General features: G+C 37.8%; 5 protein-coding genes and 1 long non-coding RNA gene across 9 annotated transcripts; 3 read left to right on the forward strand and 3 right to left on the reverse strand.

The window, feature by feature from the left end:
• Positions 1 to 1,738: 1,738 nt before the first annotated feature.
• Positions 1,739 to 3,617, forward strand: LOC122652740 (heat stress transcription factor A-4b-like). Its single transcript, XM_043846566.1, has 2 exons — positions 1,739 to 2,129; positions 2,228 to 3,617. Exons 1-2 carry the CDS (start codon positions 1,911 to 1,913, stop codon positions 3,359 to 3,361), a joined length of 1,353 nt encoding a protein of 450 aa, XP_043702501.1. The 5' UTR covers positions 1,739 to 1,910; the 3' UTR covers positions 3,362 to 3,617.
• Positions 3,618 to 15,562: 11,945 nt separating this feature from the next.
• LOC122652236 (gamma-glutamyl hydrolase 2-like) lies at positions 15,563 to 27,835 on the forward strand. Of its 2 annotated transcripts, XM_043845923.1 has the most exons (11): positions 15,563 to 15,637; positions 15,734 to 16,134; positions 16,795 to 16,881; positions 17,524 to 17,613; positions 19,661 to 19,755; positions 22,525 to 22,585; positions 23,115 to 23,204; positions 23,313 to 23,375; positions 26,202 to 26,290; positions 27,428 to 27,520; positions 27,608 to 27,835. In XM_043845923.1, exons 2-11 carry the CDS (start codon positions 15,748 to 15,750, stop codon positions 27,639 to 27,641), a joined length of 1,089 nt encoding a protein of 362 aa, XP_043701858.1. In that variant the 5' UTR covers positions 15,563 to 15,637; positions 15,734 to 15,747; the 3' UTR covers positions 27,642 to 27,835. The 2 variants fall into 2 exon arrangements, with proteins under 2 accessions (XP_043701858.1, XP_043701857.1); XM_043845922.1 differs by having other exon boundaries at positions 15,593 to 16,134.
• A 5,158-nt stretch (positions 27,836 to 32,993) lies between these two features.
• On the forward strand, positions 32,994 to 45,338 carry LOC122652475 (long chain base biosynthesis protein 1b). Of its 3 annotated transcripts, XM_043846224.1 has the most exons (14): positions 32,994 to 33,115; positions 33,268 to 33,339; positions 34,087 to 34,206; positions 34,321 to 34,415; positions 37,329 to 37,420; positions 37,763 to 37,856; positions 37,947 to 38,019; positions 38,180 to 38,312; positions 39,081 to 39,255; positions 43,449 to 43,589; positions 43,666 to 43,761; positions 43,955 to 44,096; positions 44,742 to 44,869; positions 44,963 to 45,338. In XM_043846224.1, exons 3-14 carry the CDS (start codon positions 34,101 to 34,103, stop codon positions 45,137 to 45,139), a joined length of 1,452 nt encoding a protein of 483 aa, XP_043702159.1. In that variant the 5' UTR covers positions 32,994 to 33,115; positions 33,268 to 33,339; positions 34,087 to 34,100; the 3' UTR covers positions 45,140 to 45,338. The 3 variants fall into 3 exon arrangements, with proteins under 3 accessions (XP_043702159.1, XP_043702157.1, XP_043702158.1); XM_043846222.1 differs by lacking the exon at positions 33,268 to 33,339 and having other exon boundaries at positions 33,000 to 33,115; XM_043846223.1 differs by lacking the exon at positions 32,994 to 33,115 and having other exon boundaries at positions 33,321 to 33,339; positions 34,090 to 34,206.
• LOC122652478 lies at positions 33,651 to 34,099 on the reverse strand. The gene is made up of 2 exons (XR_006331602.1): positions 33,969 to 34,099; positions 33,651 to 33,931 (listed from the first exon to the last, which is right to left on the reverse strand). It is a non-coding gene; the product is annotated as an uncharacterized LOC122652478 (long non-coding RNA).
• Positions 45,339 to 48,648: 3,310 nt separating the features above from the next.
• Positions 48,649 to 49,441, reverse strand: LOC122652477 (brassinosteroid-responsive RING protein 1-like). The gene has a single exon (XM_043846227.1). It carries the CDS (start codon positions 49,309 to 49,311, stop codon positions 48,754 to 48,756), a length of 558 nt encoding a protein of 185 aa, XP_043702162.1. The 5' UTR covers positions 49,312 to 49,441; the 3' UTR covers positions 48,649 to 48,753.
• A 4,358-nt stretch (positions 49,442 to 53,799) lies between these two features.
• On the reverse strand, positions 53,800 to 55,252 carry LOC122652476 (transcription repressor OFP5). Its single transcript, XM_043846225.1, has 2 exons — positions 54,540 to 55,252; positions 53,800 to 54,479 (listed from the first exon to the last, which is right to left on the reverse strand). The coding sequence occupies exons 1-2, from the start codon at positions 55,219 to 55,221 to the stop codon at positions 53,875 to 53,877; spliced, it is 1,287 nt and encodes a 428-aa protein (XP_043702160.1). The 5' UTR covers positions 55,222 to 55,252; the 3' UTR covers positions 53,800 to 53,874.
• Positions 55,253 to 70,952: the final 15,700 nt, after the last annotated feature.

The following is a 70,952-nucleotide window of genomic DNA, read 5'->3' on the forward strand; positions in this document are numbered from 1 at the left end:
AGAATGTTTATTTGTGGACTTCAATACTAGTCTCATTTTTACTTCTAGCGTGCGGAGCAACCACAACCTCATTCCCCTCTTCACTCAGAGAATGAGAAGAAGAAAAATATTTAAAAAGCCGAATTGAATCGAGGTATGGTTGAGACTTGAGACACACACTCCATCATATGAGTAAATGGTGCCTATACCCATGTTTGATGTTCTTATGTTCATGGAAGCAAACTCAAAAATTGACCAAAATTAGCCAAACATCACATCGATTTAAGGACCTGGACCCTCAGTAAAGCGGCAAGGGGATTGAGCTCCTCACCAAGGAGTGCGTCCCAGGGAGCATCCAACCGTTGAGCTGTGTCGCATACATCTCGATGGTTGACTAGACACGTGTCGGAGTGTAGGTGGCACAATCCAACTCTTGAATGCCTCTTGCACCCCCTGGGCGCTGGAGCCGGATCTGCGGCAGAGCATCCGATGGACATCGGATGGCCTGCAGCACTTGGGCACGCAGCCCCAAACAGATGCGTCGGACACCCTGTCGCGCCATAGAGGAGCTCCATCCCCATCCATTTAAGTGGAAACCGATCCAAATCCGACAGGTTGGATTTGGTTCGGTCTGGTGGTTCTTCTTTTATGGACCCCATCCCTTCACAGACAGAAAGGCGACACGGCCCCCTAATACACAGCCATACATATTCCATAAATTGGAATTGAACAACACCGTCATCGTCAAGAGTCTCCCTCTCCCACCGCCGCAGACCCCAATGCAAAACCCTTTTGAGGGTTGACCTTTACCCTCGAATCGAGCGAGAAGCAGGCAAATCCCGTAATTGTAGATTAAACTACAAACCCACGAGTCTCACAGTCACAGATGGTCCCTTTCTCCTTCCAGAAATCCAGACTTTGGAGATTTTGACTACGAGAGAAAAAAAGAGAGACAGAGAGGGTCAAGAGCGCGTGAGATGAAATTAATTTTGAAATGAAACTCTGCCTTAAATGATGGATTCGAGATGTGTCTTCTGCTTTCTGGTTCCGTCATCCAAGATGATTCTATCTTAAAACCCTGCAGAATCCCGAACTTCGATCTACGAAGACGACAAATACCAAACCTACAATCCCAATAACTGGGAAAAGGAAAAGACCATTGGAGGTTGGTAAATTCGTTATCCCATTTGTAAGAGACTTCCGAGTTCACCGTTTCTTCCTCTGTTCTTCAAAATTGCAGCTTATTTCGTTCTTCATCAATGGTGGAAGCCTTGTGTTTCTTTCTCTATCTCGTCTAGGTAAGTTTTGGAAACCCTAAACACGCTCACTGAAAGAGGTTTTTTTTCGGAAAGGCAATATCTTTGTTGTTTTATTACTCCGGTTATCCCCTGTGAAAGAGAAGAAAAGGAATATTAAAAAAGAGAAAACCCTCCTTTTTGCTATTTTCTTTCTCTCGAATTTTCTGAACCGAACTGGTTTAATGCATATTGTAATTACGTTTATAACGAATACTTTCCGCCTGACTACTTGCCAGATGTAGTTGAATTTTCACACCAAGAGACGAGTAAAGAAGTGTTTTTTCTTCTTCTTATATTTTAAAGTTTACAGAACAATTGTGGTGGAGACTGTTGCGTTAGGTTTGATTCTCGACGTATTTGTCTTCAGACTCAATCTCAGATTGGTTTTGTTTTTGCAGAGGAACGGCTGGTAGGGTTCTGGTTTTAGTTGTTCATTGAGATCTCGCAGCCAGGACTCGAATTTTCTGTTGATTCAAAGGAAGTAGCTCTGCTTGATTCAATTTGAAGGACTTAGTGGTGGTAAGCAACTTGAATTGTTCACTATTTGAGGAAAGTGTTGGAGGGTGTTGTTGGAAATGGTTTGCATTTGTTGGTTTTCGGATTTTGGGGGTTGAGATTAGGGGGTTTGGATTTATGATGGATGTATCTCAGGGCAGCTCAAATGCGCCCCCTCCTTTCCTTACCAAGACGTATGAGATGGTGGATGATCCATCCTCTAATAATATAGTTTCATGGAGTCCAACAAACCGCAGCTTCATCGTGTGGAATCCGCCGGAATTTGCAAGGGATTTGTTGCCCAGGTACTTCAAGCACAACAACTTCTCCAGCTTTGTCAGGCAGCTCAATACGTATGTAAGTATCATGTCTTGGTGTTTGTTTTATATGAATTGGCTTTTTGTCGGGTGGTTTGTATTTATCTTTGGGTTCAAATACATTTTCTTTTCAACCAGGGTTTCAGAAAAATTGATCCTGATCAATGGGAATTTGCTAATGAGGAGTTTGTGAGAGGCCAGAGACACCTCCTGAAGAACATTCATAGACGCAAGCCAATCCACAGCCACTCACTACATAACCAAGGGCAAGGAAATTCTTCTGGTGCATCAACGGAATCAGAGAAACAGGAGCTTGAGGAGGAAATTGAGAAGTTGAAACAGGAGAAGGGCATTCTTATTGTGGAGCTACAGAGGCATGCACAAGAGCAGCAAGGTGTAGAGTTGAAAATGCAGTCTCTGGAGGAACGGTTGCATCATATGGAGCATCGCCAGCGGCAGATGGTGGCTTTCTTGGCTCAAATCTTGCAGAAACCTGGGTTCGTTTCCAATCTCATGCAACAGTCAGAAAATCATAACAAGAAGAGAAGGTTGCCAAAACTTGACTACTTATATGATGAAGCTACTGTGGAGGAGAAGCAGATGGTAACTTTCCAGAGGGACAGCTCAGATGCTCTATCTTTCCCAATCATAAACATTGAGCCGTTTGAGAAGTTGGACTCCTCATTAAATTCTTGGGAGACTTTTCTTCGTGGTGTTGGTGATGCTTCTGGTGAGGAAATGAATGCTGTTGGAATACCTTTGATGCCTTCTGCAGTTGTTCTTACTGAAATGCATGCATCATCTGGAGATCCAGATATAAACATAAGCATGCATCTGCAGTCACCTAAACTGCATCCCTCTTCGCCTCATGCCAGAGATATCCATTCCTCTCCTGAGTTGGCGGAATCGACGAGTTATGGGGAGAGCTCCATTATTCCTTGTATTGAACTTAATACAGATGGTAGATCTACTGGGATTGACATGAACTCCAAGCCTGCATCTGCTCCTGAGGTTCATTCTCAGAAAGAACGGGTAGTTGGGACTGTGACTTCCTCTTTGCCAACAGGAGTAAATGATGTATTCTGGGAGCAGTTTTTAACTGAGACTCCTGGTTCATCCGAGGCACAGGAGGTTCAGTCGGAAAGAAAGGATGCGGATATCAGAAAGAGTGAAAACAGGCTACCTGATCATGGAAAATTTTGGCGGAACATTAAGAATGTAGATAACCTTACAGAACAGATGGGCCAACTTACTCCAACTGAAAGAATCTGATGTTGTTTGATGCTTCATGTCTTTTTTTTAAAGTCTGAAGGCTGAATCTGTTACTAGTTAACTTTATATAGAAGAGGTATGGTTTGGTCTTGTAAAATATATCAGACATCAGTTTTTTGAGTTCATTGCACTTGTACATTTTGATGCATGTAAATCAGGTTCTAGTGTCCAGTAGGTTTCCTTTGTTCATTAATTTTAGATTTATTATGATTTTTCAGTGAGATTACATGGGTATGAAGTATGAACATTCCTTCAATTTAGCTTTCTCTGTTTTGGTATTTTATCATTAGTTTTATTGAGCCCAGAACCTCTGTGGAGAGATCTCTTGAGCATCTAATCTTGTCTTTCCACCCCCCAGTTAGCATGCAGGGCCCAGGGGTAGTGGTTTATTAAGTGGTTACCACTATTTCAAAAATTGGAATCGGATCAGGCGAATTGGCCGAAAACAATCCCAATTCTGGACGTTCTGGAGTGGCCAATTATAGGGTTTTTGGGACCGGATAGCTGGATTTTTCTGATCTGAGGGGCCGTTTCTAGGATTTTTGGGATCGATTCTGATCCTCCAAATCGGAATCGACAGGGACCACCAATTCAACCCCCGATTCTGACTTTAAAACCTTGGTTGTCACCTCATTCATTACTGTTCACCCAAGTGTAAGTGATTTTTATGTGTGTTCTGTGTGGGGATAAGGGGTGGTTACAAGGTTTGATTGGTATTTATCCCGAAAGGAGCCCGGGTTATTGGGATGGTCTTTTACTGGTTTGCCTTTATCCCCTCCCAGTTTCTGCAGTGCATTACATGGTTTCATATGGTGTTTTATATTATAGAATGACAAGGCAGACAAGTATGAGCCATAACTTTCTCAGCTTCTGGTAACTTTTACTGCCTTTGTAGGCCTCACTTTGAGCCTGTAAATGCACGAACCAAGGAATTACAATCCACTTAATTACTCAACAGGTGTCCCTAATATTATGGTCTTTTGATATGTTTAGCTTCTGGGTAGGATCTGTGTAACTAAAGGGAAAATCTTCAAATTTGGAGAGTATGGTATAGTAGGTATTTGTACATTTATTTTGTTGTTTGTGTGATAGTCCTTGTTGGATTGGTTTGTCTTTCATTGAGTTCAAGAATTGGTGAGTTGGATACTCGGCCCATAAAATTGCATTTTGGATGGAATGACGAATCCCAATTTTCTGAGCTCTTGGGTCTCTCTTCAGATTTGGTTACTAGTGAATAGTGGTACTTTCGGTATTTTTATGTTTTCCTTTGGTTGTTTGGATAGTAACTATTGCAGTTTTTTTTTTTTGGAGGGGGGGGGGTGTATGTGATCTGCCGATTTATTTACATAAAAATGATACATTATATAGCTCTCCTGTAAATATGGCATTATAAGTACAATGAATCCCAATTTTGTTAGCCAACAAGCTGCTGCTCTTGGGTGATTCTAGACAACTTGTAGTTGCCAGTTTCTTCAGATCAGCTAGCTTCTGATCCTATAACCCAAGATGTTGATTCCTAGGTTTACCCATCTTGTCCTCTCTACCTCCTTATGCGACTTGCTTCTCTGTAATCTCTGGTATGCATCTTTCCCTTACCCTGTTATAGCACAAATCTTTTCCTAATCAACCTTAACTTCCATCTACAAAAACCGCATACTTTATGCTAATGGATCTGTGCTATCTATTTGTTCTCAAAACCTAGACCTTTTGTCTTCAATCTGAAGGCTATCTGGCATTAAATAGGTTGCATGACGTAAAAATTTCCATCATTAATGTTTGACATGATGAAGGTTCAACAGAAATTGCATTTACAAGTATTATTGCACATATTATTATGGGATTAGATGTTTTGGATGGAGTATATATGTAAACCAAGCAATGTTGATCTCCTCAAGAATCGAGTTAACCCAGACCACCTTTAGTTTGATTGATTTTTAAGTTTGCTAATGGTTTTATCTTATGATTGATGTATACATTGATGCTGCCCTTCCCTAATAGTTCGAGCTTTTAGGTGAAATGGTAGTGAACATGGTATCAGAGCAGGGAGGTATGTTCGACTCCTGGGAAGTGCAACAGAAGAGTTTTCCCGATATGTCTTCTCCTTTGGTGCCGCGTGAGCTCCATGTGCAAGGACCATGGGATCTTGGCCTGCACATGCGGAGGAGTGTTGATGTATTCATTGATGCTGCCCTTCCCTAACAGTTTCAGCTTTTAGGTGAAACAGTAGCAAACATGGTTTTGGAGCAGGGAGGTCAAGTGTTCGACTCCTGAGAAGTGCATCGGAAGAGTTTTCCCAACATTTCTTCAACCTCAGTGCCACACGAAGGAACTGCGACTTGAGCTCCACATGCAAGGACCATGGGATCTTAGTTTGCACGTGCGGGGGAGTGTTGATGTATACATTGATGCTGCCCCTTCCCTAATAGTTCGAGTTTTTAGGTGAAACGGTAGCGAACTTCCAGCATTTGGGGGCTGCAGTTATGGGCTTTCTCACTCGTGGAAGGTGATGTGGGCCATGTGGCAGAGCTAGAACCTCCAAAAAGAGGGACCTTTGGATTAGTTACATGTACATCAATGTCGAAGCTGAAAATGATTTTGGTGCATATTCAAACAAGTGATGAAATCATACATAAGTGGCAAGACTGCAGATATGGGAGCCATGGTGTTCCCAATTGGGAGAATTAGCAGTGTATGCCTACTACTGGAAAAGAATGTACATCAAGTACTTTAACTCTGTAAGATTGGTGGCAGAGGTTTCCCTGTTTTGTTTTTGAGATGTTCCATGTCTGGAAGGAAAGTCAGCTGAGGTATTTTGGTCTTGTGCAACAGAGAGCAATGACTACAGTGGCGATTCTTCGTCTAGGTTCTAAAAGGATAAAGGAATACTGAGAAGGGGTGGGTTGAGGTATTAAAAATATATTATTAACTTATGTTCTTTAACTAACCATGGTTATAGCCTAGATAGTGTGGAATGTCGGTAAAAGGATAAAGCTAGTGACACCGAATAGCTGGTAGGGTTTTAGTTGAGTTTAGGAGATTATTATGTGGTTTTTCTACAAAATGAAATGCAGTGGAAGAAATCAGAGACATATTTGCAAGACTTTTGTAGGATTGAAGTAATTTAATAAGGCGTGCTGATTCTTAACTGGTGACTTCTAGGTTGTGCTTTGTTTGTGCTGGAAAGTTTGTGACATCAAAAGGCTGCTGGCTCTGACAGTTTGAATACTTTCATGTTTTGTTGCCTATATCTGCTATGTGAACTGATGGTTTTAAATTCTGTTGAAATTTTAGTCTACATGCCTTTTTTTAACTGTCAATGGCTTTTCCTTCTTCTTGTTGTTGCTTTTATTTTTTTAAACAATCTCTGTTCATTAAACAGAATACACTTTTTCAAACAATTTTTAAGTCTATTCTGGGACATGCTGATGTCCGTATCAGATTTAAACACCCTATGCGACTAGATGATGACGTTCACTTGTCCAGAAATTTTGAGCACCAAAAAAACTGCTACATGGCTATTAAGCTGACAGCCTGACACTGCTGGAATTTCTGGCTCTGTTGGAGCTGGATCCCACCCACTAAACAAAGTAAGTTGGACATTCTTTTAATTATGATTTTATTGAAAATATTATTTACATTTTTTACCTAGGTTGATTCAAAATATTATAAGTTAGAACATTGGTCTCATATTCTTGAGGTTGAGGTTTCTTGCGTGTGAGATGGTTATCTGTAGAAGCTGGGGGAGACATTTCTTGTCCTTAATTGTATTTTGATATGACTAGACTTGTTTGTTGGTTTTAGATATAAAAGGGTCGGAGACACTGTCCTCAATCAAGGTATTTCGGAGTAATTAGCTCCATTTAATGTGAGTTATGATGCAATTAGATAAGTGGCTATCAGGATGATATATAAATAGCATTTAGCTAACTGCCAAACAATCAATCCCCTCCCCCTCCCTCCATACCAAAAGACAAAGGAAGAGCTTTTGGGATGTGCGGAATTTGAGTATGATTCTGTTTCTAACATGACTTAATTTCGTTAAAAGATGTTTCTTGTTTCATAGCAGGTAGTTTGCTGTGATTACCCTTTTAACCATTTGGAACTACTTTCTCTCTATGTACACTCTTGGTCAATTTTTTGTTTGAATATTGTTTTATTGAAATAAATTCATTGAAGCATTGTACCAGTTCTTTTGGTTGTTGTCTGTTATCAAAATTTCATCAATTGGGTAGGATGTGGTTGTTGCATAGCATGAGACTTAATTACTATTTTCATCATGTCATACAATACACTGAGCTGTTTCCAAGCAAAGGAATTTGCCTTTTTCTAATTTAGGGAATGAATCTCTTAATGAAAGAAATACTTATGAATGAAGCCTAAAATGGATTGGTTAGGGTGAGCAAGCAACTGAAGGAGACTTGTATGGAAGCTCAGGTTTTGCTTCCGCACAAGAATGGTCTGGGTGTCCCAGTACATTCAGGCCTGTAGTTATCTCAGCTGGTTAATTGCTAGGTGGCACCATGCGTGTATTGTCCGCAACTTACAGTTAGCATTTGGTGTGTGGAATCAGTTTTCATCTTATGTTAATTTTGACTCTATTCAGTGCAGAACGGAAATTACTACTAGTATTCTACTTTTTTGTTAGATGTTTGGTGACAAAATGAATTATTTGCTAATGGTGGCTAATTCTTATTTTCTGATCATCCTTAATCATTGAGCATAACTGCTATATTGATTGAAATGCATTGGGGACATCTCCATCAATATTTGTCTGCTTATAAGTGTTCTGTTCATTGGTTTATCCGGTCTATTATTTTCTACTCTTTCACTTCTCTGTAGAGTAATCTTAACTCCAAAAACTTTGTTCTTTTGACTGAATAGACAAAATCTTTGATCAGGAATCTATAGATGTTTCCAGATTAATTAAAGGATTAAAGGTCTTTCGGAGGTCACTTACTACCTGGTCCACGAGAAGCTAGGTTTGATGAAAAAGGATTGAACGTTTAACTTTGAAATTAAAGGGTGTACGCAATGGATTTTGAGAATGGTAGGAATAGGAGTAATCTAATATCAGAGCTTCAATATCTTCTGCAACAGAGTTAAAGTGCACAAAGGATTGATAGATTATATTCTTTCATTGTAATATAACAAGCAGATTCATACTTGCTATTAGTGAAGGCCGCCAGCTGATGATCTGACCTGTCTTTCTGAAGCAAGATCTAACTTGTATTTGATGGTGATAATTTATTTAAAGGTGGTAGAGTTATTGGTGAAGCAGTTCACCGATATTTCAGAAAGAGAAGTATTTTGGATCATGTATTTAAAGTTCCTAGTTTTTGTTCTTACCTCTATGAATATTTCCAGATTAGGAGGGATCAATGGGTTTATAGGCTATTAAATAGGCAAGATCATGGCAGAGATCTATATGACATTTGTCACTTGGAACCAATTTTCTTCTGTGAGTAAAGTGATTCTATAAGATTGCATCCAAGTTTCATGGTTTGGGATCTTCTATTTTAAGATTGTTTGTGGCCTAGGTTTCTTTATGATAAAGCACGGAAATGACTCAACAAAAGAATCAACATAACACCTATGACATTGGGCACATCAAAAACCTAAATGATCACAATGCCTAGCACTAGAAAATATTTAATCAGTTTCAAATGATGAACTGATTCATTGATGTCCTATGATTCTATGTATGACTTTATGATTTCCCACCCAATAGTAGGCCTTGTGGATAACGGTGTAAAGATAAATGACAGTATGGTGTCATCTGATAATAGTCAGAAAGTGATGATAGATAGCTATATTAATAAATCCTCTCTTCTTAAATAACTCAATTCACTGCAAATGCTATCACCTTCCATTGTATATCCCAACATGTACCACAGGAGATATCTGACCAGGATGGGAACAGCTAGTCCTAGGAGCACACCGTTTATCCTTGTGAATCCAGCCTCAGAGAAGGGTATGCGGCAGTTCCCAGGAGCTCTAGAATCCACTGTTATTTATTTCCTATTTGTATTCTTTAAAACTTTTGTGTGTCTAATTGATCCATAAATTTACTCATTCTTTTCTCAGATGTTCAATTTAGCCTTCTAGGGCTTTCCCCTTGTCCTTATAGCACCACCTATTTGCATCATGTCAGTCTTCACTGACCCATTCATTCGTCTCACGTTGCACATAGCTGAATGATTTTCTTCATCTCATTGATGCTATTCCTAACTTTGCTTTGAATGTTTTCATTTTCATTTTCTAGCCTTCATAGTTGCTGCCTTGCTGTCTCAACATCTTTGCCAATCTTCCATACCACATTTATGCCTACATAGCATCAGATACTTTTTCCATTGCTGTTGAGAAAAAATTCTACATGAGAATCAAATCCCATGAATTTAGACAATTTTTTATGTGAGACCACATCTTGGATTGCTGGACTACTGGGAATTTTTTTGCTGGAAGTACAATTCCTGGATCATACATATTTTCAGCTGAAAAATAGTGGCAATATATGTATGCCATTTCTGGCAAGTTTCTGTTCCCTCATTTTGTTTAGATGTAAAATAAAATAAGGAAAATATTTTACTTCTCGTAATGTATTTCACAGTTTTTGGGCATAAAACAGTGAGCCTTGCAGTTGAACTAGGCATCTCTCATGTTTATTTCTGATAAACAATCTCTGTTATGTTTTTTTATTACTTCTGCCGATGTGCTTTTAAGTGATTCTGCTGTTAGTTCTGGGGTCTTGTTTATTGGTTAATCCATTTGAACTTGGCTCAGATTATCAATTTGTAGGACCAAGAAAACATCTCAAGATATCATAGCTTGTTCAAAAGTGTGGGTCATCAGTTCCTGTGTTTCCTCTTCAATTCTCACAAGTCTATGATGAATTATCATGAAACCTATGCAATTATGATTAGGAAAAATGAGCATTGGATTCTACTATGGGAAAAAGGACTTGTTAAAAGTAGGAACAGTTCCAGAACTTCAAGATGTAAAGCAAGTACCATTTTTGTTCTCCAGTTCTCTGTCCAAATTATGCGTTCACGCATTCAAAATGCCTGAAATTATGCATTTCACAGCTGACATTATAAACAAAGTCATCTGTTGTTGGCTAGATTTCAGGATGGTGCATAATTAATCTATTTGGGAATGAGATTAGCCATCGACAGGGCGTGGTATCCTTGTTAGTGGTCTTGATGGGAAATCATCACCAATATTTTAGCTCGGTTCACTTTCAGCTCATCCATATCATTGTTTCCTAACCAATCTTGAATCTTTCCTCTGTTTGTAATTGACTATTTTTAAACAAATAAAGGCTCAAAAATCAATTAAAAAAAAAAAACAATTAAGGCACAGTTTGTAATGGTGACTTGGATTTGACCCTGTTTTTCATATTATTTGCGTAGTTATGTGAAAGTCTGAAAGGTGCTAAAAGTGGGAGCTGGCAAACCTTACTTCAGTTTTATCTGCAGATCAAGTCCTAAACAGGCCCCAAAAGGATGACTTGGGTATGGCAGAATATTAATCAATTAAGGGAAACAGTTTGTGAGTATCAGATCCATGGATTCTTTCACTCCTTCTCTTTTCCAGACTTCCTAGAATGTATTATTCTCTGAGCTTGTTTTTGTTGACTTTTACTTCATGGACTTGTTTTCTTTTGGAATTTTTTTTCCTCTGCTTTTGGGGGCATGGGTGGGGGTTGTTAATCATTTGTTAGTTTGACTTGTGTGTTTCCCTTACTGAGCAAAGTGATTGCATTTGATGGTGTATAAGTTAAATGTAACATGCTAAAGTTTCAGTGTTCAAAATTTGTCTGGAGGTTCCACTTACCTATTTGATGCATATTGGCATCTCAACATCTTATTCTTTTAGATTTCAGTAGCTTTCTACGAGTTCTAGTAATTTTAGAACACTGAAAACTTTAAATGAAAAGAAACGAATGACGCCGGAGTGCAAATTCTAATATAAGTCTTCTCACATGATGAATAGTGGGGTCCATACTGACACTCTCTTTTGATCCATGTGGATTGCTTTCTCCACACTACCATTGGTGCACATCATTGGTGTGATGTGCAGATTCCTCCCCACACTAGTGTTATGGGCAACCATCTTCCAAACTTTAAATTACCTTGCATTCTATTCCCACATTCTATGGTTAGATGTTAAAATGATTAATCCTTTCTTCTTAAATTTGCTTGGCAACTTTTTACTCAACCTGATCATTTACGGGTGTTCTTAAAGAAAAGTATTTTCTAAATAATAATTTGTTTCATCCATCCACATGAACAAAAAAAATAAATAAAAGTTCGATCATTTGGAATAGCATTATTAAGGTATTACCATTACTAAAAACAATTGGCAGGTTAATCCATCCCTATTATGTATATGTGAATGAGTTTATATGTAATCATGCTTGGAATACCAATCTTGTACATTCTTTATTTGCAAGTGATGTGGTTCCTGCCATTCTTTGCATTCCTCTTAGCTCTTATAATATGAATGAATTTTGGTTGTCTGTTTAGTAAGATAGTGAGTTATTCTACTAAAATTGCAGTCAAATGTCTAATTCAGAATCAATAAGGTGACACAGTTAGCAATATGTAAAGAAGGTTGTGGAACTTTGTAGGGCATTTGAAAATCCACCCAAAATTTTGCATGTTTTTCTGGTAAGTTCTTGTGGATGCTGTGTACTGAGAATAGAATAACAATTTTCTTACTTGTTGACCCTTATTGTTGCTTGTGTAATAAAGAATTAAAGTCTGAATGACACATTTTCATATCTTTTGATTTCACTAAGAAGATGTTGGCTGCTAGATTTTTGGGCTTAAGGTTTGAATTTTTCACTTTTAAGGGTAGAATGGTTATAAAATTCTTTAAAAATTCCTCCCGTTAGCAACTAACAGAATTCACTAACGGCTGGATTTGATTGTTATATATAGTTGGAAAAGTAGGAATAGTTTGTGTGCTTTTTAGAAACATGGGGGGAAGTGTAATTTGACCATTCATTAAGGGAGGTCAGTGTAATTTACCCTTACTAGTATAATTAAGCAGGTTAGCTTAACCAGGCCTTAGGCTTGGTTTACGCCGGTGACCATGTGCAACAAACCATTAATAAATGGTGAGATCGATACTAACATTTCTTTCTCCTATTCTAATCACGTGGGCCCATATAGGTCCCATATGGATAATACCATTTTCAACGGATTAAAATCTTCTCCGGTGCCCGCATCTATCAGTGTGTTACAATGTGGGCGTTGGAGTTCGACACGTGGAACATACTTAATCCAACGGTGCGAGTTCAATTGATCCAGTTTTTTTTTTCTTTCTTCTCGAGCTCGGCACTATTGGATGTTGCATATTCCACGTGTCGAGCTTCGGCACCCGTAATACGGACATTGGAGAGGATTTTTTTTCCATTTTCAATCCCTCGTTAGTTACAGTTAGCAGATTCCTTCTTACACTATCATTGTAGATTTGTAGGAAACCCTGTCCCGGCCAAGTAACTTGGAATTGTAACTTGGGATGGACTGAGTGGGCCTACAGGGCAGTGGTCAGGCTGATTGGTGCCAATTTCAATGCCGGGGTTAGTCGGCCCTGGTTGAGAACGGTTCGGTTTAGGGTTGCTCTCTACCTCAACAATCCATGGTTTTTATTACAGAGATGTCAACCCCTCCTTCCTGAAGTTGACCAAGCCCACACCTATTAAGATCAAAACGGCCCTGATTCGTAATAGGAGAATGCACTGCTTACAGGCTATGCAAATGTGGTCAGTTACTCTTTGAAGGTCTGTGAAAATGCAATGGTGAAAAATAAGCCATGGTGAAAGCATGAATCAATTTATTCATGGATGAGAATGGAATTATAAAATTGATGGGTTCCTCGGTCTTGTGGACATGTATTGCAAGCGTGAGAATATGTGAGTCAGCCAAAAAGCGTGTTGCATGAAGCTTTTAGAATTGAATCCCCAAGATAGTAGTGGTTATGGTCAATTATCCAATATATAGAAACTACATCAAACTCCATATAATGTAGATAAAAGGGAATCTAGAACTAATCTAATATATGACTCATCCATTGTATTAAAATAAATTTTATTTATTTTTTATTTTTATTGGAAAAAGGTTTTTTGAGCAACTAAGAATCCTCCTCATATTAACTGACTTTCCCATTACGTTGCATCTCATTTTGTTGTTTTTTGGTAGGAAACAAGATTATTTATTGTAGCGTGTCCAATGCAAGGTGTCAATGTTACAGAAACTTAACAACTAAGGAAGGCCAAGTAGTCTCACACACACACAAGACAAGGCCTTCCTACTTCCTAGTCAGGGAGTTAAACACGCTGTTAATCTTCTTGATAATGTAATGGATTGAACAATCTCCAAAATGAGTGATCAACATTTTGATGTCTTGGATGATGTTCAATGCATCGAGAGGTGGAACAGAAGAGTTGCTGTTTATAGAGACACCAGTTGCTTGCAGTTTGATTCCACCACAAGGCTATCGAAGGCTTCCCCCAATACAATGAAGTAAACCTTCGTGGAGAGTTCTTACCAGAAATAAAAATAACCTTCATGGAGAGCTATGGCCTCACCTTGTAACATCGAACTGACGAAACTCGGGACCGAGAAAGCTAAGACAGCCATACCCTCATTGTTGTGAATTAGAAATCCTATGCCCCCTTTCTCTCCTTGGAGCGAAGCATCTGAGTTAAGCTTGAAGGCTGCATGGGGCAATTGGAGGAGAGCAAACTTTTTTTTTTGGTTTTTTTGAGAGGTTGGTTGCTGCACTACTGAAGTAGGGGAGAGCTGAGTATAACTTGAGCTTGAGGATAGGAACTCCTTAGACATAGACGCTGCCGCCGCCTGGAGAATGACTTCCAAAGGGGAAAGGGTTTTGCTTTGAAAAAGAGAGGAATTTCGACATTGCATCTCATCGATGTGCTCCTCTATGCTGCTTAGAGCTCTCTCCTGTTTTTATAACGAGAATAAATTGTTGTCACCAAAGTGGTTAACTAAGAAGATATAATTTCTTTTAATTGCCCTTTATTTTATTCCCAAGGATTGTTTAATGAAAGGGTAAAAAATGGTTTTCAAAAAATTGAAAAAGTTATTTAATGTAACGTAGTTCTCATGTGAAATTACAGGTTTTGCCTTTACTAACAAAAAAAAATATAAAATTTAAGTGTATTAAAACTAAAGGACAAAAAGTTAAGGTTACAATTTTTTTTTTTTTTTTTTACAATGGTTATACCTTCTCGTAACATGAAAGATAGACTGCTTTCTCGATCAGTTGGTTGATGGCTTGCTAGTAGAGTGCATGCCCCCAGGAGCCCTCCGCACTCTCCCCTCTCTTCTCCCACCTTTTAGCTATGATTAAAAATCTCTTGTACCTATAGATAAAGTCTCATTGAGTAATTAGATACAATAGACCAGATTTTTCCTACCACATGGGGAATTGCATTTACATTGATACCCTTGTATCCCGTATTGGTGCAATTGTTATATGATTAGACAACAATCTCTTGCCCTTATAATATAATCTACTGTGCTATAACGTATCACGCATGGCAACACGTTTAGTGTGACTCATTTTTCTGAGTCAGACACTCAAGTTTTATCTATATAATATTAAGGTTAAATCTTCTGTTTTTATTAGTCTCTTTCAAGTTTAAAGTTTAGACTCCATTGGTTTATGTATTATATTCTACTTAAAAAAATATTTAATGGAGAAAAGTTTTCTTGTCTTTGTAATTATCGTTTTTAATGTATAATCTTTCTTATATAATTTGCTTGAACACTAATCATAGATTATTACTCCACTAATCTCAAGATCCAATGCCACGTGTTAAATAGGTGGCCACTCCCATTTACGTCTTTTCTTCATCTTTCTAAGTTCTTAACACGAATTCAGATCCTCTTAACCGTCAGAGTCGATCTCACACCATCCATGGAGTGTGGGGACCATCTCATGGATGGTGGGAGATCGACTCTGATGGTTAAATGTCATTGGTACTTACACCTCCGGCCCCACCCCGGGGCGGCGTATCATTCTATAATTGGCTCACATGGACTCTGGATTAAATGCTTACTTGTAAGCGCTACAAGACATTCCACTCTCATAATCTCATTTGGTTAGGTGCCGAACTCTGATCTGAGATCTGACCTTCCTTGCTTATTGGCGAATTCCAGAAGAGGATTTCTCTGATCACAGCTCACGAAGATCTCTCTCTGGTCTTCTCCTTTTCCAGCGCTTTCTCTTACCCTAACTGCAGTAGTAATTTCCATTTACTTACTCACACTCAGATATTCTGCTTTCAGAAAATGGAATTGAACTCTCGACTTGTATGTAACTCTACCTCCGATTTCGCAGATAATCGTTGCGAAATGCCTGAGGACAACGATTCTGCTTCTACCTCGACATCATCTTCTTTTTGCTCTCCACGTTATGCTGAGATATGGAATTGTTTATGGTTTCCTTTTCTGATTTCTTTTTCGAAAGAGCTGACTTATGCGAAGGCTCAGACAATTCTCCTCCCTGGAGAGTCTAGACTTGATTCCTCGAGCTCCTTCAGTTGTTCGTCTCCTGATCCGACTCTGTATTTTAGACCGGTGATCGGAATTTTGAGCCATCCTGGTGACGGCGCATCTGGAAGGCTTAACAATGATTCAAATGCTTCGTATATTGCTGCCTCGTATGTGAAGTTTGTAGAATCTGCTGGTGCTCGTGTTATTCCTCTCATCTATAATGAACCACGAGAAGTCCTCCACCAAGTTAGTATCTTACTCACTATTTGGAACTGGGAATTTTCATGTCCTAAACAGCTTGAAATGTTCTGATATACTTCGATTTAGGCACAGGTTTAGCCGTGCCTGAAGTGAATTTAAATTCACAAACATTTCATTAATTATTTTGTTATCATGTGTAAAGTAAAGGAACTGTGGAGATCCCACGTAACCGCGGTGTTCCATTGCTGTTTTGTGTCCGTGGCCCACTGTAAAGTGGTATCTAGGCCTTCCGATGCTTCTAAACTTTCTGATTGTTGTTGGCTTGACAGCCATCGAATGAATGGAATCAGGAAAGTATTAAATCATTAGTTGCTGCTTTTCTTATTATGATTGCATTTTCATAGTGTGAGCAGGGAAGTATTGTGATGACGAATTGTAATAGTTTCCTTTAATGCTTAAGCAAAAGAAGTCCTGTTCTTTTAGCTACTAGTGGCTATGTGTAAAAGTCCAGAAGAAAAAACTATTATTATTATCCTTGTAGACTAGATCATTGGTTCTTTAGCTTCTATAGATCAACATTGCAGCCTGCTTTTCTCTCTTGTTTTGCCATTAATATTTTCTTTTTAAGATTGTTTAGTTCAATAATGTCTTTCTTTTCTAAGCAAGTTGTATGGTTTTTATATAGACATCCCTATGTTATTGCAGAAGCTCAGTCTGGTCAATGGAGTGCTCTTTACTGGAGGATGGGCCAAAAGTGGTTTGTACTATGAGATTGTACAGGAAATTTTTGAGGTATTCATTCTAGAAAATTAATAAAGTCTTCATTCCAGATCAGCCAATCCACCATGCTAAATTTCACCCAAAACAAAACAAATTATCACCATGTGAAATGTTATCTTTCCATTGGATCCACTGAGTACATATTGATTATTGGATCAGTTCCATCAATCTACATCCAGAATGGAGAATATGGACTAGGATCACTAATTGTTGAAACCTTGCGCCAATGTCCTGCATGTTCAGCTATTTATATTGCTTCTTAAATTATTTTTTTAGCCTTTACATGCAGTGGTTTTAGCTACGAATGCAGGTAGAAAAGGGGTTAAAGCACATTGTGGATTGAAGTGCTTACATCTTATCATACAGATAGATAAATTTCTAGCCCCCACAAGTAAAGATGTTGAAGGGCTGCTTTAATGATTGAAACTATATACCATCGACTGAATGAAGAAAATAAAATCAGTCATCTAGGAAGATGAAAACTTTATGACTTCCTGAAAAGTGGCTGCTCTCTTACAATCCCCCTCTTCTGCTCTGTGGGGGGTGGGGGGGGGGGGCGAATTTCATGTGCATAGAAAAATGCATGTGAATACTATCTTAACAGTTATGATCCCTCCTGAACAAAGGTACTTTTGTGTGTTTCTTCTTTTGCAGAAACTTTTAGAGAGAAACGACTTGGGAGACCATTTTCCTTTGGTTGCGACTTGCTTAGGCTTTGAACTTCTAAGCATGATCATCAGCAAGGTAATCTATCCTGCTTAGATTTGTTTGGCTCCATTTTTGCAATAACTTGCAGCTTTTTACTACTCGTTACAGCGGGGTTTTTATTCTTGTGAAGTTTTATCAGTTTAAGATGAAGAATGCTATGTGGAACATGTAAACATTGAGTCAATACTAGCTTAAATGAGTGCTGATGCAAATTGAGGTTTGACAATCTAGGGTCTTCAAAATTTAGTTTAGTTCAGGGAGTGGGAATATTATAATCTTTTTTCTGCTTTCCGTCAATTACACTAACTACCAGTTCATATTTTCTCCCTCCACTCATCAGAAACCACTAAACTTGGCTTTTAGATTCTCTGTCGCTCTATCCCCCAATGTGACACATTGCAAAGATGTCCTTTCTTCTTTTTGTAAACCTACTAAACTTGTTTTGTCAATTATATGGACTGCCCTTTTGTACACAAATTGGAATGTGACATTTAGTGACTATGGTAGCCATATTTTTGTTCAAACTAACAGTCAAATGTTAGATTTTGAGCTGGCCAACTAACTGTCTATGTGTCTTTTTTGTTCTTATTTTGTTTTTCATTGTTGGGCTATATAAAAGTAATATATTTAAGTGTTGTTTCGCTCTTTATTTGGTATCTTTCAGAATGTTTCATTTCCTTAATTGCCCCATTATGTTTATATCTAACATTAGTGTATTACCCCCCCCCCCCCCAAAAAAAAAAAAAAAAAAGGTTCCACACGTCCACCATATTTTGATTTTATTTGAAATTACTTCCAATAAAAATGTGTAAGAAAAAGAAAATTTCTTTGTTTTTGAAACATTTACAAGAAAATATGTGTGGACATGTGATATTTACAAGTCATTTGAGTAATGCCTTGTAAAAATATTAGAAGTCTTGATTTTTCTTTGGTTACAGCTATTTTGCTTTAAATCCTTTGTAAATTGCTGGTCAGATGCAAGGGAGCATCTTCTGGATCCATGCTATAGGGGTTGTGCACTGTCCAAATTGAAGTTATTATTAAGGCAAAGGTTTCTCTTGACGAGCACGTCTACAAAAATAGGTGGATGGTCATACCTTATTGTGCCAAATGGAAGGGTGATTCATCATTCTGACCATTTGATAACTAGGACGTGGTTTGGATTGACCACGTTTAAAATTCTAGCCCAAAATTCAATCATTTACTGTCCTGTGTATGTCCATTCATCCCTCAGTTGTCCAAGTTCGTGTACAGTCTTTTGTTAGTCCTTAATTTTTTAATACTTTATTGTTACACATGACTAACTCCTTTTGAGCTGAAATTGATGTGTGAGCTGGGGACCTCAGGGTCTAGCTGTCCACAAAATTTCAGCCCCATCCAACCAGCCACATGGCAGAAAGAGGTTCTCATCTACCTATTTATCTACATGTGGCTGTCAAGAGAAACTTGACTCTTACATTGATAGAAATATTTTCCTATTAATATATGCATATAATATGGAAATAGGATAAGCTTATGCTTTTATTAACACATTACATACTATAAATCTGTTGCCTTGTGCACTTATTGGGTTAGTGGCATTCCTATTCTTATGTATGAGGCTGTCAGTGAACTCATTATCTCCAATACATGCACTAAAGTGTATACATGCTATTTAACTGTTTCTTTATCTTCAAATAAGAGCATAGACTTGGATTGGTTGGGCATGCTGGGGACTCGATGTGAGCCCAAGTTCAGCCTGAGCTACAACTCTAAAGCCCAAGCATTGCTGGGTATGTGTTGGGTTGTACTCCAACGGGTTTCTCTTTCTTTTTTTAATCTTTTCCTAGGTTTGAGCTTTTTATATTAGAATGTGTAAATTTGAAATTATAGTAACTAGGTCTATCAAAATCCAACCATCCACTTTTTTATCTAAGTTTATATTGTATTAATAGTAAAGTCACTTTGTTTAGGTTGAGACTTATAATCTCGTTGGACCCTTGGGGTTGTTTTAAAGATTATAGGACATATCCATATCTGTTGTTAACAGATGATTCTAATGATTTTCTTCTGAACAGAACTTTTCTTTTTGCTGTGCTGTTAGGATGTTAACTTTCTTGAAAGGTTTAATGCAATAAATCAACCATCTACTCTTCAATTCACACAAAACACAAAAATTGAAGGCACGGTGTTTCAAAGGTATATGCTTTCTAAGATATGTCCTATTTCCTTCCATGTGACTTAATTTGAGTACCAATTTTTGGCCTCATCTATATTGCAGTAGTACATCAAATATTTAACTCATCAACATTTTTGACTGTTAGTCAGACATTTTGTTTTCTATCTTTAGGTCAACTGTATTATCTTCATATACAAGGATGATAGAATAGATGATGTATCTCTATCCATTGGGTGGATTGAGATAAAGCCAAGAATAAGTACCTTTTTCAGTCTTCGTTCTTTGGGGACAAACATGACAGAATTTTGGAATTTGATTTGGTTTTTGAATGCCGCAAGATGCATGAATTTCCCAAGGAGAGCCTGTGGAGTCTAGTTGGCATTATGACAAGAAATAGGTGAGAGAATGGAGTCTCATCTCACATGTTTATGAACTCGGTGATGCAAGATTTTCAGAATGGAACAGGGTGCTGCTTTTGTCTGTTGGGATTGTCACACCTTTAATGGAAAGTGAGTCAAAAGAGGAGATGGGGCAAAAGGAGAGGGAGAGAGAGAGAGAGAGGTCTTTTCACTGACTAATGGGTTTCAAGTCACCTAAGGAAGTTAGGGTTCAGAAAACCTCAAAATTTTCAGAATCTTAGAGATTAAGAACAATTCAGAATTGGAGAAATTTAATTACATAACACAGACAAGTCTGATTTGAAGGAAACCCTTGTCTAGTGGTCTGTTTAACAAGGTGAATAGTCCAGTAAAGTTTGATTAAATAGGGTTTGAAATCAGAAATCAACACTGAACTGATAAAGGATTGCTTGGTAAACTGAACTAAAAACCAGAATTCTAGAAATCAGATTTAGAAAACCAGAAATGAAGAAATTGAGTAGAACTAGTACTTGAAAAATAGATTATAAAGTTCAGGTTTCGAATCAGAATTGAAACTACTAGAAACAAGAAATCAGAATATTAAACTGAAAAAGAATAGATAAGAATCTTAACCAACAGAATAGTATTTAGCAAAGTAGAAGTGTAGAACAGAACTAAGAAAGTAGAAGAACTAGTAGGCGGAGGGTTGGGAAAAGTTCAGAAACTGACCTGAAAATCGATGGAGAAGATAGAAGAGAATATACCAATCAGGAATCCATCTGATTGCAGGTCTGGAATCCCAATAAATCCTAACTTGGAATGCACCAGGCCTTCCACTGAATCCACGGAAGAATAATGATCTAAAATCCACAGAATCAAGTAGCATCAAAGCTTCTATATATTCATCAAATCGTGGGGTAGGGCCTAGCACCTCACATACTTGTATAAAATTGGGTAATACCAATTCAGGCTAATCACAAAAGAAAGCTTAATACTTTCCTGGAACAGGAAAGGAAATCCAAAACAAAAACAAAGACTAAAACCTCCTCCAGTTGTAGGCTATGATGGAGGAGACCTAATGCCTACTAAGACTCTGCAAAAGAAAAGAAAAGTGACTAAAAGCAGGACTGAAATTTATGTATTATCCCAGCCCAATTAAACAACTTAATTATAAATAAAAGTAAAAAAAAAAAAAAAAGTCCTAAACAAGCCCCGATTCTAGTTTTAAGGAGAACTAGAAACTCAAAACTGCAGGGCCAGAAAAGGACCAGAAACTGGCCAAACTGGAATCTGCATGCATTGTTGCTTGAGCCTATAATTGGATTCTGCATCACTGACCCTAAGCAAGAGGCATTGAATTCTCAATTTCTCACTATAGTAACAAGGGGTCCCACTTCAGAAGACCTAACTGAATTATTAGAAAAAAGAAACATAAACAAACTTAAATATTTCACTATTATTCTATTGTGGGCATGGGTAACACAACTGTTTGGAGGGGGCATGCATATATATATATATGTATATGTATACATGACATTTCATACATATATTACATAGTGATAGTAAGTTATTACCATAGATCTCATACATACTATAATATACTCGATTATATTAGTAGTTTTATTTACAAAACGCTATAACTCATTCCCCCCACCCCCACCCACCCACCCCCCCCCCCCAAAAAAAAAAAAAAGAATGAGAAGAAAATATGTGAATTTTTTTTTATTAAACGCAAGAAACCAATCACGTCTGACTCAATAGAAAGCTGAGCTGGCTGTGGGTTTGAATCATTTTTCTTGCTTGTGCTTGGGGTGGGCAAATTTCAAATATGAGGTTAGGTTGGGCTTGGGTTGGCTTGTCCTATAGACTTTCATTTAGGCTAGTGCCACCCCTGAAGCCTGCTTCTATGGCTCCTCTTGGTCTGACCCCTTAGTAGCCATGTTTTGGCAGTATGCCCGGGATTTTTTTAAAAAACAAATGTTACACAATGGTAACTCCTAAAAGTCATTGGCTAGTTGCACTGATTGACTTGACTAGTAGAGCACCTGAGTGGCTGACTTGCTGTTACACTCGACTCATGCATGATTTGGCCTCTGTCCATGAATGACTTGGTGATCGTCTCATCAGTGCTCTGATAACACTTGAGGGACATACAATAATGAATGGTAAGTTCTGTGTTTGTTGGTTCCAAAACCTGGATAAGATCCCGAATTTTCCACTTACCTAGTCACAGGTAACCATAGATCTGCTTCAAAATGTTTAGTGATGCATGCAGCTTCACAATTATGTAACAAGTGAAAATTTGTAATATTATGTTCACTATACTCATGGATGCTAATTTTAAACATTATATCTGTAGTGGAACTGGTTATTCAAAATTGTTTTCTGTTAGCTTCCCATACTTTTTAATATGGATTTCTGGTTGTGCAGATTTCCTCCAGATCTACTTAAAAAATTGACTACAGATTGTATTATCATGCAAAACCATCAAGTAAGTTCTAAAACACTTCAGTGCAACTCCTTTAGCCACTTAGTTTGGTTGTGGCAATTCTGGTCAGATATGCAAGAAAGTTAAAAAAGTTGGAAATCCTACTTTACAAGAAAAATTTTTCCACCTTTTTATGTGGAAACAAACAGAGCCACAGGAAAATTGAGAGATTTATGATTGTTTCATGAGCAATGCTCTTGTTTTTAGCTGATAATTGTTGATTGACTGCTTATTCCTATAAATAAGAAACTTAGCAATTAACAGAATTTAGTAACTAGAAAGAACTTCCAATCAACAGGTCAGGTGATTAGCAAATTACAAAAGTAGGATTTTACGAAATTTCCACTGATCACTTTATTGTGAATTCTATTCACTTTGGAGGGACTGTAACGATCTAATCAGGGTTTCGGAACCTGGGGTTGCATTACACTTTCAAGTTCAGGGTTTCAGATGATTTGCTGTCCTTATTTTCAAGAGAAAATTTTGCATTTTTCACTCAAAGAATAACATTGAATCCATTTGAATGTGACAGTATGGTGTATCACCTGAAAAGTTTCAAAAGAATCCTTCTCTATCCAGTTTTTTCAAAATCTTGACAACCAGCACAGATGAAGATGATAAGGTAATGAAATGAGATGCTGATTGTTTTCATAATCCCACCAGTATATTTGCATATCGAATTATTAATACTTTAATATGGATTCTCATTGTTTGAGCATTATTATGTCAGGTCTATGTGTCAACTGTTCAGGCACGAAACTATCCTGTGACTGGCTTCCAGTGGCATCCAGAGGTGATTCCTGAACTCCTTTGAGTGTGTACTGTAGTGCATGTTTATTATGCTTTGGAAAATTTTCAAATCTCATATGAGCCACAGTTTATCCTGCATCCCTGTTGATGATTCTTGGTGCAAGTTCCTTTGGAGTCAATCGCATACTGCCTTTCTGCAAAACAATGTCTTTATTTTTTTACTTTAATTATTTATTTATTTGTTTACTTTTTCTTGGGTGAACAAGCAGAGCCAGTAGTTGGTTGTTTAGAGGCCTCAAAGCAGGATTTAAAGACATCCTTTTCTTTTCCTTTGCTTTCTTATGAGCTTTTTCTTCTCCCCCCACACACCCCCAAAAAAACAAAAATCTTCAAAGCTCGGAGTGGTTATATCTCTAGTTTCTTAGAACTATCAATATTTTGGTTCCTACTTGCTAGTTTTAAGAATTAGGCTTTGTTTCTTGGTATGACAATATATTGGGATAGTCATATTGGTGAGTGGCTTTCTGTAAGAAAGTTGGTTTTCTACTTATTTATTGGAGGCAGATTCAGTCGGATTTACCTTGTCTTAAGGTGGAAATAGCTGTAGGAAATAAGATAGAAAACTCCAATAAAATAGGAAAATAAACATTATTAGGAAGCAGTTGAATTTGCACTGAGTATATTATAATTTAGTGTGGTATGCAAGGATAAATTGATCTTCTATCTGTTTATACCTTCTCCTGGAGTGGCATACTCAAACTTGAAGATGATTGAATGATATGCTATCCAAATTGCTTTATTAGAAATTTTAAATTAAAAAAAAAAAGAACAGGGTTCAAATTGTCATTGGATATCTGAGGGTTCTTACATTGGAATGTCCCGAATTAGTGGAAAGATTTATGAGATTTATGGGAATTTGGGATGTTGAAGACATTTTGGAATTTGTAATGAGGGATCAAAGTTGTTAATTGAACTTCTAGGAATATCAAATTAGTCTGACCATACACTTTTTCCTTAAGGGGAAAGAAAAAAAAGAAGAAAAATCAGAATCTATATTTAATAAAAAAGGAACATACATGGGGATACATGTGAATACAAGGGAGTGTATTTGATTGAATTAGACTCTGAAATCGGTCAGAAGGGACACTTCATCCTTCCATGCTGCACAATGAGGATAGGCTGCTTTGATAAGCTTATGAGTGGGTCATGAAAATTGAGCTTTTTCCTTTTTGTAAAAGCTTGTGGAAAACAGTGCTGATTATTAACATCTTCATTTTTTTTCCCTCCGATGTGTGTGAGGAGAACCTCCTAAAAGAATCCTCCCTGCCACTGCCAAAATAATTACCCTGTGGCATCAGGAGGGCCCAAAAGTTTGCTTACAGATAGGGCCCAGTATCACACTATTACGGTATTACCTGCTCACATGTAAAGTTTCAGTGACAAGGGAGTTGACCACATCACATGATCATATAGTGCTGAAAATTCATTGCTTCCTTGACAGACAGTGCAGATAAGCTTTTACAGATTTGTATTACAGATAATCTGAAAATTTTGGAACATGCAATCAAATGATTGCATTGGCCCTAGCTAGTTGCTAACAAGAGTAACTTTCAATTATCTAAAAAAATCCTACAAAAGAAAACAAACAACATGGGATGTGATCATGGATGATAGCATCGCAATCCACATAGGAAAAAGAAAAAAAAAGCTAATCTCTTTAAAAGTTCTTACGATTGGAAGTCTGAGAAGGATTTAAAAAGCTTTTTCTACACTGCAATGTATGGTTGTTGGACAAACTGGAGAATCTATTAAATTTGCAGGACAGGGTCCAAGATACCAAGTTCGTGAAAGTTGCATGAGATTTGACATTTGAGTTCGTCCTCTATGTACATGGCTTGGAACCTTTCTGAAGACTGAAGAGTGACATTTATGGGCCACTTCTTTTATTTTAGTATGTAGCAAATGTTTTTTACCTGGCCTCTAACTTTGGTTAGGGAATTAGTTTCATATGCTTGTTGATAATTTTGTTGTATTTTCTTTTATTTGACAAGCCTACTCAACTAACTTCCCTTCCATGTTCATCCAATGTACTTGCATTTTGCAATTCCTATGGGTTTTATTATTTTGTTCCTATTTCCTGATCAGCTGGATCCTGGATTATTGAGAACTTGTGACTGTGAGGAGCTCATCATGTTATAGAGCTCTTTTGAACTTTGGTATCTGAGGGAACTTGTGCCCCTACAGAGTAGAGTGTTGGTGTTTACTTGATCCTGACCAGACACTGATAAGTGGCTCTCCCTTTTTGTACTTTCTATTATTCCTGACTCAGTTCTAATATTCATCATATATGACATATAATTTCAATGACACCATGAGTATCTCCAACAAATGAAACTCTCATTGCAGAATCCCTGTTTTACGAAGATACACCTACAATTGAAAATGTTCCTTCTAAGTAGTTTGTAAATCTGTCAGGCTAATTGTTTTTCATACAGATATGAAGTACCATTGTTAATTGCACATGATCTATTTTTTGTGACATCTTAATGAGTCTGATCTCCAAAATATGAGTGATAAGCTCATTTCAGAAATATCTTACCTTCTGCCAATGATATAGTCGAATTAGTCTCTGGGTCATGGGTTCTTCACTCATCCCAATTTTCAGTTTTTATGACTCTGCTTAGATGTCTGCACAATTTTGTTCTTTATCGGTTGATGGATTGGTTCACTACACTGAAACTTGCAATCTCTGTTTCTTTTTTTCTTTGAATTTTTCTTAAACTGGCCAATATGGCAGTGGCTCAGCTTTCTTCTAATTTCTTTCGACTTGGCATCAATCTGAAAATTTTTTAAATTGAGTTTACTGCAGAAAAATGCATTTGAATGGGGCTCGTCAAAGATTCCACACACAGAAGATGCAGTTCAAGTGACTCAACATGTGGCCAACTTTTTTATCAGGTAGTGAATGGTCCGAAATTATGTCAGAGATTAGCTTTGAAAGTGTATGTCCTTGAATTGCATGCATGTCAAAGGCTGTTCAGATTATATATTTTGACATTCATTTTCATGCTAATCGCTTTGTTCCTTTAATGACGTATAACAGGAAGGCAACTGCTTGGTTGGACCCCTCCAGGTTGTTGTGGGGTTCCCTTGGAGGTCAAATGAATGACTCTCCTCGTCACCTTGCACGAAAAAGGAACTTCCCACTCCCTCCCTCTCTTGTAACCCCTCTCCGTGGTGTACTGTAGTATTGGACCCATTTATGCATGCCTGAAAAAAAAAAAAAAGAGGAGTTGACGTGAGGGATAATTAAGGACATAACCTTCCTGTATCTCAGGATATGTTTGTTCCTAATAATTCTAGCAGTTTCATATTTTTTTTAAAAACTGAGTGTTATGATGTATCTAGATTGTTGTCCCTAGCATTTAGACTGTTTTCTTAAGCTGAGGCATTGTCTTAGTGTCATTTTGTCAGTGCATCTGGTAATTTCCTAGTCATTTTTACATGGGGCATCAATACTAAAATTTTTCTGCACTGCAACCAGCAGTTAGGCAACTAATTAAATACTACATTTCAAATTAAGCTGCAATCTCCTATGGAATCTTCTATGCTCATTTGGCCTAGGCTTACTTTTGTATTGGGTTAAACTGAATGTTTGATTCTCAAGACACAACTTTAGGATTAATGAGAGATTCTTTTGAGAACCAAAAATGTCCCTTCAAATATGTGTAAGATTCTGATATGATGCAAACATTGAGTTTCCTTCATTGATCATACATGGATCTGCAGTATTGCAGGTGTGATATTTGCTATTGTTGAAACAGAGGCACTCCGATAAAATCCTTACTCAGTGTCAATATTTCGTTATATACTCTCTGAAATTTTAGAAAATGCTATTGATTAATGGTTTCTTAATTCTGAAACTTTGGTTTGCCAGCTTTAGGGAAATGACTGGAATTTGGAATTTCAATGTAGCATATGTTGAAGTCACTTCTTTCCTATTTTAATTGTCAGTCCTAACATCTAGTTATGGGTTGTTGAATTTGGTCTTACTGATCTTTCTCTTTTTATTTTTTACATTTTATGATTGTACAGTGAAGCAAGAAAGTCCTTAAACAGGCCACCTGTGCGAGAGGTGCTTGCCAACCTCATTTACAATTACAGTCCTAGTTACTGTGGAAAGGCTGGGTATGTCTGCGGACTTTGAGACTTTGTCATGCAATTAAGTAGTATTTGGGTCATTTAACTTTTTTTTTCCTTCTTGTTTGGTTGCAGGAGGGGATTTGATGAAGTTTATATTTTCTCTTAATCTTCGACCCCAAATTCTAATTTTTTGTTACCTATGTATTTAGTGAATGCAGTCCGAATGTAAAACTGCCTTTGAGATGGACTGTTGGACTGTGGAAAGTTTAGATTTATTAAATGGGGTTTAATGTTAGTGAAACTGTATTAGCTCTTCCACTTCGAAGAACCTAGCTTGCATGGAACCCATTTTGGCCTTAAGTATCTCTATTGGAAATTAATGTAAATTGTTAAGGGCCATTTTGTGGAGCTTAAATATGCTCTGTAGGAAAACCTTTATGAGATTTCTTTGGTGAGGATTCTGAACCGCAATGCATTTAAAATTAGAGATGAAATCTGATGAAAAGTTTTAAATAGCTTGGAAGTATTATGTAAACCAATACCTCTCACGTGACATGGCATCTTGTGGGCTACAATGTTCACTAATGTTTGTGAATGTAAACTTTTACCATGTCTCGTTAAAGGCACCTATCTTCAAGGTGAGTTTTTGTGGTAGGCAATCCACACAAAATGGTGGGAGGGCAACTTCTCTCGAAAGAAATGGATAGGTAAAAATACAACTGAAGCTGCCCATACATAGAGTATATGAATGAGTTTGAGTTTGAAATTTTACGTGTCACCAATCTAAACCATTTTCTGGATATCGATATAGTTGAAATTTCCGCATAATATTTGTAAAAAAAAAACCTTTTGCATTCGACAAAACTTGGTACTATATTTGCTTTCTTGTCAAACTAGAGAAAACTTCTTCCCATTCAAGGTATTTGAAGTCTGAACTCCGAATGCAGAATTTGCAATCTTTTTTCTTCCAAAAGAGTCCATAGTCAGAGGATTAGAAGAGGAGACGGGTGAGGGAGGGATATATACCACCCAGTCATGCGTTGTAGCGTGTATCTGTGCCCAGACATTGCCGGGCATGAAATGATTGGCACACCCCTGTCTTTCCATGGGAGCAGAGCAGTCATTTCGTGCCTGGTTGTATTTGGGCACAGGTACACACCACAGTGCACGACCGGGTGCCGTTCCTTTTCCCATATATTTTTTCAACGAGTTATAGTCAGAATTTTTCCCCTAGATGAGTTTATCTTCTCCCTCTTGTTTTTGGAAAGCAAGTGAAGTTATGTTAAGCTAAATAAGAGAAAGGGGAAAGTTATACTGCAGTATATCATTGTTTTAAAAACTGAAATTGGATTAGGTGAATCAATCGTTTTCAAATTGGAATCATCGAACCCGCCTCGATTCCTATTAGGTGTCAATGGGTCGGGTTGGGCGGGCCGCCTAAACCCGACCCGACCCAACCTGGCGGGTCAAGAAACCCTCAACCCGACCGACCGCGTGTCTTCCTAACCCGCCGACCGACCCGACCCGACCGATAGGGGAGGTCGTTGACCTGTTTTGACCCCGATTGATATATATCAAAGAATATATCTAAAAAAACCGAGAAATTCTTTAAAGAAGAAGAATAAGAGGGGAAGAAGAGAAAGGGGAGAGGGACTTGTAAATTTAAATAAAATAATTCACATACATCTATAAAAATTCATAATAAAAATATTAGGGATAGGATTCTTTAAAATAGAATTCTAGAATTGACTACTAATAGCAGATTCACTTGATCTAGAGCTAAATTTTGAGGTTTCAAAGACTACAGAACAGAATGATTTTCCTTATCGTAACTGAATAATTTTCACTATCCCTTTCATACAATATATTTAGCTATCTAAAAACTGTTAAGAATCTGCATAAACTATAAAACAAGTGGTAGGCAACCAATGATGCCAAAGGGTTGGAAAAGGCATGCAAAATTCTCGATCTCAAGCGGATCATTCACCTCTACAGATTCGTTTTGGATATTTTGGAAAATTTTGCCATTGATTCCTCAAACAAATAGCTATTCATCCGTTAATACAACCCACCCATTTGACTTAAAAAAAAAAAAAAAAAAAAAAAAACCACCCGTCGATTCCCAACGAAACGCCCACCACCCTGTTTTTGCGAGTGCCCGAGAGATGGAAAGGAGGCGAAATCGATCTCCGGAATTGCAAACGCATGACTTGAATCGGATCGGCAAGACCTAACATCTCGAATTAAATCGAAAAGATCTTTGTGAAGCAATGACCCCACTACCCACTTCCTTTTCATGAAGATTTACTCTTTCTATTTCCATGGTTAAATGGGGAAGAACAGGAACGAAACGCAAAAAAAGTTACAATTGAAGTCGAAAGCGTTAAATTTATAGGCGGATAACGGTCCTCCGAAACTCGATTAACCCTTCTAGGGTTCGACCCAGTGAAAAAAAAAAAAAAAAAAAAAAGAGGAGAAAGAGCAAAGAGAAGAGAGCGAGAGACGAGAATCAAGAGCGAGATACGAGAACAAGAAGAACAATCGGACATACCTAATGGGTCGAAACTCGCCTTGCAGCTCTCCTGTCACCTTCTCCTCCAAAGTCCAAAAGAGAGCGATAGATGAGGCTAATCCGGACATTGCAGAGGGAAAGAGATGGGTTTTGGAGACTCCTCGTCAGCCTTCTCCTCCAAAGTCCAAACGAGAACGACAGATGAGACTAATCCGGACATCGTAGAGGGAAAGAGATGGGGTTTGGAGACGGTGCATGAAGGGAAAGAGAAGGGAAAGAGTGAAATGTGAATCGCCAGGCTAATCCAGACATCGTAGAGGGAAAAGAGATGGGATTTGGAAGGGAAAGAGATAGGGTTTGGGGACGGCGGATGCGAGGAAAGAGAAGGGAAAGAGCGAAATGTGCATCGCTTTTAGGTTTCGAAGGGTTTTGAGTTTTTTTAATTATTTTTTGTTAGTATAAAGAAGAATATAATATTTATAAATATCTATATATCTATATATTGTATATATAAAAGTATATATATATACTTATAAACAATTCAGGTCGGGTCGGGCCGGGCCGGACTCAACCCGAGGCCTAAACCCGAGCCCGACCCGACCTGTCAGGGTCAAGCTATTTCTAAACCCTAACCCGCCCTTCGGGTTGAAAAATCGGGTCGGTCCGGGCCGGCTCGGCGGGTTCGGGCGGGTTCGGGCCGAGCGGGCTTTATTGACACCCCTAATTCCTATCGATCCAAAGTGGATCAAGTGTGGGTAGATGATCCGATTCGATTCAAGGTTATAAATTGCAAATTCTTCATTTCCATGATTTGAAACTTTCTCCCCTTAATATTTCCTTCAATCTTTGGCATTTTTCTGATGAAATATAACACATTTTACCGTCTTTTTATGCTCTAAACATCATGTTGAGATAGTATGTAATGAATATGTTTCTAGTAATTACTAACTTGTTTGTTGTTGAAAATCCTAAAGCATGAATGATTCATTTAGTACCCTCTCAAGCATGAAGACTTGTATAGTGTTGGCTATGCTTAAAACAATGAGCAATACCATAGCCAAGTCACATTGCGCAATAATACTTTGGATACTCTAGTGTATACATTAGAAATTGATATTGGATGATCTATGTAGATTATATTAGATGACATGTCCTGAAAATTATAATTGATTGTAAAATATATATATGGATTAATTTTAGATTTTACAGTTGTTTTGAATATTGGAAACAGGTACTTCAAGTAAAAAATCCTCAATTTATATGATAATAGTGTGTATAATATCGTTTTTTTTAAATATACATGTTTAAAACTCATATCGGCTGATGTTTTGTTTTTTAACTGTTTTCTTTTTTAACCGTCTATTGTAAGTTTTTACCGATTAAAACTTAACTGTTCATTTCCGTTTTCGCTAATTATACTCTCATGTGTATGCACGTGTAGTCACATGCATGTACGTGCAGCTTCTTTCTGCTAACGAAATTGCGAATTTTCAAAAACTTAGGCGGCTGGCTGACCTGTCAAGCGTCAAACAGAAGTTGCTCGGATCTTATGTTGTCAATCACTTTCAACTTTCAATATTAACGGACGACATCACATCACTGTATTGACAAATTTTTTTTTTTTATATATGAATTATGAATTAAAAATTAAAAAACAAAAGAGAGAAAGAATGCCACCGGATTAGCAGGCTGCCCCTACGCCAAGACACAAGAATGCGTAGTGACCACCACACCCTTATAAAAAAAATAAAATGATGAAGGATGCATTTGGTCATTTTCATGGTTTTAGTGCACGGTATTGTAAAGGGTATTAGTAATCTGCAAAATTGATACGATACTACCACAGTATCGACATAGATCAACTGAATCAGATAAAATTACTCCTGAATCTTTTTAAAAAATGAGTTTTTTTTTTTACCATTTTACCCTTCTCTGTATTGTGCTATTAATACGGTATCGTCATGGCATCGGTATTGGTAACTAGCAAAACTAGTACATTTTGTATCGATACAAATGATACAATACCAATACTTAGAACCATGGTCATTTCGCACACCCCTGTGTTTGGGCGCAAGGGCAATTTGAATCATTGTCCCTTCCAATTCACTGCCCCTTTTAATTCCTCCAATTCTTCACACGGGGACAGAAATGATCACTCTATTCCTTGCCCGAAAACACTACCCAAGATGGGGTCCAATCCCCCTATTAGAGGAATTAGAGGAATTGAAGGTACCTGTATATTGGAGGTGATAAATATTTGAGGCCGCGTAAGCTTTCTGATTGGGTGGCATTTTAGGAAAAAAGTTTTCTGTCTGAGAGTGTGGCCTACGCCCGCACTCCCATGAGTCTATCTCTCTCCTTTCTATGTGAAAAGACATCTTTGTCCCTTTATTTTAAGGAGGAGAGAGATAGAGACATGAGAGTACTGGCGTAGGCCGTACTCCCGTACAAAAAATTGTTTCCCGACATTTTATTATGAAATTTTTTTAATTCACAAATAGAATCAGATCTTCTCCTACACGGAAGAGGGCACCATCGCACATCCGACGGATGAACTGGCACGATGTGCATCGCTGACGTGCGGAAGAGGATCATTTTCCGTCCACAAACAAAGACCAAAAGAAATTTTTGATATACGACAATACGACTTACGACGCCGACAACTTTTAGTAGTTGCCTTCGTCATCGTCACAGGAAGGATCGGAAGCACTTGGTTGGCCCCACAAGGCCACAACTGGCTATTATTTATTTTTGTTTTTTTGAAATTTGTTTATTTCTTCTATCAAAAAAAAAAGAAAAATTTGTTTATTTCTTAATAGCTAACGCCTTCCGTTAACGTCGTTTTGGGTTACGACGACATTAGAAAGCGCAATCCTGAGTTTCGAATCGCAAATCGCAATTTCATTATACGCAGTCGAACGCGCGAAACCCCTCGCGCCCTTCCAACTCGAAAAGGGGTAAACCTTTTTTTTTTTTTTTCCTTTCTTTCTTAGTTTGTATTACGTGCGTTCTGTGTCCGTTCTGTGTGCGTTCACGACTGCGATATGAGATCGAAAGTTGGCATGTGGTGATCTCAGAAGTCAAAGAATCTCCAAAAGCCTCTCTGCTAGATCTAATCCCTCGCAACGGTGAGCATCTCAGATCTATCCTCCTTTACACTGTATTGCTACATTTTATTTCATTTAATCTCGAGTGTTTTTTCACTCTTTGTTTCAATTATTTTGGTTTTTTTCTTGTTTCTTGTTTCAAGAATTGGATTTGGAATTTCTATGCTTTTTCTGTTACATCTTTCTTTGTGCTCGTATTACACCCTCTAAATTCTCGGAGTTCAGATCTGAGAGATCGTTTACAGGTGCGTTGACTTGAATATGGTTTCCTGAGTTAATTTTTGGTCGAAGAAAGCTTCGTTTTGGGATTTGGTAGCTTTCTAGAACTTTCAAATTGATTGTTTATTTTCCCTTTTTTTTTGTTGAAGAAACTTCTATTGAAAAGTAAAACTAAATAAGCATTGGACCGATCCCGATGGGTTTTATCCTACAATAACCGCAGACATTGATGTTGCATAGAGTTATTATCAAACTGAAGATATGATCCTCTCCTAGTTTGGCAATAGTGGAGGATAAAGCATTGTATTGCTATTTTAGAAGGTTTTTGATTTTTTTGTTGAGTATCAGGTTAGATTTTATTGCTGTCAAGAAAGTTGGGGCATTATATTAGTTTTATTTGTAGGAGTTGCTAGCTGTATGTAAGGATTTTTTTGTCAGTATTTAGTATTGAAATTTGAATGAATCAACATGTTATGAAACTAAAGTTATTCCTTGGCATTATGTTTTTCTGGCTGTGCTGATTGCATCTTGGGACATTTTAGCTCAACCATATGTTGCAATGGAACATAATTAGATGAACAGATTCAGTAGGATCACCTAGGAAATGATTTCCTTGACCTTCCCAAAGATTTTAAAAAAAAAAAAAATCAATAACCTTCCTGAAGTTTTTTTGCTGCATGACTCGGAAAGCTCTTCTTTGTTTTAATTTCTTAGTCACAACCTGGAATATCCTCAATTTGATTCGACTCTGAAATTTTACATTTTCATGACAGTGGGCTCTAGGACAATGGACTTTTCGGCTCTGAGTATTCTGGGCAATGCATTAGGTTGGGTCAAAGTTACATTTGATGCTCCTCTTGCTCGAGCTGTTGTGTTTGGAGTTCATATTGATGGTACGTTATCCACATTTCTCCATTGAAAAAAAAAGAAAAAAGAAAGAGATGTTCATATTCCATTTTACTTTATTTTCTCCTACACCTGATTATTTTTCTATCCTGTCGTTGAAGGGCATCTTGTTGTGGAAGCTCTTCTACTGATAGCCATCCTTTTCCTACTACTCCAAAAGAGTTATAAGCCCCCTAAACGACCTTTGACAGAGAAGGTTAGTGAAATAACTGACTAGCTATCATCTCTTTTTTACTTTTGATTCTGTTTTTGTATTGTATAAAAAAACTGTGGGCTACAGGGCAGGGAGTATAGATTACATCACAAAAAGATGTGAGATGAGAAGTAAAAATTTATTTTAATGCCATCCCAATCCCAAAAGCAATACATATCATGCTGCAGAATGCACCCCATACATGTTGAACCCCTTACTGCCCCTTCCCTAGCTAAATAGTCCACCACGGACGTTTGGAATGTAATCTTTGAGGCGGGGAGCTTTCTCTTCAAAAAATTCAGGTGGGATCACAAACTCTATGTGATCAACTTCAATATTATCAGTCGTGTCCATTGGGTCATTCACGAACGTGTCTTCAGCCTTCTCTGCTTCAAACTCAAGCTCTTTAAGTTCTTCCTTGTCGTTCACAGTTTCCTCAATGGTTTATTCAACCACCTCATCAACTTTAGTGCCAAGTTCCACATCGTCCAATGCCTCAACTTTGCTTGCTTTCAAATTCTTCAATGCAAGCCGCTACATCCGAAACATCAAGGTTTGACTCTTCCTTGACGACTGAAATTTCTGGAACGCCTTCATTGATTGGAAGTTTCTTCTCTTGTTGCTCTTTCATCTCCAAAACTTCAATGACTGCCACGTTAGCATCCGTTGGAGGTAGAGGGCGGTGGGGACCAAATGTGGCTTTAAACGTTGCTCAAAAGAGGCCATTTGGTCTATTAGTTGCTTCATACTCTTCTCAAGTGTAAATGCCTTTTGGTGGTAATCTTGTTGAAAGGAGAGCTTTCTGCGCATTTATTCCGGTTGGTACTTGTTCTTCAACTTGTACTTCATCTTTTCCCAAGTCCTAGGTTCATGTCTTCTAACTCTGAGTCTCTCTTCATGGAATTTCCATCATTTTCTAGCATAACCAGTCAATTGGGAGTAAACAAACCTAAGCTTCCGCTCCTCTGTCGGGTTGTACCAGTCAAAATATTCCTCTAGAGAATCCAACCAATCAAGGAATAGGAATGGATCACTCGGTCCAGCAAAGTAAGGAACTTCTGGCTTCATCTTCCTTGTAATCAGTAGCATTTTCCAGTTTTATAGATCTTCTAACCAGCTGCAACAATGAAACTTCGATTGTATCTTAGATGAAGATTAACTCACAGCACAATATGATAGATAGTAAGAACAAACCAGGAGAATAGAAAAGGGGTAGAAGGGATAGAAAGATAGAAGGGGATAGGGATAGGAGGGGTTGGCTATCTCAGCCTTGTGTCTCTCACCCACAACCAGGGTTTAAAGTATTGGTCGATATGTATTGGTATCGGTCAGTACTGATTGATACATACCGATACGTCTCTCTCTCTTTATTTAAAAAATGGGCTGTTTTAGATGGTAACGAAATGTATCGGCCAATAAGATACGATATGATATGACTAATACATATTGATACCATCGATATGTCCGGTAAACGGTTTTGTGAGTGCTTTAGGTATCAGTATGTATCGATCCGTATTGATATTTATCGGCCGATATGGATCGATACATACTGATACCATCGATATAAACCATAAAAAAGCCATTTTAAGTCATAGACTCAATACAACACACATTCTGGAGAAAAACAGAAGGTAAACTCTCAACTGAGAGTCTGAAATCTTCCATTTAACAAAGTTTTTTCACACTTTTGGAGTTGGGGATTCTAATCTACACTAAAAAATGAATCAAGGAGTGCTACAACATCCAAAAAGCTGATATCAGAGATTGAATGAGATTTCACAGAAAAAGTTAGGTTTTCTGAAAAATGGTTAAGATACACATGGAAATAGCAAAATAGTGTATTTCCATGTGTATCTTGATTCTTGACCATTTCTGTGCGTATTTGAAGTGTACAATACTTATCTCCACTATGATATGATACGATACGATACGATACGATATGTTTGTTAAATTCATCCTTCCGATACAATACCCGATACCGATACTTTAAACCTTGCCTATAGCTATCTCAGCTGTTGAGACAAAGATCTCTCTCAGATCTCAAGCAAGCAAATTGCAACTTCATTGATTTTTAAACTATTCAACATTACAACTGATGACCCCTTTATATAGATTGGCCAGGCTTCTCAACAATAGAAAGTTGAAATTTAGAAGGTTAAGAAAATACAAACTTTCAACCGAAAAAGAAAGAACACAAAATTAGAAAGTACTCAAAATGGAAACTTTTTCTAAAAACAAAGACTTACTAAAACTAACTTGCTTGCTTGCTGAACAAATAACATAGGAAATAGAAACAAATCAGCCTGGCTACTGTTCAACAAAATTTCTGCATTGGTTTTTCCTTCAGCAACTGTTAAACTCTACCCATAAATTGTTTAACTGAGCTTCCAAATAGAACCTTGCCCTTTAGGTTTAACCTTTCCTTCAAGGATTGTAACTTGTAGAGTACCAATTATCCAATTTTTGATTAGCCTCCTGAGAACACCATTAGCTGGGGGAAGGGAATCAGGGACCCAGGATGGGATTTCAGAACTATTATGCAAGGTTGAGGCCAATTTCCAGAAGCTGGAATTTCCTTGTCATACAGGTCTGTTTATCTTGCAGTCCTTTTACTTTAAACAACCAATATGGTTACATTTTGTTTGGAGGTGACTTCTAAGCTAAAGTTTCGTGTCATTTATTGAAGAAAGGTGTGCCAAATCTCTACTCCCTACAAGATCTTATGTTCCAGTCTAAAATTCGTTGTTAGATCTTGGGGAATTTTATTTTGCATTTGCTACTATTTTTTGGCGTTATTTTGTAACCAAAAGCTGAAGAAGCTCCAGCACCAGAAAGTTGTTTGAGAAAAATGTTTCCTAACATTGCTTTGGTCTTTAACCAAACATGTTGTGAAAAGTGCTTGGGATCTTCCTGCAGGAAATAGATGAGCTTTGTGAAGATTGGGTTCCTGAATCTCTTATTCCTCCTCTCACAGATGAGATGAAATATGAGTCCCCAGTATTGGACAGGTAAAAGAGCTTTATTCCTGTATTCTTATTCCTTCTGTCTCAATTGATGGATTTGGGATTTCTTTGTCTTTCCTGCAATGCATTCAATAATATCTGTTTCAGTGTGGGATAATCCTATTGGATTGATTGGTTTATGCTCACAACTTTTCCATAATTGTTATGCCTTTGCTGTTAATGTTTGTCCTTTGCCTACATTTTTAGAGATATGGTCAAGAAAATCACAATTTGGGGTGCTTTGTTAACTTTCTGATGCCAAGGCAGTGTCTAGTTTCTTTTGGAGGTTTCGGAGGAATTTCTCATGTATGTGAGAATACTGTTGCTCATGAGTTGCCATTCATACAGTGCTGCAGGGCCACATACGATAATTGACGGAAGGGAAGTTGTGAACTTTGCATCAACAAATTACCTTGGGCTGATAGGAAATGAGAAGTTACATGTGAGAAGAGCCTACTCACGTTGTTTCTTAATTTTCTTTCATTTGGTTGTTTCACTTGAATGAAGTATTTTTAATTCATCTGAATGTCAGGAGTCATGTACTGCAGCACTGGAAAAATATGGTGTTGGATCTTGTGGTCCTCGTGGTTTCTATGGAACAATTGGTAAGGCATGATGATTACTTGCCCTTGATCAACTGCCATGAATGTCCTTTTCGATGAACTAGGTGGCATTTATGGAACTGGTTTCTGTGTGAAGAGCTGTTAAGAGTTAAATCTTTTCTTGTTAGTTCTTATACCTATTAACTTCTTGCCTCTTGTCTAGATGTCCACATTGATTGCGAGGAAAGGATTTCAAAGTTTTTGGGAACTCCTGATTCAATACTGTATTCTTATGGGATTTCTACTATGTTCAGTGCCATTCCAGCCTTATGCAAGAAAGGAGACATCATCGTAGCGTGAGTTCATTATTACCTTATTATTTATAATTTGAATTATCAAGAAGAAAATGACATACAAATAAGTATTTGGAAGGAAATATTTTTTAGTTATGCTGTCCCGACTGCTAAGAATGTACATATAATTAGTTCTTTTATTGAATACTCATTCCTTATTTTTTGTACTCTTTTTTCAATAGTTTCTGCTTTTGTGCAGTACTGTTTTGGTTTTTGATGATTACCCTTTTTTTTTTGGTCAAAATGATGATTACTTCAGAAAACTGTGAATTATTTGCTCCTGTCCTCTCATGGGTATGGTGTTCTCTATGGTTCAGTAGTTAGAAGGTCGTGTAGGTCTTTGTTGGTGGTACAAGTGGGTCCATAGACTCTTTACTTATGGTAGTCAGTTTCCATTCCTTTATATCTCCATGAACTTATGTGTTTTAGATTGAAGCTAGTCTTGTTACAGTCATGTGTTCTGTTGGAGCATTAAGTTCATTGTTTTTTAAATAGAACAATTAATGTCCCTACTTCACTGTCCCCTTTTCCTTTCTAGTGACTTGACTCTATTGAAGCTCAGATCCTGCTCATTGCAGTGTTCTCTTGGTGACATTCATCCTTTGGGTTTTTTGTTCTTGAAAAATTGAACGATTACTGTCCCTACTTCCTAGTGACTTGACCCTATGATTGCCACCCTTTCTCTCTCTATGTTATATATATGGGCATAGTTTGGCAGTTGGTTTTCAAAATTTAAAATTCCCAGCCATTGATTAAAAGTCCTTTTTCCAGGGATGAGGGTGTCCACTGGGCAATACAAAATGGTCTTTACCTTTCCAGAAGCACTGTTGTGTATTTCAAGCACAATGATATGGAGTCCTTGGGAAATACATTGGAGAAAATTATTCGAGAAAATAAGCGAGCAACCAAGGTGCGGCGTTACATCGTGATTGAAGGTTTATACCAGGTAAATTTTTTTTGATTATGCATCTCATATTGGAAAAGTTCTGAACTCCTTCCCATATTTTTTGAATTGTTTTGTATAAGACCCTAAATTCTGACTGCTCTTGCTATCTGGATGGTGTATTATCCTTCAGTTGAATATGCACGTGGACCTGTTGTAGTAACAAGATGTACTAGTGAAACATTTTTAAAGGCCCTATCTATTGATTGGTAAAGTTTTGTCAGAAAGACAAAGAGGAAATATACACGAGAAGGACATGGATAAGAGAGCTCAGACCAAAATATACGCAAAAAATATTGATTTACACTATGTAAAAAGGACAATGGCATTGGTCTCGGTGTCAACATGGACACGTAGTGTCTAATAGAGCAACCCCAAAGCTTAACACAGCTGTATGTATGTAAATGTGTATAATAAATTTTTTAATAGGAAACGACCTAGGTGCAATTATAACTATGTCCTTTCATGGAAATACAAATAATTAAAATTTCCCCCATATATGATAATCTAATGTTGAATTGTGGTTAAAGAACACTTGATTTTATTTTTTTTTCAAAAAAATTCCATAATTTGAGTTCCCTAAGAGAAAAGGGGAATAAAGAACTTTGATTACCAAAATTTGTTGAAATGAAATATTTGTGGTTTTTTGTTCATTGAAATTAAAATATTGTTGAAATTTTGTTGGCATTTTCCCCAAGATTAAACTAGCACCGTATCCAGTTTTTTGATATGATTACTCTCGAGAAAAGTTTAGAACAGTGCTTCAACCATTAGTGGATTTTTTAGAAAACTAAAAAAATTAATAAGTAAGATTATTTTATATATAAATACATATGATGGGTACACTATTTCATTTCTCTGTTACAGGGTTATTCAAAAAAGTTTAGCACAAGATTTTACATGTTTGTTGGTTTATAAAATAAGATTGAAAAAAATTAAAAGTAATCTATAGAATTTTTTTTCTCTTCTATTTCTTTATTTGGTCTACTTTATGACGAAGTGTTTTCTATTTGATGATTTTTTGTGGTCAATATATACAACTAGAAAATAAGTTGAAAAAAAATTAAATATCTTGTTAAGATGTATTAGCAATATCGCAGAGGTAATTCTGGTAGTTTTTGATCTTTTTCATAATTAGGAGTATATTGATCCTGGTTGAGTGACATTCAAATTGAAGGAGAGAGGTCGGGTAGGGTATCTCCCATTCCTATCGATCTCCTCTTTTCCCCTATTTTCTTCTTCTTTTCTCTTTCTGTTACAAATAGTATTGCTTCTGATTTAGTAACATATCTTAAGGAAATGTCATCCGGTTTGGTTTATGATACATAGATGTGCATCAATATCTGCCATACCCATAGGATGCTTGTGTTAGTGGTTTTGTCCTCAAAATTGACATGTTTTGACCTGTGCTTCCGCGTTGTGTTTGGAGTCAAAGGCCTGATAGTGTAACATTACAACCTAGACTTGGTATTTGACTATGCAGGGAAGTGATACTGTATTAAGATGATGACTAAGAGTTAGCTTAGATGCCTTGCTCATCTCTAACTTGTGATGCATAATATTTGTATTTTTGGGATCCAGTGTATAGTCATGATGCAGATTCATGACCAAACTGAGTTTGTTTGCTTAGGAATAAGTCTAAGGTTGAGTTATATACATGTTGGGCCTTTGATCCCATGGGTTTTCAATGTAATAGGCTACTTTTTTGGGCCTAAATGTGTTGGGCCTTCGATACTGGTTTTGGATGCTAGTTTGATTCCTTCAATCTAGAACTACATTAAGTCATGCATATGCATTTTCTGAGTGCAATTGACCTTCTCCTCCCTCCCTTTTTTTTTCAATTTCTCCCTAGTTTGACAATTTTTTCCTTTATTTTGAAACTTTTTGTACATTTTCCCTGAAACATATATAACTTGTACTGAGGTTACTTTTGTATTGAAATTTTGATCCTTGATTAAAAGTATGGGCACTTTTGAGTGCTGAGGTTTGAAACTGTAGGATACTCAAAATTCATATTTTTTTTCTGCTAATAATAATGAGGGAAAATTACTCTGCGACCCCCTGAGGTTTGTCCTAAATACAGAGCGACCCCCTGTGTTTTGAAAATATACACCCAACACCCCTGATTTTAGGATACTTGTTACACTCAGCCCCCATCCGTTAGACCATTCCCGTTAGTTGCTGATGTATTGGCCATTAATGCCTTAAAATGACAAATATATCCCTAATGGGGTATGAGCTTACCATTTTGCCCTTAAGGAAGCCCAAACTTCACACCCCCTTTCCCTTCCCTTGCTAGTCGAAGTTACCTCCGACAGAGAGGCCGCAGGAATGCACAACGACTAAGGGGGGTCGCGTTCGTCCCAGACATCGCTGGAGTTTATGTCGGAGAGTCCATCGGATACAATAAAAATTTCGTTCATCCCTGACGTCGCCGAAGTTTTAGTTTCGTTTTCTCATCTCTCACCCTTTGAGTTTGGCGAGGGTTTTTGAAAAGCCTCTGAATCATTCTGGCCTGGCATTGGAGATCAATGATTCAATTTCAGAGACACCTAGCTTTTTGGAAAGGTGATTTGTTCAACAAGGAGAAATTGGGAGAGAGAGTTTTATGTATCGAGGTGCAATTTTTTTCTTCATCTGAGTATTGGGTTTACGGAAAAAGAAGAAAAGGAAGAGAAGCTAAGAGAGGGGTGATTGCAGAAAAGAGGATTTGCAATTCAGTGAACGGATTTGTGGCGGTGGTTGTAAGCATAGGGCTAGTGGCGGGCTGGGGTGTATAACAGGAAGGTTTTTTCGACGAGATTGGAATCATTGAATAGGAGCCGCAGCTGAGAGAGATAATCTCAGTTGGATGGTACGGAGAAGAGAAATCAGAAGCAGCTGGTTGTCTTCATCAAGAAGAGAACAGAGAGAAGTGGGTAAAGGAGAGTGTGGAGAAGAGATGAGGTTTTTGCCTGCCTTTTTTGCTGCCCTCCATGGATGGATCAGAAAATGCTTGTAAGAACGATTATTTTATTTTATTCTTCCTTTATCCTTTAACCCCAACAGTAGCTGCCAACCTCATCCATGAAACCCTCTCCTCTGTGGCTGCATCACCAAACCTTCTCTCCCTTCTTTATTTCTCTTCTTCCATCTGTGAAATCTGTACCCCACCATCACCGAAACCCCATAATCATTTCTCTCTTCTGTTTTGTTCTTCCATTCTCTCTTTCCTTCCACTAACCAAAACCCATTTCTTTCTTTAAAATCCCCAATAGCATGGCCGTACTATCTCCCCTTTTGATTTTTTCTATTTCCTTGGGAATCCCAGCCGACACCATTACCTATTGATCCCTTTCTTTCTCTTCTCAGTTCCCCTTGTGCCAGATGTAGATAAAATGGAAACCATCTGATAAGCCCTTCGATGACTGAACCCAAGTCTTTGTAGAGTCAAGCATGTTCTTCAGCTCTTCCATGTAAGCACAAGATCAACTTCTTCCTTCTTCAATCCCCACCCAGCTGCGTGCTCGTCAAGCATGTTCTTCACCTCTGAAACTGCATCTCCACTAAATGGCACTTCCCGAAATTCTGCATTCCTCATCCTCTGAACCCATCTGCTCTTGTGTTCAAGCCGCTCCAATCTTTGTACCTGGAAGAAGCCTGGAGCTGTTGGGTTGACCGGAATGGTGGCAATGAAAGCAACGAAAGGAGGAGAAGAAGCCAAAAAGGAAGAAAATCAAGAAGAAGAAAGGATTAGAGAGGAAAGAGGACTTGAAGTGGGCAAAGTTGGCATTTTATATTGTATTATTTAACAATTTTTGGTTAATGACATTAGAAGAGGGCAAAGTTGGCATTTTACATTGTATTATTTAACACCGTCCACTCAGGGGGTGCGGTTGTATAATTTAGAAACACAGGGGGTTGCTCTGTATTTAGGACACACCTCAGGGGGTCGCAGTGTAATTTTCCCTAATAATAATAACAACACTACTTTATGTAGCATAATATTATTACTTTCTGTTTCTTCAGGGCATGTTTTTAACTGATGAAAGGAATTATGCATTTTAAAATACCGGTCTGAAGTTATACTAGAAGTTATACTACAACTGCACTTAATTTATTAATTCTTCCATTAATATTTTCATTTAATGCTAATGTCTATGTTTTCCTTTTACCGCTTTTTCTTCTGTCTATTTATTATGTCTTAATGATTACAGAATTCTGGGCAAATAGCTCCACTAGATGTGATTGTCAAATTGAAAGAGAAGTATCGATTCCGTGTCTTATTGGATGAGAGCCACTCAATTGGTGTGCTTGGAGATTCAGGAAGAGGTCTTTGTGAACATTATGGAGTTCCGGTAAGTTTCAAAGATTAGTAGATCTAACTGATGACCAGTTGCTGCTCAGATTTCTTATCATTTCATGCTGCTGCAGGTTGAGAAAATTGATGTTATAACTGCTGCTATGGGGAATGCCTTGGCTACAGATGGAGGATTCTGCACTGGAAATGTTAAAGTCGTAGATCACCAAGTATGCCCTTGTTACATATAAAAATAGCTTTAATATTAGAATTTGGAGGTGCTTGACTTGCTAAAATCCTTGACTGCTATTTATGAGGTTAATGTTAAGCTTTAATTTCAAGTGCATCTGAGGTTCAGATTCTCTACCTTTATATTTCATTTTATTCTTTTAATCATTCTTCCTCTGTTTGCTCTATTGCCAGCGTCTTGGTAGCTCAGGGTATGTTTTCTCTGCATCGTTGCCTCCTTATCTTGCAAGTGCTGCTATTGCTGCAATTGATATCTTGGAAGATAATCCTCATCTAATCACAAAGCTCAAGCAAAACATTACTCTATTATTGGAAGGTTTGCTCTTTACCTTGTCAAGGGGACCAAATTTTTTTCTCTTCTTCATTTGTAGTTTTATACTGCATCTCTCTCAGATACAATGGGGCTATTATTATCTTCAGCATTAGCTTCGTGGCAAGGTTCTAAATTTTGGTTTCGAGGCCAGTTTCGACCCTAGCCAAAACCGAGACAACTTGGATCTCATTTCGAGGTTTTGACATTGGGTTTCAACCCTGGGCCTCCCTGGGTTGAAACCCAAGGTCGAAACTTGGGTTTCGACTATGGGTTTCGTCTCGGCCAGGCCTGAAACCGAGACAACTCGGAGATTTCGCTCAGTTTCGATCTAAACTGAGAACCATGCTTCTTGGACATCTTAGTTTTTAAGATATTATAACATCATATTGAAATAATTGGGGATAGTATATTTGACAAAGATTTCTGTCACCATCCAAAAATTCGTTCTCTACTTTAATTGTTTAACAAGTGCGGTTGGCCAAATTAAAATAAAGAATTTAAATACTTATGCAACGGTTTTTGGATCCATCATGTTACACTTTTCGGTGGGCTAATAGCCTAATATAGCTCTAGCTTTTAGTCTTTTCTGAGCTGGCCTAAACTGTTCTAAATTTTGTATACGCTGTAGTAAACTTCTACTTATTGCAGGTTTGTCGGACGTACCAGGCCTGTCAATTGCAAGTAACCCACAATCTCCCCTTGTCTTCCTCAAGCTAAAACGTACGACAGGGTCCTTAAAGAACGATTTACAGCTGCTTGAAGATATTTCCGATCGTGTAAGTCAACTGACGGTTGAATCTATTTGGGTCACACTTCGATGATTTTAAATATTGAGCCATTCTTTTTCCCTGGCTATTGTCCATTTGCAGATGTTGAAGGAAGATTCTGTGTTTGTAGTGGCTTCCAAAAGGTCTACACTTGATAGGTGTCGCCTACCTGCTGGGATCCGGTTATTTGTTTCTGCTGCCCATTCAGAATCTGATTTGCTGAGAGTGTCAGAGTCATTAAAGAAAGTTGCAGCATTAGTGCTGCCAGATTACAACTAACAGGTGCACATCTATTTTTTTGTATTTGCAATCTTGTTTATGTTGACAATGAAGAAAGGTGAAGGAAGGCTGATGGAAACTAATAGAATTTAATTCCTTTTTTTGATTGATGCCATACTTTTGTACTTGTAGCATGTATATAGAGTTAAAACTATTTCTGGGGTAATGATCATTTAAAAGTTCCTTGTGTTTGAGAAAACATCTCCCCAAATAATGTCTTTTGTTGATGAATATCGATCTTAATTGAATAGTGGGAAAGAATTTGTGACCGGTTCAGTAAATATGACTACGAAAAGAGAGTTAACCCACATAGGGCCTTAGCCTATATAATGGGAGAGAATCCAACATTATCAACTCTCTTGACGCACCACTTTTGGCTGAATCTACTAGAAGAGAGTTCAGAACTTAAGTTTCCATGAGTATGGGATATTGATAGAAGCCATGGCCAAAGAGATCCAGATAATCGTAGTAGATCAAGAAAATGGCTGTTGTTATTTCTCGGAGAGCAACACACTGTCTGATTGTAGAAACCTGGAAGCTGAAGATTAATTGGTGATATGTATTGGCTGATTTGGGCTTACGTCAGTTTTTGTCAAGGTGTTGCCTATGGACTAGGTGACCATGCACAGTCCAGGGAGGCTAGGAAACACTTGCCGAGGTGATGGCTAATTAGGTTTTGCATCTAGCAGACCAGGTGCACACCAAGGCTGTTCTGGCTAAGCAACTGCCAGCCAAGAAATTGTTAATGGTCATGTTCAATGTAGGAAAAACAATGAGTTAGATACTTTACTAAAAGTTTTATTTTCTCAGCAAACACATACTGTGTACCAAATTTCAGTTTACTTCATAATATTAATGGGAATGAATAAAATTCTAGGTGTATCCATTGTGTTGGGAGTTTTGTATTTACTGTTTTGGTACTGACCAACACAATGCGATGATTACAATCGAATATATTTGCTGTAAATTTCCAGCTGTATCTATTTTTATCTCTTTAAGTCACGTGGGACCCAAAATTGTCCCCTCTGGGATTCAGGTTGTATCCCTTTGATTTTTTTTTGGCTAAAGAGGAAACCCTTGAACCTGCCTGGGTTTACAGTTCAGGCCCAAGGGAAAACCCCAGTTACATGAAGCCTCCCCCCAACCCGGTTATCCCTTTGAATACAACAATAATTCAGCCTGACCCCAACTAAATGGGGTCGGCTACATGGATCATTGCCCTCCAATCAGCTCTATTCGAGGTCATAGTGTCATACTTGACAAGGCCTAAGCTATGCATGTCTTTCCTCACCACTTCTCCTAAGGTTATTTTAGGTCTGGCCCTGACTCCATATTGATCTCAAGACATCCCTGCAGAAAATTCTCCATCACTATAACTATTATTGGATGGGTAAATTGCAGATGATATTCCTTGTGAATAATCTTTTGTACTGATGTGGGTTTAACTGTAACTAAAAGAATTGATGGGGGAAAAAAAGACAAAGAAAAAGAAAAAGAAAAAGAATGGTTTGGAAATCCACTGAATAGATTTTTTCAGTTGTTCCTGCGACAGTTTGTTAAATTGATTTGGAAATCCATGATAATAATTTCATGATTTAAGCTGTTAGAAAGGTTTCTCATTCAGTGGAGGGGAAATCAAACAAAAAATCGTGGTATAGGTTGTATTTGTGCATCCATCTGCGAATATTTAGAAAGAAGAAATTGATAATTCAACCACCATAAAATTGTTGCTCCTCATCATCTGCCAACTCATTCAGTAACTTGTGGTCCGGCTGCGAAGTCAACTCATTCATGTATTTCTTGTCATTTTATTAATTGGGAATTAAATATTTTATTAGGTATTGATATGAAAAATAGAATTCTGTTACAACTATAACAACATATGTTTCAGTTATAACATGGTCTTTTATTTATTTTTATATTTTTCATTTTTCATTTTTCGGTGGTGGATGAGAAGAGATTTATTAAACCAAAAGGCAAAGTAACTAAAAACTGTTTATCAAATCATTAACCCATACCATAAAATCAGACATAAGAGCCGCATCCCCTAGAGAATTAAGAGGATGGTTTAGAGTTGTAGGATAGTAGTGAATCGGTAATCATTGTGTGATACATATGGATCTTTACATTGTGGTAACTAACGGGAGTCTGTAAGATTATTGGAATAACCATTCTCCTCAGGTTGGTCTCTCTTGTATTATTATTTATTTGAAATTTTGGATTTGGCTCTGCTACATCTGAAATGCATTAGAACTTTGGAGGTGTTTGCTAATGATTCTTGAAGTGGATCCAGAGGAAAAATTCGATTTTTGAGTTTTTTGGTAACTCATTCTCTAGACCTGATTTCTGTTTCATTTAGACAGTGCCAACTGAATTTGAGTAGTGTGGTTTCTATAATCTGATGGTGTTTGGAGTAACGTATCTAATGTTAGGATTCTGATGATTCCAGAATTGTTGCTCAACATTGCCTTCACGTAGTAGTATGTCATAGATTTACATGGCGAAGTGGTGGAGGTCATTTCAACACCACAACATAGACTTATCTGCAACACATTGCTACAAATTATATGTTTTTGGTTCTATTACAAAGGTCAATACCTATGCAAAATCTAGAGTTTCACTACAAAATGATGGACCTACCTGAATTAGGGAAACACAGTTTCTAGATTAGATCTGCTAAGCATCGTGTAAACAGGTTTGCAAGATCCTTGATTTCACATTGTGGCTCTCCTTAACACAAGGGGCCTGCCATACCCCATGTACTAGATGGATGGATATTGGTGGTTCTGGATGAACCATTTTGCAGCAAGACACTCTGGTTTTTTGATGCTTTATGAAAGCATGTTTCAAGCATCCCAGAACCTCACATCATTAATGCATCTCCTAACCTGCTAGGCCCACTTAAATAAAGTTTGATTAACATAATTGTGATGCTAAGGAGACAATCCTTAAACCTTTGACTACCTCTTGACCTCCTTTTGTTTAAAATTAGGTAATCGAGGCGACCAGATGGATTTAAAAGGGTTGGCCTGACCCCAAATGCCGGCTGGTCAGCAGGCAGTCTAGGAATGAAGAGTAGAATCCCAAGAATTGCTTGATCCAGGAAAGATTTTGCAGTCATGGCTGAATATAAGATGTTTCAAAATAGGAGAAAGTTTTCTTTCACCATACGGTGAAGGTTCACCACACCATCTTAGGGTTCACAAACCTCTACAGGGTTTGTAAAATGGATTCCCATTCACCCTTGCTTAAGGAAAACTCAGGACCTTCAAAATATTAGTAGTGGCCACTTCCTGAAGTCTGTTTTTAACTTCGAAGATCTACAAACCCCTTGCAGACCATATGAATATATGATGGTTGTTTGATAGGTGACTTGCACATAGATAGGGTCCAGCAGAGTTCATGCATCGTCTAGAGGCAGTGAGGCACTACTTGTTAAAGAATCACTTCAATAGAAAATTATTAGGTATTAAAAAGATAATTATATATAAAAAATTGCAACAAGAAGATAAAACATCAAAGCAGTCTCAACCCTTTATTCATGAAAGAATTCAGAACTACAAAAAAGTGTAATTCCATATAATAATACTTAGTGTTTTAAGATCTGAAACACACTAATCCATAGCCATCAACAAATCTTCACCAAACAAGTAAGAAATTCTTTCTACCAGCCATGAATTTCTTCCACCCCTTATCTGCTCTACTTGTGTTGCTAATAGCTTAGATCTACACAAGGGACACGTCACCTGTCCCTGATCCACCCATCTATCTAGACACTCCCTATGAAACACATGAGAGCAATTGGGTAGCTCCCTGATCTCATGGTGTCTCTCCATACAACTCAAGCACACAGCGCAGACTAACATGTCATCTTCCCATGATCCCGATCTCTCGATGAAACTGCCGAATTCTGTTACTGGAAGACTTCTCTTGATTGACTCCACTATAGGTCGACTCATATTCTTTGATGCAGAGAGCTGTGTTGAAGCTGGGAGATCCTCTGCCAAGACATAATCGATTTGATCTTCCCAGGAATATAATTGATCAGGTGGATCAATTATCCGTAGATGAAAGAGTGCCACCATAACAATGATTCTGATTTGAGTTAATAGGTTTAGAAGAGCTTTGAGAAGCTTTGGAGCTTCAATTCTGCCAACGCAAGGAAAACCCATGAACCAGATGATAAGGTGCAAGCCAAGAAGAAAAGGAAAGTGAAAGGGAAAGGGAAAGGGTAACGATGCAAACCAAGAAGATTGGGAAAGTTAAACAAAGGTTCGAAGGGAAGGACTCAATGAGCAACTAGAAGACTTATATAGGGTGTTTTTTGGAAATTGGATTAGTTGGGTCGGCCAAGCTTTTAGGTAGATTAGATCGTATTAAACAAAATCTATTTACTTTTTTTTCTTTTTCTTTTAGTGAAAACAAAATCTATTTACTTACTTTATACTTTTAAAGTATAAAGCAAGTGTTGGCTAACTTTTACACTTGAACAAGTGTTGGCTTACTAAATGCTTCTTTAAAAAGTAGTGCTTCCAACTTATTGCAAAGCTTACATTATTCTTAATAAAAATTAGGGAAAAAGAACTCTATCTGGTTGCGTGGCTCCTACGTCTAAACACATGAACGTACAAAATTATCGCCTTACCTTTTATGAAATAAAAAATTCCATTCATGTTGATCCTCTTGCACGCATTCTCATTGGCCCTTGCACTATTGTAGGGACCATGCGATCAGACATCTCTCTCTTGCACTAAAAATTAGGGGAAGAGTTTTCTGTCTGGGAGCATGACCCCTACGTCAGTGTGCGAGGCCAATGAGAATGCATGTGGAAACATCAACAACAGCGGGATTTTCACCTTTCATGTGGGATGGTCATTTCGCACCATCCTGTGTCTGAACACGAGTTACTCTCGGACAAACTCTCAGACAAAATCATTTTTCCTTAAAAATTAAGAGGGAAGCTTGCATACATTATCTTTTTCTTTTAAAAAGACAACTCATCTCAGTCTGGAAGAGTCTACCTAAATGCTTTTTAGTGAGCGAGTCTGATCAATTTATCATACCATGCAAACTATCTTGACCGCTGGATGAAAAGTTAAAGCTTAAATGACTGAAAAAAAAAGCATAGAACAGGAGGTCAACAATGATATCAAAGATTTGCTTGAGACGGTTGATTGTTCAAACTATGGCCCCCTCTCAAGTGGGAGGTCCCATACTTACTACCTCATACATGAGATGAGGTGTTGGGGTGGGACCCTGGTCTAGTAAGCTAGCATTAAAAACTTAATTAAGACGTAATTGAATAAGATAATAAAGAAAACTTTGGATTAGAAAAACCTAATTTAAGTCATAATAGAATAAGAAGAAGATAAAGAATTAGATGGCAAGTGGAGGATGACATGGCTAGCGAAGTTAGGAAATATGTTTAGTTTTGTTGTATTCCTCTTTTGCACAACAGTGCATGTGCATGTGATTAAGCCAAAAAAAAAAGCTAGTGAGTGAGATCTTATTATATATATTTCTATAAAATTAAGTACTCGGCTAGCTTGAACGTTAATACAACGCCCTTAGGCGTTGATGAAGAAAAAAAGTGGGGATCTGATACCTGATGGTCCTCATCTTTGGAGGGCCAAATTCTTGTCTTGTGAGAACAAAACAAATGAATCATGGTTAAGGGATGGGCCAGTTGGTGCTCGTCATGTGGCAGTTATTGAAGAGCTCTTTTTTATCATTTTTTTTTTGGGGGGAAAGATTTCATACACGGTTGTGTAAGCAGTGTATGTGACACACAGCCGTGTATGTGAGAGGGTGGGAGTTTCAAGGCATTAATTAATGGATGGGGGTTTATGACTTTTCTAACTCTTTGTGAGAGGGGACATGACCGTGCATGCTTACACTGCCGTGTATGAATACTTCTCCCCTCTTTTTTTTGGGTAAGATTTTTTATGACTTTTAATGCTTTTGAGAGTGAGAGGGGTTTTGTCCATAGAGCTCCATTGCTGGACCCAAATGACCCAAATGACCCAATTTTATACTAAACGGTTTGCCTAACTCGGATCTTTAACAGGTGGATGAATGTCTTGGACGAAATAAAAATGATTAAGATATAGAACGTGTGTAAGCATATACGTTTCATCAAGAAAACTTTTACGTTTACACTTGATATTTGAATTTGAATCCTTAAATTCAAATTCCGTGTGTGAGATGTTGGGTGAGGAAGCAACGTTTCGCTTCTTGACTGATCAACGCACGAAAATGTGTACGATACATAAAACTGTATGCGCTCACAAAATTGTATGTGACGTACACAAAAGTATATGCAGAAAACAAATAAAACAAGCACATACACAGTATGATAAGAGATTTATGTGGTTCGATAGAATTTTATACGTCCACGGAGTATGATCCAATCTTCAACTAAGAATCAAGAGGAGAAATAGTACAACTTTTGCGATTTGATATCTAAATTCAAGTCCTCTTGTACACCCTTGTCTCTTCTCTCATTTCTATACATTTGCTTTTCATTACTTGGATTTTCACTACCCATCATGATAGACATGTCTCTCCTTTTATAGGACTCATCTTCTACCCTTGGAAGACTCCATTTTCTACAAGACTTTACCTCTTAGATAGAGGACTCCATCTCCTTGAAGACTTCACTCACTTAAAGGTATGGTTGATGTAAAATATGAACCTGGTATATAACATTGGACGTTATTTCACTATTCTTTTCCATTTATTTCTAAATCGAATGAACTTGAAGTTTCCTTAATTGTATATAATTAGACAATAGGGTCCTTACCAAAAAAAAAAAAAAAAAAAAAAAAAGACAATAGGGTAGCTCAATAGATAGTTAAAATGTTAAATAAAAGGGCAAGAGATCGCTGCCAGACTCTGTGGCCCTGCACCAGTGCAGAGGCCGATAAAAGTGTCCATAGGGGCATCAACATGGACGGGATTTTTTTATTTCACAGGAGCATGGCAGTAATTTCACGTGCTCCTGTGCCTAAGCACACAATCCATGCAATCTAGAAGGGATCTTTTTCCCTAAATACAATTATGAACAAAAATAGCTTTTAATAGAGTTGAATGACAAAATAAGATTTATGTTTGCCAATCTTTATTAGTTGGAACAAAGCATAACTGAGGTGAGTTGAATTTAGGCAGCCGACCTGAGGGTTCCACATATGAATATTCTTGGCTTTACTTTATGATAACTCAAATCAATCATCAAATATCTTTCTTTAAAACCTGATCTGAATCGTCCTCATCATCACCATCATTCCCTTAACAATTTATATATACGACTTAGCAGCATAATAGTGTAGAATATATGTCTCTGGATTGGTCTACATAGGAAATCAAATTATATGTCCCTTCAACACATGGACGATTCAGATTGGTTTATACCCAAATTAAGCTAAAAATGAATATAGAACAAAATATGGGCCGAAACAAAACTGCCACATTGATTTGGGTTGACATTCTTTGGGCATCTCTGAATAAAGTGGGCCTGGACTAGTTTTATTTATTTTTTTAATCTCACCTTTAAAGCTTACTTCGTATCTTGGATTCATTGTTTTTCGTCGTACCTTCTGTTTTACTCCATTATTACTATTTGTTCTCTAAGGATCGTTATGAATCCTTCGGGCATGGGTTTCCTATGCCCCCATATTTTTTTTTTATTGTTTTTTTGGGGGAGGGGCTGGGGAAGGGAGAGAACGAATCTCTCACGTCACACCAATCACGGTGTAGGAAACGGTTTTGTGTAATAGGGGACCCATATAATGACTAAGGAGAGAGGGTCAGTGCAGGACCATGGCTCATTATATGAGAGGGCATGGAAAGGAATCCTATATTGCTGGTGATCTTTTTCTTTAATCAATGTGAGAGGGTTCTCTAAGCAAGCGGGTAGCTTACACCCCCTTAGAGAGATTTTTCTATTTATTTTTCTCAGTAAAATAATAATTAAAAAAACATATGAGAAATCGTAGGCTACACCACTTGTCTAGTGAACTTTTCCCCTCAATCTTAATTTAGATTTCTTTCATTTGTTTTGTTTTATTTTCGACATTGTGTATAGATTTCAGTTACTACGAGAACACCTGAATGGAGAGGTGATACAGATTATGCATTCTCTTATACCGACACAATTTTTCTGCTGTCCGGGTTGCATGAATGATCCTGCTGCCGCAATTGTAAGCGCTGACTTGGAATCCCAAAGAGTATTTTAGAAAATGTTAAAACCTAAGGAGGTATTTGTGAACCCAAAATGAAAGAGATTATTCCCAGTCCGCATCTACGATTGGGGGAACATTCCTGCAACCTTAAACTTACATTCACATAAACTCACATTTTGAATAAAGTAATGGCCTCTTAATCTCTTTTTTTGCAACATTTAGTTGGCCCAATGTTTTACCAGTTAAGTGAAAGCTAAAGCATCATTTCAAACTTCCTTAAGGTCACTGGTCATGGTTGTTCAAACTTCAAAAGGACTTTCTCTTATCTAATCATTAGCTTCTACTTTTAATCAAACATAAATTGTTTCAAGCCTGTCCCAGTTTTAAGCAATAATCACATAGTCTCACATACTAATAAATTCTTATGGAATTCAATTAACCAAAAAGAAGAAGAAGAAGTAATGGAATCTTATATACAAAAGCATTATAAGTTCATTAATCATTTATTGCAGAGTTACAGATTTTTTTTTTCCAGCTTTTTTGGACAAAATACAATTACTGATCATTAGGAGAATGATCTTTCTGTAAATCAGGACTAAAAGAAAGCTTCTTCAAATCGAACCATACCTGCTTGAAGACTTTGATAATGAGATCATGGTATTCATCTGAATTCAAAGAAAGATAACAAGCCAAGAGCTCCTCAAACTCTTCCAATCGTTTAATCTGATTCTCAGATATCATCTCCACCATTGAATCTCTGAAGTCCTTCTCAGGGTCGAACGAGCATTTCACTACTGCAAAGCTCTCTAAAGCTTTTTCCTCTACTGCTCTCTCTTTCATCTTCACCTTCTTCATCTTGGCTTTCTTCATGTCTTCAATAGCTTTTATTTTGCACACCTCGCTCTTCGAAGGAGTTCTTGGAGAACACACTTTAACTTTGCTACTCTGTTTTGTTCTCCTCTGTAATTCTCCATTGACGCACACAGATTTTCTCGGTTTTTCATATATAGACAAGAACTCAATCTTCAAGTCTTTTGCTTTCTTCTGTTCTGAATCCGATCCTAATTGATGGGTTGTTTCTGAATTCGGAGAATTTCTCTCCTGATTGCTCTTCCTCGCATGAGAAGAAATGTAAAGAGATTGCCTTGAACTGTAATTCTGGTCCACGGTCGTTTGAATCGTTTCAATTGGGTTCAAACTCATTAAACGCTGCTGATTCTCTTCAACTGATTCTATTTCCGATAAGAACTGCTCTTTCTCTGTAATTCTTCCACCTGACTTCCTAGATTTTCTGTTTATCAGTTTCGAATCCCTTATAATTTTCTTCGGAGCTGTTTCGGTTTCAAATTCGTGATCTTCACATTTCACATTCGCTGGAGAACCTCTGTTTTTCCTAATGTCGGAGACCATATTAGTAAAATTCGGTGATTCTTCAGTTCTTGAAGTCATTGCAGTTGATCTGCAACTATGACAACTAGTTCTTGGTGGCAATTCGAGCTCATTCTCAGAATCATACCAAACAGAACGCAAAGGAGCTCTGGATTTCTTACCATCAGAGCTCTCTCCACCAAAAGAAAGTCGCCAATAGTCATCATCGTCACCATCCATCTCAGTTAAAGCTCTGCTCCTCCTCTGGCTAACCCTTCTACCGGTGAACTCCGGTGTGAAAGCCAAGTCCTTTGGATGCCGTCGCTGCGTAGAATTCAGAGACGGCGATGTGGGTCTGGTTTTAAACTTGGTTTTAAAATGTTTGGGTTCGGATTTGATGCCCATTTGCTTGAATTTTGAAATCCAAGAGATGGAAAAGACTTGAGAGAGCAAGGAGGGGAGAGAGGATGCAGAATGGTGGTTGATGCTGTTGTTGTTGTTGTTGATAATGGATTTCTTTCTTCCCCATTTCATCTTTTGGTGATGAAAGAAGTAATCTTTCTTCTTCTTCAATGAGGTTAGCAGGAAGAGAAGGAGGAAGGAGAGGGAGAGAGAGAGAGAAATGGGACCGAAGAAGATAAATTGAATGATGAGAAGGTAGCAGTTGGGGAGACAGTTAGGCTGTTATGGAAGACGTGGGCCTTAATGGTCCCTTCATTCAAAAGAAATGCCCGCCTTACTTCTTGTGACCATTCTCCCACTTTTTCACCAAATTGTAGCAAAAAGTAGCTTGTAGAACTAAAATCTCATCTGGGTTTTCTTTAATTTGCTTTTCCTTCACTTTTTCCTTCCTAAGAATGTGATTTTTTTTCTTTTTCTTTCTTTGTTTCTCCTTTTCTTTTTTTGGAGAAAGTTTTGTTTTGGGAAAATTACTTAACTTGATTACACAAAATCAAGTTTTCCTTACCAAAGTACCCAGCAATGAGTCATCTTTCTTTCAAAATTTCCAAACTACCCAGAGGCTCAAAAACAGAGCTGAGCTAGTACGTATGTGAACATTTGTGCCCTCGCTTGCTTATGGGCAGAGCAGAACAGAACAGAGCCCATCAACAAAAGGGTGTACCTATACGTTCCCAGAAAGTCAGAAAGGAATGTAACGCACAGAGCATGCAAAGTGGGTCCAACAGAGTTCATGTTCAGAGCTTTAATGGCAAATCTGCGTCACTGTAATTAAAGAATCAATTTTTCCATGTTCACTCTCTCTGTCTCTCTCATGGCTAGATTGTTGTGGCTTTAATGGCTTCCAATCCTTCTTGCTGAAGAAGAATGGTTTATGTTACAAATTCAAAAGAGAAGGTTATAAGAGTTCCAAGAGAGGTTGAACCTGCGAGAAATAGGGAATCCATGCCTGCCTTATGCCATGCTACTACTACTTCATATTCTCTCTTCTCTCTCCTCTCTCCTCCTGCGTCCCTCCAAAAGAAGATAGCCATCGCCTCCAAGAATGCATGGGCTCCACCCCTCTCTTTCTCTCTCACACATACATACACACACAGTTGGAGTTCTAGCTTGGTTGAGTACTTTTAGGACAAAGAGACAAATAAATAAAGACCTAGCTAGCCATGGAAGTGACAGGAAGCACAGGTACAGTTCTCCCCAAGCAGAAATCTGAACATCCACCATTTTTATGTCAGTTGTCTCTCTCTGAGCATCCACCATTTTTTTGTGTAAGCTCGCTCGCTCTCTCTCTCTCTCTCTCTGTTTTTATAGCTTGAAACAGAGAGGTTTTCCATTTTTTTTTTGGATCGAAATAAAAATCTTGTTCTTTCTTCAACAATTTCTGATCTCTAATCTCTAGTAGACATATCTATCATTAGGATTCGAACCCACATGAAGTTCTGACCATCTGTGAGAAAAAAAACGAATTGATATTCTGACCATCGTACGTTCTACTACAAACTGGGACATTGTGGAACATCTAGAAAGGCATTTGTGAAAGGTCGGAAGAAACATATGGCACTACTCAAGTTTGATAGGGAAGGGTACTTTGGTAATATGCATTGCTGTCACGTCAATTATCCGTTGGTGACTTGGTGTTCAAAGAGTAAAGAATACCCATACACGATCCCCAAGGCAAATTCAAGTCCAATTGGAATGAAAAGGGCTACAAATGGAATCCGAGACTGGAATTTTGTACTTAAGTACATACGTGACGATTTTACCCTTAAAATATTTTTCATGAAACCTCCTGGTGAGCATGGGCATGAAGCGCACCATAGCTCACCAACTGAACTAGGCAGTTGTTGGTGACAAATCTTATAGTCTTAATTTATCAATGTGAGCTGAAAACATTATAAGTTTTTTGATCTAGGGTTTTTCTATATGAGGATTCAATGAGTTGGATTAACCAGAATTGAGATCGGGCCTAATCAGCTTATCCGATCCCGATTCTTGAAAATGTCCAGTATCATAACCGTATGTGTCTTAAAACATGCAGCATGTCAAACTTTGGATCATATTTCAATCAATCAATACGATCAATCTAAGTGCTAATCTATAAGAACATTTTAGAACCATATCTTAACAGTTCTTAATCATACAAATGGATAACAGAATGAACTAAAATTTTCAATTAATTTGATTTACTTGCCACTTGGCCAATTTCATTAAAGCTGAAATTTGACTACATGTGTGTAAGTGCTTCATTAAGGTTTGACTGTCCATGAACTTTTTATTTTTCAATTAAGTCTGATTCAAACATATGTTTCCACTATGCGAATTCAGAGAAGTCATCAAAAGGTCAAAAAAAAAAAAAAAAAAAAAACAGGGAAGATTGAGTTTTCTTACCCCCCCCCCCCCCCAAAAAAAAAAAAAAGGGGAAGATTGAGTTCCACGAGAGGTTGAACCTGTGAAAAACAGGGGCTCTATACTTGACATGTGCTATGCTAATGCTTCATATTCTCTCTTCTCTCTACACCATGGTTCGTGATCTTGGTATCGGCTGGATTGGATTGGGATCGCCCAAACTTGAGCAAATATGACATTTTTGTCCCTGTTTTCTTATAAAAAAGTTAATTTTTTTTACATTTTTACTCCTATCCGTACAGCTGGATCGGATCGATATTGAGATCGGTCTCAGCCGATATCAATCTAATCCAACCAAAAAAATGTTTCTTAGGTTCTGTTAATAGCTGGGACATTGAGGAATATCCAGAGAGGCATTGTTTTTGTATTGGATGGTACCCAAGCTTCACGTACACTAGTAGCTGTTCGAGGGTTCATTCGGAGAAGAATTATTTATTTGCTAAGTATAAATAATTAGATAATGCGCTACCAAACCACATTGCCTATGCAAAAGGGAAATTTAAAAGAAGGGTCAATATTCTCTATACGTGCCGCAGCACAGGCTGTGCCTAGACACATGGGCGTTGTATTTTTGTCATTCAAAGGGGCGAGGCGATCATGGCACTCTTGTCACTTGTCAGTCTCTATTGTTGATAGTATATATCTATCTACAAGGAACTAACTATGCCTTTAGCATCAGACTCACTCTAATTGAAATAAAAATATCCATTACCATCATACAAAAGTGTGGAAAGTTGCATATCAACTTTGTAATCTTCCATGTAAATGTCAGTCTATGATATTCTTTTAGGGGAGAATGTTCTCTGTGCCACAGAGCAAGCTGTGCCTAGGCACATGGGCAACCTGTGTAAGGAAGACAAGATGGTCATTGCGCCCACCCCCATGTGGAACACCCCTTTTAGTTTCAATTTTAGGCTTCCACATAAAAGGAAATGGAAATGCTTAGCAGTGAAGGAATTAATTTTTGACTTTTTATCTCAAATGAAAATGAGTGGCCAATGTGAGCTAGGGAGGGAGACTGGGAGAGGGTAGGGACCTTCCATACAATTTATCCTTGGCCTTTTCCCCCCTTTTCTCTTTACTTAATTAATGAAATATTGAAATCTGATATGATTGGTTTCAGGGACAAATCCAAGTAGCTAACAGAACTGTGAAGGGCACTGTTCATTGCTGAAGAATTCTGGAATTGACAACTGAGACATGAGCTTGCAACTGTAGCCTTTCATCATCTGCATGTACTACCATAAATCCATATACACTGAAATGAAGAAACAGATCAATAATGGTGATTCGTCAGAAAAACACAAGTTTTCTGACTTTCACCTTAATAAGTTTTAATGGAAGGGCCTTGCTCAGTAAATACTTATACTCAATGAGGAATGAAGTCTTTTCTCTGCACAAGCTTCCTTGCTTTTTTTTTTTTTTTTTTTTTTTTTTAATACTTTACAAAAGTTTTATCAATCAATAGTACTACACTGTTTAATCCCAGTTGTATCTTTAAATGGTTGAAGTGAATTATTGGAATAACTCAATTGATGTAGAAGTTTTGGCGATTGTCCTACATTCAAAGCAGTCATTTTGATTAAAATTATAAGCTAATAAGCTAATTAAGTTTGTCTATGGAAAACACAAGTTAGGTATCAAATGTTGTTATTTTTCTCACCACCATGAGGGTGCGGTGGTCATTTTATCCGTCCCTGTGTCTGGGCGTAGGAGCAGCGCACTACACGCACCTAGATAATGTTTTTTTTCTCTAAAAAATGAAGAAAAGTTACCTACACAATTGCACTTTGCTAATCTTTTTATTTTTTGTTGGGGTGCAACAAAGAGCTTATTGAGCAAATTAAAGAGTGTCCAATACACGAGACACCCACTATTGCAGGGTTTGGGAGGAGCAAATGTCTGCAACCTTACCCCTTGCTTCGCAGAAGAGACTGTTTCTAAATTTTGAACCTACAACCAACAGACTGCAATAGCGCAATTTAACCGTTCCATTCCACTTATTTAATAAAAAGGTTTGGGAATCCAGGTTATGATTTGGGCCAATAAGACATTTTTGTTAGGCCTAAGATCTGAATTTTCCTTAATGGCCTGGGTTACCAAAGGGTTTATTATCAGGCCAGCCTACTAAATGGGTCAGGGCTTATATAATAATTCTTTGGGTCACACCCGTAGAAAACAAAGTCTATATATAATAATGCATAAAAGAATGGAAATTGCAAACAAACAATTACACAATGCACACAAAGATTTATGTGGTTTGGCTATAATACCTACGTCCATGGTGAGATGAGATCTTTTTCACTATCAATGGAGAATAGGGTTAGAGCCACTCATTTTCACACCTTTCTTAGATTGCATTATAGAGAAAGAACCTCGCTACAAATTTATAGGGAAACCTTATACATGAATTTTACCAATATACCCATATAGCCCTTAAGAACCCCTGCATGGACCCGCTAGTTCATCAAGGCTCCGCCAATATAGTAGATTAACACTAAAGGTGGGCCGATTCCTCCGAGCCTCGAGACCTATGGCCTCTTAACAGACCTTCGGAATCAACCCATAAATCCAAGTGACGAAATGGGTGGGCTTGAACTCTAAAGGACCATTCTAATGGCCTATCTAAATTAAGTGTGCTATGTATTTAATGAGTTTGTGAGATTAATTAACTATGTCAATACTTTAGAACTTCTAGGACCATACATATCCAAGAAGATTATTACATGCAGGGGGCTATCGAATAATTATCCCCTCCAATTCACGGGCACCTCTAATTCCTCCAATTCCTCTAATAGGGGGGAGTAGACCCCACCTTGGGCAGTGTTTTTGGACAGGGGGTAGGGTGGTCATTTCCACCCCATGGGAGGAAATGGAGGAATTGAAGGGGACAGCGAATTGGAGGGGATAATAATTCGGGGGCTATCCTTTCAATGGATGTTACGGAGGATTCACTGATTAAGAATCAGCCTCTGGTCTTAAAATTTGTAAATTTGATATTTTCACTGTATTTTTTATGGTTAAAATCAGCCCTTATGGCTCTATGGGCTTTTAACCTGATCCTATTTAGTTTGGGCTGGGCTCTGTGCCTGCATATCTTATGGGCAAGGGAGAGAGAGAGAGAGAGAAGCACAGAGCTTTTGGACCCTTTGGGAGGGTAAGGGTTTATTTATATACATAAGATAGGGTTCCATGCTTTCAGGGGTTTCTGGGCAGAACCCTTTATGCCGGCACCATTGGTTTCCTGGATTTAAACCAGCTGGTTTTCAGTCTTCCACCAATTAAGGCTGGACAAGACCAAGTGATTCCCTAAAACAAAATTGGTGTATTTATATCTTTTCTACGATCGCTCTCCAGTCCCCACTAACATCCTCTCATGGGTCATAACTCTCCACTATTCTCGAAAATACAAAACTTGCCGAGTCCTTTTGATAAAACGATAAATTGTGGATATCAGATCATAGGTCAACAATGTCGACCACTGATTTCTCTTTTGGGACGCTAGGGTCCTCCACAACCTCCTTGAACCCTTAAAGTTTTAGGGTCTTTTTCAACTTCTGGGCGTATGAAATTTTGGTATTTTACAAATAGGCCTACAAAACTTATAGTATTCATTTCCAGACCTCCATTAACATCAGTCAAACAAAAGGATGGAAACACATTAACATGGATCGACTTTTCCTCATACTCATGGTTTAGGGAAAATTCCTTGTCCATGAACAACAGAAATAGTATTTTTAAATTCGTCAATAATAGAATAAAAATTCTTATAATCACATAATTAGTGAGTAATAGACTTTTCTAATCCAACCAGTAAACAAAAGTTTCCTTCCTTCTAGAGAAGGAATTTTTCTATAGGTGAAATAACCTTATGATTGAATTATTGGATCATCATTGCACCCCTAATTATGACCAACCATAAAATTGAATTGATCTCACACAATTCATGGGATGTGGATTCCTCTACCATGATGTTAACCATTAGAGTTGATCTCACACAATACATGGGGTGTGAGATCAACTCTAATGATTACACGTCATTGGAGAGGATGTGGACTCTGCATCATGTCCATATGATTCCTTTTCCATCTCAATAGTTATGTAACTAACTTTTTTTTTTCTTTGTAATTTTAGGTTAAAAGGCCTTTGAGCTGGTGGTGTAGCCTATGATAATACACACACACACTCTCTCTCTCTCTCTCTCTCTCTCTCTCCTTATAAACAACCCTCTCCCACACTCCCCATTGGTTGGCCCCCATCCCATCAACTCAAAGATCAATCTCCCATAATTTTACCACCAATTTAATAGATGGCCCAATAGTTGAATTATTTGACAATGCTACTAATTATATGACATCTTGGTGGCTCATTTTACCTACATAGTGGGGGCATTAGTGATATAAATGGGGATTTTAGGAACGATTGAGACTAATGATCCTTGGCCCTCATTTTCCTTTCTTAGTAGCGTGATGACGAGTGTGTGTATTAACACGTTTACCCATCATTTATAACTTGTGAGCATGGATTTAGGAATTGGTATCAGATTGATTGTGACTCATACCAATATTTGATTGATAAAAGTGTTGAAACCAACCCAATACAGCTGATTTGTATCAATATCGATATCAACAATGACCCCGATACGGTTCAATACGTGAACTAAATCCCTCCTTATGAGGCCTAAACTATTATACCTAAAAAGAAAGGAATGATTCAACCAAGTCTTTATCATAAAAATTGACTTGTGAGGAGTGAGGAGTGAGGAGTGAGGAGTGAGGGCTAAATTAGTAGAGCTAAAGAATGAAGCAAATGATTTAGATACCTCTTTATCATAAATATGGACTTGTAAAGTCTAAACCAGTAGGTCTAGATAAGGAATGATTGGACCAAGTCTTACTATTATATATAAAACATTGACTTGAGAGAGAGTTTAAAAAAAATGGATTTGGATGTTTAACGAATTCGAAATTAGGTATAACTTCAAATCATCCTCTCGTCACCCTCAAAAAATGACAGATCCCTCACAAAGTCGTTTCCAAGTGCATCTGACCCTAACGGTTGTACGTTGCAAAGACAAAGACGTGTTGGGACTTGGGAGACGAATTGGCCAGGGGACATGTACGTACAGACTTCACTATTGCCTTAAAAGGGCTGATGTTTTCTGTGTCATAGCGCAGCCTGTGCTCGATACATGGGCTGGGTATTTCTACCATTTAGGGGGTAAGATGGTCATTTTTTGCTCACTCCCACATGTCTGGATGCAACCTGTTCTCTCAACATAGAAAACATTTGACCATAATTTAATTGTTAATTTGAGGATAACAATATGAAAAATATCAAAAAGATTTTTTTTTAAGTCTATCTTAATCAAAAGTTCATAGACTAACTACAAACTATGAAGGGAAGGTTAAGACTTAAGACAAGGCAATAGAACCTACAACTACTAAAGGGAGGAGGTATGCACTTTCTGATATTTGTGACAAAGAGAATCAAACCCTTAACTTCCTGGGGAGGTATGCACTTCAATTGGCACACCTCCAACCAATCGAACTAGCGATTGTTCACAAGAACGACATAAGAAAGAATCTACATGTTGTACCAATGAAGGTATAGAAAATGGTACCATCCACGTAAGATCCACAGAAACCCATATGGTTAGAATAGGAGAGAGAATATCAGTGTTGACCTCATTGTTTTTATATAAGAAATTTATAAAAGAATATGTACAAGGGTGGTGTAACAATCTTTTTCTCTTTACCAAATTTCATGTTTTACAAATTTTATGTTCCAAGGGCTAAGTGAAAAGTAAAACTATCACAACAGGACTTGTTTCAGGGTTTTATGAACCTATTTGTAGGGCTACTTGATTGGTTCTACAAAGGAATATTAATCCAACCCATCCACCTTAAAATTTGCGGTCTGTGTTTGGGGAACCCCCCCCCCCCCCCATCCCCTTCATCGATCTAGGGCAATGCTTTACCTTATTTAGGCAGTTTGTAACTGTTAAAATAGTCTTCTATTCAATCCAAAATATTTGTCAAATTGTCGAATCCAGCCCCTAATCTCTTTTTGGTTTAATAATCCAACCATTAATTTTTAAGTAAGATAAAGTTGGCCCAGTGTCATTTCAAGCAAGGAGGATAACAGGCTACCTGCTCAACTTGGATTAACCTAAACTAGGTTCGGAACAGGCTACTCAAACCTTATGAAGAGGGAAACTGTCTATAATAAGTAAAATGGAAATTAAAGGGTGAAACTACAACGGGAGATGGCTTAAACCTGTCTTCTATTTGATGAATTGCCTATCTTTTATTTTAATCAAAATTTTCTTTTTAAAAAACAGTTATTGATTTCTAGGTAACCTAAATGTGAGGCATGTAAAGGTTAATATCTTTGATAATGATGCATAAAGGCCACAATAACATCCTAGTATCTTTGAAATCATTTCTAGTGTAAAAATTATTTATCTTTTTTAAAAAAAAATCATAATATAGGGGAAAAGAACGTTACATGTTTGCGTGGACTGCGTGACTGCCTAGACACAGAAGTGTGCAAAAATACCACTCTTCTAGAAAATTTTCTTCCAAATCAGCTTGGAACATTATAAGCTAGGCAGTAGGTGATTATCTTCTAGATGGACAGCAGCGGTATGGCCTTCTGTTGGTATTCATTATCACTCATTTACTGTTTAGCGATGCCTCTATGATGCTCTCTCCACAGCTGAGAAGATCAATTATGATGCCCCATTTCTATTGCTTCTATTGGTCGGGAACAACATGTAGTGATCGATCACCTATTCTTCCAATGTCCTTTTATCAATCAAATTTAGTTTGAGATTTTGAACCCCATACTAGAGGTCATTTAACAGTATGACATTGGAAGTTGAATGGGTTGCTAAGTACATTGATAAAATAAGTATTGGTGATATTAAGAAGCTTGCCTTTTGCATTACTATCAGCCACATTTGGTTGGAAAGAAACTATAGAAAGTTCCGAAACATCACGAGAACTAGGCCTCTCATTGGTGCGGCGGTCATTTTGCTTGCCATGTGTTTGAGTACAAGGGCAACGCACCACACGCGCCAAGGTAACGTTCTTTCTCCCTTATTTTTTTTGCTCAATCATGCTTGTATGTACTTACTGATCATGCATGTACAATAAAAAAGTTAAAAATCTATATATATTTTTTTTGTAAAATATTTTAAGGTGAAAAAAAATGCAACCTTAGTGGTTTGATAGGTAATTAATGACTGATTTATACACCGTGGTAGTACTTACATGTTGGTTTTATCTATTTATTTAGTTTTGGGGAGTTGGACATCGTACATGTTGTTGTGTGTGAAAACCTCCGTCGCTCGGTTCGCCTACGGATGAGCCTGCAAAAAATAGAGTGAACGCAAGAGAGCCGGTGTGGCTCCGGTCTAGGACTCTCCGACGCACAAGTCAGGTCTCCAGTGCAACAGTGTAACAGCTAGTAAAAAGTGAGATGAGCAACAGAGCTCCATACCTGAGTATTTATAGAGTGTGGGTGAGGCGGTTGGGAGAGTCCTAGTATTGTAGGAGTCATTCTTTGGTAAGGCTCCTCTATGCAGAGTGGAGAGTTATTTTCGGGGTCAGACTCTCTCTTTAAGGTAAGAGTCCATGTCAAAGTGTGATTCCGTATCGCGTTGGGGATTGCGGCTCGATCCTTATCCCGCGATTTTCGGATGGTGCTGACGTGGCTCCGCGATTTTTGGCGGGCCGTTAAGATAGCTTCGATGGAGGGCTCGCCTCAGTGGTCGGCCTCGGTGGTCGACTTCAGAGCTCGGCCCTGGGGTGGCCGTGGCCTCGGCCTATTGATGTGAGGTCAGCCCTGGGGCCCTTGGTTGACCTGGGTGGCGCTCCGCGGCGCTGGTGCTCGGCACACAGGAGGCAGAATGTCAAATCTGTCGGTGGTCGGGTTGGCCTGACTCCGCACGGTTCGGTTTGGTTATCGGACTGTCCTCGGGGGCTGAGTGGTCGGCCTGTGTGCTCGGCCAGGTCGGAAATGAAGTGTTGCTTCCTTCCAGGTAAACGGTTCGGCCCGGCCTAGCTCGTGCTCAGCTTGGCTCGACTCGGCTCGGCTCGGCTCAAGGCCTCAATCTCAGCACATCCACGTGGCGACCTCCGATTGGTTGGGTGATTTATGACTCATCACATGTTACTTGATAGGCTAGCTTTAATGGTTTGATGGGGAAGTGATGAATTTGGTTTGTCAACCATGGTTGTAAATATTTACTTATTTTTTGGGGGTTGGATTTAAGACATACATGTTACTTGATAATACATTATGGAATACAACCTACCTTTAAAGAGAAAGAAAAACAAAAAACATAAATTTGCAACTCATCATCACTGTCATTTAAAACCTAATTAAGCTCCAGTTCATTTTTGCCAAACATTTCATCATCTCTCTTCCCTACACGATTATCGAAAGTTATATATATATATATCTCCACCTAATTCTTGGCCACCATTTCTTCTGTTACCTTCTTGTCGTATTTCTTTAGCCGGAGAAGAAGCAGCACAACGAAAAAAAACACATGGTATGTAAATTGGTGAAAACTTCTCTTTTTCTTTTCTTAAACAATAGATTTGTAAACGCCGGTTATTTTTACAGGCTTCTTTCTCTCTCTATCTCTCACTCACATAAAGAGAATTATGGGTAATATACAAATCCTTACAGAATTTTAGTATGTTTACAAGATATCTTCCTGATGCCTTTCTCGGTCCTCTCCTATCTCACACTGAGCGGGATCACATTCACCGTGGGTGAAAGAAAACTCGGTCCATAATTTTTTGTTTTCTTATGTACACATGGGGAAATGTTTTCTTATGTACACATGGGGAGTTTAGAACGTCTAATTAAATATGTTTGTCCTGTTTCTTCCTTATATTTCGTAATGTTATTTTGGGAAGTAGACTATCTCTCTCCTCCTCAAAACACTGAGGCAAATGTGTCTTTTTATATGGGGAGGCCCGGGGGGGGGGGCAGGCAGCAAAGTGTTGTCCCCTCACATGGGTGCAAAATGACTATTTAGCCACCCTGGCCGAGGAGTGGTTAAATCGTCATTTCATGTCCATGTGAGGGGACAACACTCTACTGTCCGGGCAGCAGACAACAAAGGATAAAAATTCGGGGGGTGGACCCCATCTAGGCAGAGTATTCGGGTAAGGCTAGGGTGGTGTTCGGGTAAGGCTAGGGTGGTCATTGAGCCCCCTTGTTAGGGATACTGTGGAACTGGGCCGAGCAAGGAACTAGAGGGAATAAAGATCCCGAAGGGAAATTCTTAGCTTTTGGATGTTGCGCATGCTTAGACTTTCTAGTTTTCCTCTAATGTATTTAAGACTGAGATTTCCTTCCGACACACTCTAAAAGGGCGAATTCAGATGATGTTCACAGGGTATAAGGGAACAGTGGGGGATATTAACAACCATTGATGAATGTATGTATTAGGGGTCCCACTATACATACGGTAACATTGCATGCCCCACTGGGTGATGAATTCATTAATTTCTTAACTAGAAAACCCTCCTTCCTTAATTTATGATCGATAATCATATTAACTAATTATCCAGCTTATCTCATTAATTCTGGTGGTTGAGCACTTAATTAGCAGTTTAAGAGGAGGCAGTACTATACTTGATATTAATACATGGGACTCAAATCACACTCCATGCGCCCATTAATTTGGAATAAGATATAAATCATCATAAAGCAACCTGGATTCAACCCATTTGTATAACCCTTAAATATATTTAATTGGATTTATTTATCTAAAACTTGGTAGTGCTTGTGAATGTGGTAGTTTCTAAATTCCCCCCAAATACATTATGGTTATTGAATTGATTTATTTTTGTAATACTGGCTTTGGTAATAATTTATGAGTTTATACAACTAATCGTTATTGTTGTGTCTAATATTATTTTTATTTGAAGTTTATTTTATGGGAAGATGTTTCTTATTAGTTGGTATAAACAAGGAAATTTGGATGGGCACTTAGTTCTTTCAGATGGGATTGAAATATAATGGAGAGATAGATCACAAGGTCTAATGCTCACATATCAATTAAGTTTCATCCCAATTGGAGTTTGGACAACTGGAAATGCAAAGCATTGAAAAAGTTGCATCCCAATTAGAGTTGGGCATGAAATTTGTAAGATGGTCATCCATAACTTAGGTATCCAATAATTGGAATTGTCACGTCACTCCTCCACATGATAGAAGAGTTGCATCAATCAAAACATTCTTTATTTGTATCATGCATCAAGAAACTTTTTTTTTTTGGCCATATTTTAAATGATAACCAAAGATTAAAAATTAATCCAATATTTTACGGTTTCAATATAAACCTAGAAACTCGTTATCCAATTAGATTATGGGAGTATTTGAATGACATCTCTACATAGAATTTTTATCACCTCCAATTCGCTGCCCACTCCAATTCCCTCCAATTCCTCACATAGGAGCAGAAATGACCACCCTACCCCACCTTGGGCAGTGTATTCGGACAGGGGATAAGGTGGTCATTTCCCTCCTATGTGAGGAATTGAAGGGAATTGGAGCGGGCAGGAATTGGAGGTGATAACGATTCCCTCTATATATGGGTGTATTCAGAACTCAACACTTTCTTTTGATTGTCCCTTATTGATTCTCAAAAGATTTTTAAGACAGAGGCATGTAAAGGTTTTCAAAAATAAAGTGAAAGTGACATATCGTTATATCTTATTATCAAAAAATTGTCATTGTCATACATATTTTTTCGAGTATACATGTTAAATGACATTATTACCCTCATTGGAAACAAAATGATATGTTATAACAAAAGGGGAAAAAAACATAAGGGCTCATGTTCTTTGTACTACAACGCAGGTTGTGCCCAGACACATGAACCTACCACTCAGGGGGGCAGGGTGGTCATTGTGCCCACCCCCATGTATCTGGGCACAGCCCGGTACAGAGAACATTTTCCCAAAATATAATTACAAATTATTAGACACCTTTTAGGGGTATCAATAAAAAATTAAATCCCATTAGATTAAGTTGTGTGGTAATAAATGAAATACACATTGGGTGTCAATTTAGTTTCTATAGCTGGTCTGAATTCCATCAAATTAATAATTTAATTATGTCTATGCCCTAATTAACCCCAACCAATATAGGTGTTGGATTTGGCAAGTACATAACCTTATTAGCATGTGCACCAAGCAGGGTTGACTTTAAACACATACTTTAATGCATGTCATACGTGCTTCTAACACACCATAATGACAACGCACGAGTGGAAGATCAGAGTGGGCTCCCGCTGCTTGGGACCCACAACGTGTATTTGAATGGTGTATTAATGCTTATTAGTCTGTCAATAACACTCTTCAATTAACTTGTAAATATCGATTTAGCTCATTAGATATATTAATTTAGATGTGCTTAATTAATTGCTTCTACCAGAGATTAATTAACCTCTCATCAGGCAATATCTATATATAACTCATTAACTCAACCAAGAAAGAATGAATAAATGGTTTAACGCGTCGACCTACAGTGGATCTGGTGGGGTTACCCACATTCAATACAGATGGTGATGTTCTATAATTGTTAGACTTTTAGCGATATATCCACTGTTCTATAGTTGATTAATGAACCTAGTTTCTATTAATAAACTATTAATCGAAATTTGAGGTATGGAGATTAAGTAGCCACATGTTATAACAAATCAACATCAAACAAAATGCGAACAAAATACGAAAAAATAGAGTAAGATGACACGGAGATTTAACGTGGTTCACACACTAGTATAGTGTATTACATCCGAAGCTTAAGATGTTTCATTATGTAAATCAAAGAAAATGACAATGGAGATCTCCCAAGAACATCCAAAAATGGTATTGTTTCTCTCCCCAAAATCCTAAATCGAAAACCCTAAATCTTTTTCTATTTTACAACAAAGTAGATAAAGAATATAAATACTCCATTGAATCGGATCGATCTATCGACCCAAGCCCTCCGCTACCATTACAACTCTAAAAAAAGAGTTCCATTCGGATCGTCACCAAAAAATCGGAACAAGACATTCTTACATACGACAACTATAAACAATATCACTAATTACATATTTACATCGTTAGTATATTAGTAAAGTTGATAATTGTTTTTACTTGGTGCAGTGATGTTGGAGTTTCCCTTTAATGGTCCAAACAAACATATGATCGAGAAGGAAATTACAGAGAAGGAGGGCCACCGTGTGGTCCGGCGCTTGAGGAGTCAGACCAGACAAACCATCTCTAGCTAACACCTCACCAACTCAGCTTCCACGCCTTGCTTCTATATTCAAAGGAGAGAGAGAGAGAGAGAGAGAGAGAGCTCTACTCTCTTAACTTTGGTGGGTCTACTTCATAGCTCTTAATATTTGACTAAGCCAACTTATTACTTCATCTCCACACGTTCCTCTCTCTCTCTCTCTCTCTCTCTCTCTTCGCCTATATATAAAAGCCTCCCACCCCTCAACAAGCTCTTCATAACTTCACCATATAAGATTCAATTCATCTCCCTCTTTCTAGTCTCTCTGCAACAACAAAAGCCCAATAAATTAATATCTATTAGGCTTTCTCTTAAGTCTCTTATGGCCCGTATTACCACTCTTTTGCTCTTCTTCATGGTTGTATTGGTGTTCTTCATACCCTCTTCGGATGCAAGAAAGCTCAAGAGCTCAATGGAGACCAAGGAGAAGAAAGTGACGCCCTCTCTGTTCTTGATGAGTGGGCTTTCCAAGGGCACAGTACCACCTTCAAGTCCTAGCAAGAAAGGTCACTCCATGGTCATCAACGAAAAGCTTTTTCGAATGCATCACAAGGGCATCCACGATCGGATCTTACGATCGATACCCAGTCCAGGAGTTGGTCACTAGATTCAATCCTTCTTACCCTTTTTTGTTCTTTCCAAACCTCATGGATTAATTTCTTTCTTTCTTCTTCTTTTTTTTTTTTTAATAATTCTTTTAGTGGGAATTAATTATGTACAGAAATTAACAGTGTCTCTGCTTCCTTCATTTGTTTCTTTCTTTTCCCATTTTGCCCTCAGTATCAATTTTGGTAAAATTAGCCATAGCTAACAGTGTTGTATTACAGTATATTATTACTCTCTGAATGAAACCATAAGCATTATAAGGGAATCTCATCTCTAGCTACCTTGAAGCTAAAGATCTTTGTTATGTGTGTTCTTCTTCTCAATAATTGAAAATTTCAAAGTGGACCATTGTCAGCTGCTCCATACTTATGGATCTGGCTCTCCATCAGTCGTGGCGGGTGCTGGAGGGTCCGGCTCAGCAAAAAACACACAAAAACAGGGGGTGGGGGGTTTGGTCATTTCATAGGGAACCCACTTGG

Source organism: Telopea speciosissima, chromosome 2 (assembly GCF_018873765.1).
Source record: "Telopea speciosissima isolate NSW1024214 ecotype Mountain lineage chromosome 2, Tspe_v1, whole genome shotgun sequence".
Taxonomy (NCBI): domain Eukaryota; kingdom Viridiplantae; phylum Streptophyta; class Magnoliopsida; order Proteales; family Proteaceae; genus Telopea; species Telopea speciosissima.

Excerpts from the sequence above, each read along its gene's own strand:
- LOC122652476 (XM_043846225.1), bottom strand. The coding sequence starts at position 55,221 with ATGAAATGGGGAAGAAAGAAATCCATTATCAACAACAACAACAACAGC. Across the intron at positions 54,480-54,539 it reads GGAAATAGAATCAGTTGAAG|AGAATTACAGTTCAAGGCAA; the intron begins AGAATCAGCAGC and ends CGACCGTGGACC.
- LOC122652477 (XM_043846227.1), bottom strand. The coding sequence starts at position 49,311 with ATGGGTTTTCCTTGCGTTGGCAGAATTGAAGCTCCAAAGCTTCTCAAA.
- LOC122652236 (XM_043845922.1), top strand. The coding sequence starts at position 15,685 with ATGGAATTGAACTCTCGACTTGTATGTAACTCTACCTCCGATTTCGCA. Across the intron at positions 23,376-26,201 it reads GCTTCCAGTGGCATCCAGAG|AAAAATGCATTTGAATGGGG; the intron begins GTGATTCCTGAA and ends AGTTTACTGCAG. Across the intron at positions 26,291-27,427 it reads GTGGCCAACTTTTTTATCAG|TGAAGCAAGAAAGTCCTTAA; the intron begins GTAGTGAATGGT and ends ATGATTGTACAG.
- LOC122652475 (XM_043846224.1), top strand. The coding sequence starts at position 34,101 with ATGGACTTTTCGGCTCTGAGTATTCTGGGCAATGCATTAGGTTGGGTC. Across the intron at positions 37,857-37,946 it reads TAGGAAATGAGAAGTTACAT|GAGTCATGTACTGCAGCACT; the intron begins GTGAGAAGAGCC and ends TCTGAATGTCAG. Across the intron at positions 38,020-38,179 it reads TGGTTTCTATGGAACAATTG|ATGTCCACATTGATTGCGAG; the intron begins GTAAGGCATGAT and ends CCTCTTGTCTAG.
- LOC122652740 (XM_043846566.1), top strand. The coding sequence starts at position 1,911 with ATGATGGATGTATCTCAGGGCAGCTCAAATGCGCCCCCTCCTTTCCTT. Across the intron at positions 2,130-2,227 it reads TCAGGCAGCTCAATACGTAT|GGTTTCAGAAAAATTGATCC; the intron begins GTAAGTATCATG and ends CTTTTCAACCAG.